General features: G+C 37.9%; 2 protein-coding genes and 1 long non-coding RNA gene across 3 annotated transcripts; 1 reads left to right on the top strand and 2 right to left on the bottom strand.

The window, feature by feature from the left end:
- Window positions 1-15,612: 15,612 nt before the first annotated feature.
- brox (BRO1 domain and CAAX motif containing) lies at window positions 15,613-52,090 on the bottom strand. The gene is made up of 13 exons (XM_030127810.1): window positions 51,995-52,090; window positions 51,371-51,490; window positions 51,104-51,210; window positions 50,729-50,825; window positions 50,276-50,371; window positions 50,096-50,168; window positions 45,094-45,199; window positions 43,075-43,164; window positions 42,562-42,647; window positions 35,008-35,089; window positions 33,834-33,984; window positions 28,378-28,537; window positions 15,613-18,670 (listed from the first exon to the last, which is right to left on the bottom strand). Exons 2-13 carry the CDS (start codon window positions 51,469-51,471, stop codon window positions 18,587-18,589), a joined length of 1,233 nt encoding a protein of 410 aa, XP_029983670.1. The 5' UTR covers window positions 51,472-51,490; window positions 51,995-52,090; the 3' UTR covers window positions 15,613-18,586.
- A 916-nt stretch (window positions 52,091-53,006) lies between these two features.
- LOC115414590 (alpha-1,6-mannosyl-glycoprotein 2-beta-N-acetylglucosaminyltransferase) lies at window positions 53,007-55,319 on the bottom strand. Its single transcript, XM_030127809.1, has one exon. The coding sequence runs from the start codon at window positions 55,294-55,296 to the stop codon at window positions 54,049-54,051; it is 1,248 nt and encodes a 415-aa protein (XP_029983669.1). The 5' UTR covers window positions 55,297-55,319; the 3' UTR covers window positions 53,007-54,048.
- Window positions 55,320-55,498: 179 nt separating this feature from the next.
- Window positions 55,499-67,990, top strand: LOC115414597 (uncharacterized). The gene is made up of 3 exons (XR_003934676.1): window positions 55,499-55,611; window positions 58,942-59,391; window positions 67,367-67,990. It is a non-coding gene; the product is annotated as an uncharacterized LOC115414597 (long non-coding RNA).
- Window positions 67,991-72,089: the final 4,099 nt, after the last annotated feature.

Here is a 72,089-nt window from a genome sequence, read left to right as displayed (position 1 = left end):
ATTATTCACAGAAAAAAATGTCATTTTTTGCTGATCAACATAATTATCGTACAAGACAAACCACTGAAACACGGTGTGCTCTGCCTTTAGGCAGAACAAATCAGTTACAGAGAACTGTTTTTTAACGGGCCATGGTTGCATGGAATGGTTGCCAGGGTTTTTGTTGTCGGAAAATAATAGAAAATGTTTTCAAAAGAAATTAAAAACTTTTTTTGTTTACACAACAGGCATGAAATGGAATGAGTATTGCTAATATTGAAAGATGTTTCATGATTTGTATCAGAAAGCTATTGTTTGGTGTGTGGGGATCTTAATAAATGAAATGAAACATGTGACTCAGTATATGTTTTCTACTTCAATTCTACTTGAATATGTTGTTCACTATATGGTTTCTGTTGTACTTGAATATGTGGTTCAGTATATAGCTTCGACTTAAGATCTACTCTAATATGTTGTTCAGTATGTGGTTTCTACTTCGGTTGTACTTTAATATGTGGTTTAGCATGTGGTTTCTACGTCAGTTCTACTTGAATTTGTGGTTCAGTATATGGTTTTTACTTTAGTTTTACTCTAGTATGTTTTTCAATAAATGGTTTCTACTCAAGTTCTACTTGAATATCGCCAAGCCTGTCCCCAGATGATAGTCTGGTTTTGTCTGTCTTTTATGTTGTCTGTCATTTCCTGTTTTATTTTGTTAAGTTTCCCTCGTGTGTCTTGTCTGGTGTCTTTACTTCCTTTCCCTGATTGTGTCCACCTGCTCTGATTACCTGACTCCGCCCTAATTTGTTCCACCTGTGTCTCGTTGTCTTCCCTCCCTTTTGTGTATTTAAGCCCTGTCCTTTCCCCTGGTCAGTTGCCAGTTTGTATTTTCCTAGTGAAGTACTTACCACCGTTTCTGAGCCTGCCTGCCTGCCTGCCGGCAGACTGCCGGTTTTGTCTGCCTCATTCTGACCTCCTGGTTTTTGATCTCCTCGCCTGACTTTTTCGGTACGTGAGCTAGCCTGATCCCTAGCCTGGTCCTGTTGCCTGTCTGACTGCTTTCCCGTGTATGACCTGTTTCCGCCACTGACCTCCCAGTCGGGAAACCGACGTTTACTACCAAACCGGACGGTGGGTTTTCGTCTCCGGTCATCACCCTGAGAAGATTCCCATCACCATTATCTTCAAGATTTTGTACTATATCGTTTTTACTGGACTGTCAGTGAGCTTGGTGTTTAGTTCTGGGTTCAGTTTTCGTACTCTGAGCATTACAGATATGTCATTCAGTAAATGTTTTCTACTCCAGTGCTACATGAATGTGATTCAGTATATGCTTTCTACTTCAATATTGTTTCTACTTCAGCTCTACTCTAATATATGGTTTTTACTTTAGTTTTACTCATATGTTTTTCAGTAAATGGTTTCTACTTAAGTTCTGGTGTTAAGTTCTCATTCTGACTTAAGTTTCTACTTAAGTTCTACTTGAAAATGTTGTTCGGTATATGGTTTCTACTTCAGTTCTACTTGAATATGTTGTTCACTATTCGGTTTCTGTTGCACTTGAATATGTGGTTCAGTATATGGTTTCTACTTAAGAACTACTTGAATTTGTGATTCAGTATATGTTTTCTACTTCAGTTCGATTTGAATATGGTTTCTACTTCAGTTGTACTTGAATATGTTGTTTCTAGTTCAGTTCTACTTGAATGTTATTCAGTATATGGTTTCTACTCCAGTTCTACATGAATATGTGACTTGATATGTTTTCTACTTCTGTTTGAATATGTTGTTCAGTATATTGTTTCTACTTAAGTTCTACTTCAATATGTGGTTCAGTATTTGGTTTCTACTTAAGATCTACTTGAATATGTTGTTCAGTATATGGCTTCTACTTCAGTTCTACTTCAATATGTCATTCAGCAGGCCCGGACTGGCTAATCGGGAGGACCGGGACAATTCCCGGTGGGCCGGTATAATATTTGGGCCGCGAGGGCCGGAGTTCACTTTAAATATGTATTTAATATTTTATTTATTTATTTTTTGGGGGCCGGTGTTCAGTCATAGCACTGAGTTGATCACGTAATCTGCAGCCGCTGTTCCTGGGCCACACCCCCTCTGCTAGCAAACTTTTTTTTCTTCCTGTTTTTTTTTTTTTTTTTTGCGGACACACTGTGACCTGGCGTAACATGTCCTTGCATACGGTTAGTAGCTCTAGACTGTAGCTGTGGAGCATATACCATCTGTGCTCTGCAGGCTGTGGATGGTCAGCTGTGTTTGCTGTTTGAAACATGGATAATAGAAACAGCAAAGGTGGTGTAGAGAAGACAAGAATTAAAAAGAGGAAAGCTCTGGAAGCAAACGCAGCCAAATGTGACAAAATCTGCAACTTTGTCACAAAAACGACCTCCCGTTTGGAAACTAATAAGGACGATGAACCGGGTAAACCACCTTTCAAGCTAGTTAATTATCGAGTCAATGAATTGTGTGGCATTGTGGCGTGTAACATAACGTTATGTCATTTAAATAATAGTATGATACGACGCCCCATAACTGGGAAACTTTGTCTTGTAGCTCCTCAGAGTCAGAAAAAACATCCAGCAGCAGACACCAGCCATGAGCACCACAAGTCCAGAGTGGGCAGGTAGGACCGCTCAGAGAGGGAAGATTATTAATAAATAGGCTCCATTGAAGAGTATGGTGTAAGCCTGTTCAGTATGAAAGGTGCTCTGAGATGCTCCAGGATTCAGCACTACATGAATGAAACTGACACCAAGGCTTTGCAAAATAGAAGATTTGTGCTGAGAATTATGACCATTTTTAAACTGTGCTTTAGTGTCAGAAGCAGAGCCAGGAGCAAGTAGTGATGAGGGGATTGTTCTTGTCAGGATGGAAGGAAAAGGTGAGCTGTTGGAACAGACTGTGTGAACAAGCATTAGTTCTCCTGAAACCACTTTCTAGACCCAAATGATAGTCCTGACCTATTTTATTTTTTATTATTAAAAGTGAGACCGTAAATACACAAAGCCCACAACTGAAAGGCAATAGCATAAAGTAATATCAAATAAGCCTGCATATTTTGCCAATGTAAATATCTTAATTAGTTCAGTAAGTCAAAATGTCTGTAGATATTATTTTTTATTGTGATACAGGTGCAGGCGAGTCTAGGGAAACTGGAGGAAGTGTGAAAGGGAGAGCAGAGTCTACTGATGACAGAGGAGCAGCTCAGCAGCACAACCCTGAACCACTAGTCAGAAATGAGACAGATGAAGATGAGTCTGTTGTTAGCTTTGATTGCTTTGCTCGCCCTCAGTCACAGGATACACTTTTTTTTTTTCTTATCCTCCTCATCAAACCCCTAATATCACTATACCAAAAATTTTCAATAGCATCGATGGAACAAACCGCAAGTAAGTTGTGATGGAAATCTTTTGTTACAGAGGATACAAAAATGATAGTTATTAGAAAGTGCAGCAAGCTTTATTTTTTTTTTTCAATTTTTAATATTTTTATACTTTCATTTCAAACATTTTAAAGGTTTGAAAAATGTTAACACTTATAAGAACAAAAATATAGATTCTGTTATTGTTGTGTTGTGAGGAATAATAATGTTGGAGATGTCAATGTACACTCACTTTTGAAATAAATCCACATTGTGAAGCAACCTTTACTTGCGCTGAATTGGAAATATTTTAGAAAATACACTGAATTAGAAGGCTTTGCAGAACAGTGTGTAGACCTAACATGTAAGGTTATAATTCCATGATTTGAATAATAATCGGTCGTGATCTAAAGTGGGCTGGTCTGAGGTATGAAACTCCAGGGCTGAAAATGAGTCTCAGTCCGGCCCTGTCATTCAGTATATGATTTCTACTCCAGTTCTACATGAATATGTGACTTGGTATATGTTTTCTACTTCAGTTCTATTTGAATATGTTGTTCACTATATTGGTTTCTACTTAAGTTGTACTTTAATATGTGGTTCAGTATGTGGTTTCTACTTCAGATCTACCCTAATATGTGGTTCAGTATATGGTTTCTACTTCAGTTCTACTTGAATATGTTGTTCAGTTTAAGGGATTAGTCCAAACATTGCGCGTGTTGGGAATGAAGAAAATACAGCTGTTAACTGTAACACCTCATGAGCAACATATACAAAATAGTCGCCTGAGCAAATCTTTTTACACCATGTTTGGTCCGTGCATTTTTAATGCCGCTAAGCATACTTTTTTTTTCTCTCCAAAACATATGACCATGATTTAATGCCATTTGAGGTCTCTGTACATATATTAATTTTAGCCTTATTGTAATGTGTTATGTTTATGGGTCAGTGAAGTGAAGCCTATTTATTTATATTTTTTTATGTGTATAAATTTAGGACTTAAAAGTTTAAAATAACAAATAAAGACATCTTTTAAATGTAGTCTTGAATGGAAAATAGAAAGATTTAATCTGTTTTGGGTGTGCATTTAACCGTTTTGCAAGAAAATGTCTAATTGGTGTAACCATAAAAACCTTGCATCAAATAATTTACCTTGATTAAGAAGTGCAAAATTTGGATTAAAATGCCTCAAAATGTAGTTTGGCATAATCTCCCATTATATTCGTGTCATAGGAATGGAAGAAATTTTTTAAATAATTATTTAAATTTCAGTATTTATTTGGGGAATCTTGACAGTTAAGCAAACTTAATGAATAGTCAAGATGGTTTAAGGACTTTTAGAGAAGCCATTTTGTTAATATTGCAAAAGAAGATCATGTGACAGGAAATTACATCATCAAGAAGGACACTTACTGATCCTACTCAACCTGTGTCAAGGTCATTATCTCTCTTAAAAATCTGACTTATTTCGACATTTTTAGGACATGATGTCGTGCGCTGACGTTTACATGTCATATGTCATTACATGTCACATGTCATTTACCCAAGGAAAACTATGGAAATGCCTAAAGAAAAACAAAAAAGCTTATTAATTTGAAAAAATCTGTTAGATATTTACAATAAGGTCAAGGTTGATGATAGGTGTCCATACTTATGCCTGAAAAAATGATTTGAAATTGAAATGTCAATTGGCATAACCATCCATCCATCCATTATCCGCTGCTTATCCGGGGCTGGGTCGTGAGGGTAACAGTCTGGGATGCCCAGACTTCCGTCTCCCAAGACACGTCCCCCAGCTCTTCCGGGGGGACCCCGAGGCGTTCCTAGGCCAGCCGAGAGACATAGTCTCTCCAACGTGTCCTAGGTCTTCCCCGAGGTCTCCTCCCGGTGGGACATGCCCGGAACACCTCCCCAGGGAGGCGTCCAGGAGGCATCTGAAACAGATGTCCGAGCCACCTCAGCTGGCCCTTCTCAATGTGGAGGAGCAGCGGCTCTACTCCAAGCTCCTCCCTGGTGGCTGAGCTCCTCACCCTATCCCTAAGGGTGCACCTAGCCACCCTTAGGCATAACCAGTGTTATGGAAAAAATAATACTCTACTAATTCGTCTAAAATAAAGAAGGGTCAGTTCAAGCGATCAGTGTCTTCAAGGAAGAAATTTTATTGGAGCTCCAGTAAAGGGGTACAGATCAGAAAGAGGCTGAGGCTGTCTGTCTGAGAGTCCCAAGAATCATCTGAGTTTCTGTGTCTTATACCAGAGCCAGGGAGACCCAGAACTCAGAGATAAGACCTCTCTGTGAGTCTGTGAGATCTCAATTTTACCCCCCCCCCCCCCCCCCCCCCCCAAGTATCACACTGGTCTGTGGCCTAAACACAACAGATAAGAAAGGTCATAAAGGTTAAGAATTTACAGGTGTCATAAACTACAAAGAAAGTCATCCACTCTTATGTGGTCTATGCGAAGACACAGGGAATAGATGTAAAAGCCTATGTGACAAATAGAATGCATGCAAATATATATAGAATACATGTAACTTCCTCTACACCGGTTACACCAATTGATCCCTTAAGTGAATGTTTTCATTTTAGGCCAGTATGGGTACATTTAATAATTACATATCTATGATTTAAAAAAAAAAAAAAAAAAAGTTTTATTTCAATCAATAAATGCTTGAATATTTGTTATTGTCTTTCAAATTTTGTGTCCCAGCTAATATCCAAAAAGTGAATGGAACACTCAAGATTCATCAAGTGATATCTGAGAAAAGAATAGAAAAAATAAAAAAAAATAAATAAATGAGCTGTTAATCTTGAGGACTATTAACTGACATTTGCCTTGTTTTATGTTCACTGTTTGTCAGTCAGATGTTGTTGCAGTATGGACAATGTTTGATTTGAATACATCAAAAATAATTATAAAAACAGTTTCAGTTACTCTTGTGGACTTTTATGCTTTGGCTATTCACTGTTAATGTCTTCAGTAACTGCTTTTGGCTCAATGAGATGGCAGTGTGTTATGGATTAACTGGTTTATGTCTTTTGGTGTAACCAGTATTTTACCCAAAATATTATAATGCAAAGTAATTATTTGTTGGATTTATTGTGAATTATTTTGAAAGGTAAATAAAGATTTGCCTTTTAAATTAATTTGGTCAAAGGTTATGTGGAAAAACAGATGTGCTGTTTGGGATGTGTATCTGCTCAATGACACAAAAAGACACAAATTTCTGATTTAAATATTCTCTATCTTAGAATCTTTTAAAGGGCTCTTGTAAAACAAAATTATTTAAATCTGCTCCCTCAGCTACTCATTTTTTAGACAAAATTTCAATACATTTTTCATTCTATTTGGGTTACATACACCTCTTGACTTTTTCATGGACAGTAAGTTTTAAACCTAGGGAGAAAACAAAGTATAAATCCCCTCTCAAAATGTATAACACAAGCAAAACTGAAAAATTAACACACTAATAAACTTGGCTCAAGCATTGAAATTAAATTTTAAAAATATTTTTAAATTACTAACCTTGTCATCCACGTTTTGTCACTGACCCTTATACTGAACTTACAGTAATCAGCATCATAACCAGTTTCTCTTTCATAGCCTACACACCTATATTATTGAAACACATGGACGTTTATGTTTTTACACTATTAATCTAAAACAGAAGCACATACCAATATGTTTAAGTCCATTTGTGTGTAAAGGTGAACATGTCAAATTCCAGTCCACATTTCTCCCATTTTCTCCATCCAGTCTTATCCTGCCTTCACATGCTTTGGGAATTAAGGTTAATACACGTTACGAACTTGAAAATTGGACATGAACATCCTCTCACGTCATATTGTCCACTGGAGAAGTGGGGAAAAAATTTTGATACATGAGCTGCTGAGATGAAAATGACATTTGAACTTGCCAACAAAGTGAAGAACGAGTGATTATTTGCAAATGATAAAAAATGCTTTTATTAGCGTTGTGCTGCTGTTAGCTGATGATTTTGCACATTTATAGCATGCACAATGTACAAAAAAATGCTGTAGCAGAATTAACACGTTTTTGTGTGTCAGCTGTTTTTCATTTTGCTATGTACACTTGTAATTTTGAATTCACAAGTAGAAGTGTTTCATCTTTCCGGTACCAAGTGAAGGCAGCATTATCTGAAGTAGTCCTCCTCTGCCTGGTAACCTGTGTTGTGCTGTCCTCTGTCCATTCCACCACAGCACATGTCTGGGTCAGGTGGGTGTGTCTGCCCTGTAGCCCCATAGTTACTTGTATGCGATCCAGGAGAGAGGAACCCGCCTTGCCCACTCCTGAGGCCCTCTGTGTCCAGGGTACCTGCTTTCTGCCAGGGACACAAACAACCATGATATGAACGAGGTTGGTCAGGATAGTTTTTACACATATCAATTAATTTGAAACTCACTGTCACACACCATTCAACTAGCTGGTGGCCAGGTTGCTTAGAAGTGTCAGTTTACATTTTACTTAGTCTTGTTTGCCAAGTGTGTGTTTTTTTTTCACCTTGTGATCACGATGATATTGATCTATGGCGTACTGGTATTTGGCTGTGTTCAGTCCGAGTACACCCGCCAATCTCTCTCCAAAGAAGTCACAAGCTAAATATGTTGGCCAAAAAGCCATAGTTATTCAGCAGTACCTGGTGATGGTTAAAACTGAGATACTGTTTTTATGAACTATTTTAATGTCAGTACTTACTCAGTAACGATACTCTTCCAACTAGTATGGCAAGATTCTTAAAAGAGAGCTTAGCAGTCTAAGACAAATGAAATACAAGACTGAGACACAAGCAGATTTGAAATTGCTGCTTTTACTTTTGTGTGAGAAGAATTATGTATATTTTCTCACCTTCTTTGCAGGTTCTCTGAACACAGGCTGTACCTCCTCACTGTCTTCATTCAGAGTCTCGCCGCTGGAGAAGTGGATGACCCTCTTCTGTCTGGTCTCATCCGGACCTCCAGATTGGGTTTCCTGAATATCTGCTCTCTATGCAGTGACAGAGTCCATTCATAGTTTCTCTTTCATTTGGTCTGGACACTTGTTATCTTTTTAGTGGTTTTATGTGAGCACAGATAATATATCTGACTCTAGAGTTAGAGACTGGCAGAGTTTTAAAAAGGCTAGTCACTTACAGTCAAACCAAACACACCCTAATCTGTTGTTTGTCTTACAACAGTAATTCGCAACACTTACTTCCTGCTGGTTGCTGTTCATTCTTTAGATTAACCTGTCTTCAGTGCTCCAATCTCCACTGTGGACTGTGAACTTATTATAGCCTGTGCTGTTAGGTATCTATCCACACCAACTCCGAAACAACTGACTGCAGAATGCAGGATCTGAAGACAAATACAGGAGTTCAAACCTCGTCAGAGGTGAGCCGTCACCCTGAGCAGTCAGGTGCTTTCCTGGGCTTGATGGGCTGGACTTGTTGCAATGTGAAGAATGTCAAGACTTCCTGTTGATTAACTCCCTCTAAGGTGACCTGAAAGTCATGAAAGATAAGTTCCACAGTTTGTTCCAAAGAAATTATTGAAAGCAGGGAAAATATGGCTCTGAATATGTGAATAATAATACATTATACTTATGTGGATGACTTAAATTTAGTTCATCAGACTCATAAGAGTAAATTAATATTTATTTGAGAAAAAATTTGAAAAATGAGGAAAAGCTTCATAATAATAATGGCTTAATATTACAAGAAGTGTCTACATTCCCAGTAGTTGCTGTTGGCACTTGCTGAGCCAACAGTTATTTAATGATTTATTTTCTTTTAAGAAATTTCATCCAGGTAAAATTACATTAGTATAGCTTAGTCTTGACTTTACTCTCAAAACATTATAATATTCATGCCATTTTGTGGCCCTACTACTATGTCATATGGAAAAAACACTGATAATGGCTACCTGTCGCATTGTCTCGTCATTTAAAACTTTTTTCATAAATGTGACATCTTTGTAATCATACTGTCTCGTATAAATACAGGATTGATACTGTCTTGAAATAAGTAAAAATACAATGAAGTGAATTACTGTGAGGAGCATAAAATGTGCATTTTTGTCATTAGCTCAAAAAAGTAATCTCATGACTGAGACAAAAGTTTATTTATATAATGTAGATGCCAGAGTGGATTCATCAGCTCATTTCTTTCTCTGCTCCAGTAAAAACATTCAATTCAATTCAATTTTATTTTGTAGAGCCCAATATCACAACAAGGTTGCCTCACAGGGCTTTACAGAATATGGTGAATATGAAAATAAACCACAGTCAACCTGTCAATGAAGGAAATGGATTAATGTCCCAGGCATCCAACATCCTCCTCAGCAAGGAAAAACTCCAAAAACCCAATAAGAAAAGAGAAATCTCAGGGAGATCCACTCCCATGGACAGACAGGCTGTAGATGTAACCAGGACTGATGGACATCCATTTGCAGATGTAGTTCCAGTCTATAAAGATGCAATAGGGTGTGGACACATGAGGGGGTCCGTCTAGTCAGATGAAGGTGAGGAGGTCCATCCAGGAAGATGAGGTTGAGGGAGGAGGTCTGTGGTCATGGACACTGATGAGCCACCTCAGGTCCCATCGTCACTGAGCCCCACATGGCTGCATCTGAAACATTAGCCACTCCCCCAGAGGGAGTGGGGAAAAGGGACACTGGGTGAATAGTGATGAAATTGGAAATTCTAAATGCAGACAAATGTGGTACATAATACCAGAAAAAGGTGATAGGACTCAGAGTGCTGTACTTCCCCCAGTACATTTACATGAAAGTAGCTGAGGAGTTTTAATTAAAGCCCCATTTGAAAGATGTTGGGATGTTGTATAAAATGCAAATGAAAAGAAAATGTGATGATTTGCAAATCTCATAAACCTGAACCTTATTCACAATAGACCATTGTCCATTTTGTCTTTATAGACACAGTTTTTCTGAGTGGTGAACCTCTGCCATCTCTTGAGATACTCTTCCCTCTAAGACAGGGTTTCTTAAAAGGGGTGGTGCCACCCCCCAGTGGCTGTTTGGACAATGTAGAGGATGTTTTGAGCAAGAAAGCTGGGGGGGCTCAAGCACAAATGGGGGGTGTTAGACACTGTTATTCATCACAATCAGTGGCGTGCACAGACATTTAGAGGGGCAGGTCCTCAGCCAACGAAAAAGGGCACCCCTCTCCCGAGTCCGACAATCCTGATCTGCAGCGTTTTCATAAATACTGGTCCACAATAACTTCCCATCTCTGTTTATTCAGTATTACACATATGTTAGCATTCTACAAAACAATGTACTGCTACTGCAATGGCCTTACACTTTTCACACCAAATAACTAGAAAAAAACAAAAAACATTCTACTTGTAAAGTTCAGTGAGCATAGGCCTTAAGAGTCCAGGAGCAAAAAAATGACTAGAGGAGGATTATGAACCACCCAACCATGTAAAAATCTACAAAGCCAAAACTGAGTCACATAACCATGACAGTCACTAATTTACTGAACAACCTCTATCAACCTGAACAAACCATTATCATTTAACCAATCTTGGACTGCGCACTTGACACAACTGTGCATAAGGACTGACATGTGGCTTGATCCAGGACAGAAGAGAGCTGGTACCCTGGGCTGCCTGCTGCAAGTCTCTTTCCCTCTGTTTCTTTACTCTTTCCTTTCTTGGCATTTGCTGCAATTGATGAATAAGAAACATCAAATTGCGCACTACAATGAATATTGTAGACCAGGGGTGTCAAACTCATTTTAGTTCAGGGGCCACATATGCTTAATATGATATAAAGTGGGCCGGACCAGTAAAATAATATAAATAATAGGATAAGAACTTTTGAGTGAAAAAAGTTAATTCTCTAATGAAAATGTTTACATCTACGAATTGTACTTGAACATAACATGAACAAATATGAACAACCTGAAAATTTGTTAGTAAAATAAGTGCAACGTTAACAATATTACACCTCAGTTTATCATTTATACAAGTGAATCCCAACTTAGAGATCACAGTGGACCTACAAATACACAAAACATTAATTAACAGGGAGGATATTATTACAATTCCACATACTTCTCTTAAGACATTTCAGATATTCACATTTTTTGTAAAAAGCTTGTCTGTAAATATAAACATTTTTATGTAATTTTACTTTTTTTACGCTAAAACAAAGAGACAAATTTACAGTTTTCATTATTATTATTATTATGATAGCATTTTACTGGTCTGATCCACTTTAGACTGAAATGACCTGAAATTATTTGAACATCCTTGATTATTAATATCTTCAGTGTAATTTTTGCATTTCACAAATTCATCCCAGGGGCAGGATTGAACCCTCTGGCAGGCCAGATTTGGTCCCCGGGCCACATGTTGGACACCTGTGTTGTAGACATACAGATTTTTTTTCAAGCTTGTGTAACTTATTATAATGACAAACAACGACTTTGACAATAATTTAATAATCTGAAACTTCACATCCCAATATTTTCCAAAAAAGGGGATTTGATTTAACTTTAATATTGTGTGTAATACTCCAATCAATGCGAATGTAACATGAGGCCTAGTGTCTGGGTGCTCACCTCTGATCTGTTCCTCTGGTCGGCTCCCCAGAAACTACAAACTACATTGCCTCTGTTCAGCCTGACAGCACAACAACACGCACTTTTAGACACAGTTTAGATTAAGAGGCTATTATAGATTTGTGACTCTGGAAATATACCGGGTACTCACAACTTTTCACGCATATAAGTAGCAGAGGATTTTCGTCAGTTTGCTGGGTCGCCCCTCCATCTCTCCTCACATTATCAAATGCACTGAATTAGCATCACCGGGCCGTGGTCCGTGACCTCTGTGACCTCTCCGCTTGCGACAGCTAATCAGCTGACACACGCTCATGTTGGGCTACTGGCTACACTAACCAGACTTGTGGGGAACGGGACAAAGACTTGCTTAAACAGTTGTAAGTCAAAGGTACCGCTATTCTTGCCAGTTTGTCTCTTACAAAAAGTCGAGGCCATGCGATGTGTGATCAGCAACAGCGGAGCTCCGACCGCATTAGTAGAACACGGAGCCGGAGAGAGAGGCAGTGAGAGGAGGAGGGCTCAGGGAAGGACAGGAGGCACTGGGAATGATCTGGATTTAACTTAATATTAAAATATGATTATAATGTCATGTCGATGCGGACTCTATTGTCTTCTTTGAATGAGGAAAAAAAATAAAATAAAAAAAATAACGATCGCCGGAGGGGCACCGAGGCCAGAGGGGCTGGTCTTGAGGGACACCTCGGGTCTACCTGTGCACGTCCCGGATCACGATGTATAAGTATCTATATCAGAACAAACTTTGCTCATTTGAATATGAAATAAGATAAAACTATGTACTGTGGGCGTGATTAGAAATACCAGTGCTGCTGGTGTTCTTGTTTTCCTACTACTGGCATGTTATCTCCATAACAATGCCCCTAAACAAATTCCTATACAGCGCAGACTGAGCTTGTGAATCTTCGGGCATAGAGGGGTTGACGGCTCCTGACGGCTGACAGCAGCCGAACCCGGCTTCACAGGTTAAAATTCCACATCCAATCAAAATGTACACAAGCACAGTTACGTATAAAAAGTTTAATATGGAAACTTAATCAAACAACATAGCAGAAAGCAAGACAAAGTGTAGGCAGTATAGTGTTGATTATATTAACACTGGCTTTTTTCCTTCATCTTCTGATGAAACCCTTGCATTTAAAGAATGAATACAAAACATTCCCATATGGGCGGCCATGGCTCAGATGGATAGAGCAGGTCATCCAATAACCGAAGGGTTGGCGGTTCGAATCCCGCACTGTCCCAGTCATGCGCTGTTGCTCCTCGGGCAAGACACTTCACACTCCTTGCCTCCAGAGCAACACTGGCGTATGAATGTTCGGAGGGGCCATAGGCGCAGATTGGCAGCCAGGCTTCCATCAGCCTGCCCCAGGGCATCTGTGGCTACAAATGTGTGAGAGTGAATGAATAATGGATCCACTTGTGCGCTTTGAGTATGCGTTCATAGAAAAGCGCTATATAAATCTAATGTATCATCATTATTATTATTGTCCCGACAAGGTGTCTAAAAGAATTAATAAATTATTCAATCTGCATTTTCATTTTGTAATTCAAGACCGCTCGTTCTTTTACTTCATTAAAAAGAAAAAGAAAATCACATTTGAGATTTAATTTTCATAACATGCCCCAGCAAATAGTTACCAAAATTCAATTTGAAATCTAAAATTCGAAAATTCAAATGCATGAGCAAAAATGCTTTTTCATTTTAGGAATGTGGCTGCATTATTTAACTCATAAATAAAATGAGTAATCAATTATCCAGTCTGTATTTTCATTTTCTTATTCATGTTGCACCTTTTATGACACAATCAAAAGGAAAACAGAGGACAATGCTTTTTCATTTTTGTGGTCTGCCCTGCAAAAAAGCTACCATAATTCAAAAATGAATTCACAAAGTAAATGGCACAGGAGAGTGACATCAGCAGCTGCTGTTCACCTCCGTGCTGACTGTGGTGGGTATGGTGGTATGGAGGGGCACTGTGTAAATTTGACGTAGGATCTCAGAACCAGTTCTGTTTAAGGATCATGGAACTAGTTTTGTTTATAGAACTCAGACCCAAGTCGTGCTCCGACCTCCAAGCCCCGCTTAGCGCCCTCAAAAGCCCCGGCTCCTGTGGGGCTTGGAGGTGCTCTAAACTACAGCGAACTGGGAGACCAAGCCGCACCTCCACGGACCTCGGATCTAGTTCCGAATCATTATTATGAGTCAAATTATGCATCCATATTCTTAAAATGAAAAAGCATTTTTACTAATGCATTTGAATTTTCTAATTTTAGATTTCAAATTGAATTTTGGTAACTATTTGCTGGGGCATGTTTTGAAAATTAAATCTCAAATGTGTTTTTCTTTTGAATTAAGCACAAGAATGAGCGGGCTTGAATAATAAAATGAAAATGCAAATTTAATAATTTATTAATAATTTTATTTATGAGTCAAATAATGCAGCCACATTCTTAAAATGAAAAAGCAGACATCCAACCCCGCCCCGTGGTCTGCAGCGAGGGAATTCTCTGATTTAGGCATGTTTTTCATGTGATTGGTTGATGTTAAAAATATGTGTCTTAATTTGTTTCAATGTACAAATACATACAACAGTTTCAAACCATCTCCACATATTGTAACAATATATTTTTCCTTCATTGCTTTTAATTGTAGCTTAAAAGAAATGGGTAGGCTACATATGGAAAAATGAATTTACAACGAATTTGATCATGGACAATGTTCCATAGACCCGGCAGCATTTCAGCACAATATGCTACGCTACGCACTTAAGGTCCTTCCTCAAACATAGGCTACATTAGGCTACTCATAGATATGTTAACACTTACACAACCATTATTATTATTATTATTAATAATAATATTATTAATAATATTATTATTATTATTATTATTAATAATAATAATAACCATCTTCATCATTAGGCATGTTAATAGCCCCCTTTAGCACAGGACAGGAGGCTCATGATGAGGTGAGGAGGTGTTTGTTCAGAAAAGGTGGAGAACCACTGTTCTAAGATATAGATTTATACCCAGCCATGTTAGTGACCAGTTGGCAATTCACTTATTTGGAAAATGTTCCTCCAGCTGTTTCTTTTTAGTATACTCTACATTTCCAGCCTTTTAAAGTTTAAAAGTTAACTTGCTTTATTCCCTATGTGGATAATAATCCATATAGGGAAATTCCTTCTCTGCATTTTACCCATCTTAGTACCCACACAGTACCTAAAATTAGCATTGGCACACATTAGAAGCAATGAGCTGTCAGTGCAAGCACTTGGGGACCAATATCCAACTTTACGCTGTACATTATTCCTAAAAAATCATGTGAGATGGTCTGAACATGAGTTGAAACCTTTCTCAAACTCATCCTAAAATCCTGGAGTTTATGAATTAATTTAATGAAACTGTCACTGATGTGAGTTGGTTCCATGTGCACATATGAAGAGGACAGGTTGATCATATTAAGTGATAAAGGGTGGTCTAAAGGAAAATTAGTACTTAAAAGCAGGCAGTTATTCAATTATATTTTGAATTGTCATCTGGTGCCTGAATGTGTCATTTTTACCACAAACTGATGCAGAAAACTGGTGCTTAAAACCCTCCAACATGCAGGAAAATGAAGCATTTAACAAATAAAGCCTACACCCATGAGTTTAATACATGATTTAATTATCTGAAGTCCATTTTCCATGTAGGACACTATTTGAGGAGGAACAATAAGAGACATGAGTATACACTGCAATGATGAAGCTGATTAGCAGTTATCTTGTAAGAGAGAAAAAGGAACAAGCGCTAAATTGTTTTTCTGGAATACTTCTCAAATGGCTTCACCAATCAAAACCAAACCAGACCACACAGAAACAGAGTAAGTGCCCTAAACATGAGCAAATCTCCACTGGAATCCCGGCATATCATTGAGATAAAGTGCAATGGTCAACTAAAAGAGTAAACTAAAATTAGCTTCTGTCATTTTCTAGCTCAGCTAAGCAACATACAAGGATGTAAATGATGTTTATGTTACAGTTTATACAAGTTTCTAGCCATTTGTATGTAGAAATTTACTGGGAGATTTTTGTGGTTACAGCAGCACAGAGGAACTCTTTTTAGATTTTGAAATCCGCATTCCCTTCAAATCTGATACTGGTCAAGGCTCTGTCTTTATCTTTAAGGACAGGAATAACACTCCAGAAGATGTACAGTACATACTTTCTTAACAATGCTCCTTTAGTGACTTTACCAGAGTTAAGATTGCACCTGTGGGCAAAAATTGACATCGCAGGTTGCGTGTAATGTAGAGTGGATATAAGAAGTCTACACACCCATGTTGAAATGCCAGGTTTTTGTGATGTAAAAAAATTAGACCAAGATAAATAATTTCAAAACTTTTTCCATCGTTAATGTAACTTATAACCTCTACAACTCAAAAGAAAAACAAACTGAAATCTTTGAGGGAGGGGAAGAAAAAATAGATGACAGATACTGGCCAAGTGTGCACATCCTCTTATAACTGGGAATGTGGCTGTATTCAGAATTAACCAATCACATTTAAACTCATGTTAAAAGGTAGTCAGCACACACCTGCCACCATTTTAAGTGCCTCTGATTAACCCCAAATAAAGTTGGACTATTCTAGTAGGCTTTTCCTGACATTTTTGTAGTCACATCTACATCTTACAGTACAAGCCAAGGTCCTCAGAGAGCTTCCAAAGCATCAGCGGGATCTCAATATTCAAAGATATCAGTCAGAAGAAGGGTACAAAAGAATTTCCAAGGCATTAAATAAACAATGGAACACAGTGAAGACAGTCATCATCAAGTGGAGAAAACATGGCACAACAGTGACATTACCGAGAACTAGATATCCCTCCAAAACTGATGAAAAAATGAGAAGAAACCTGATCAGGGAGGCTGTCAAGAGGCCGGCAGCAACATTGAAGGAAAAATTTCTAGCAAATACTTGCAATGTAGTACATATGACAACAATCTCACATGTCTAGGCTATGGGGTAGGATAGAAAGACGAAAGCATTTTCTTGTGAAGAAAAGTACCTAAGCCTGGCTAAATTTTTTTGAAAACACATTTCAATCTCCCAAATGCACGAGGGAAAATATGTCACAGTTGGATAAAACCAAGGTTGATTTCTTTGGCCATAATTCCAAAAGGTGTATTTGGCGCAAACACAACACTGCTCATCACCAAAAGAACACCATATTTACATGCATGGTGGTGGCAGCATCATGCTTTGGGGCTGTTTTTCTTCAAGTGGAACTGGGGACAAGGCAGAGGGAATTCTGAACAGTGCCAAACACCAGTCAGTGTTGGCACAAAACTTTCACGCTTCTGCTAGAACGCTGAAAACAAAGAGGAACTTCATCCCTTAGCATGACAGTGATCCAAAGCCCACATCCAAATCAACAAAAGAATGCCTTCACCAGAAGAAGATAAAGGTTTTGGAATGGCCTAGCCAGCGTCCAGGCCTGAATCCGGTAGAACATCTGTGGGGTGATCTAAAGAGGGCTGTGCTCAGGAGAAAGACTGAGTGCAGTAATAAAAGCCAAAAGAGTATTAGGTTATGGATATTTATATTTATGCAACCAGGTTATTGTAAGTTTTTTATTTTTCCCCTTAAAAGATTTTGATTTGTTATTCAATTGATTTGGAGAGGTTATAGGTCTCATTAATGGTGGAAAAATTTTTCAAAGTATTTACCTTGGTCTCACTATTTTACATCACAAAAATCTGGCATTTGAAACAGGGGTGTGCAGACTTTTTATTTTCAATGTATACTGCTGGAAGTATTTTTGGTAGTTAACTAAAATATTGCTACACAAATAAATTAACAACTGTGAAAGACTAACAAAATGTTTGTAAATGAAGAGTAAAAGAAGATAACAGCTACATTACATATCATGTACAAAACAAAAATCGAGTAAATACATCATATCATGTGAAATATTGATTGTAAACTGCAACAGCTAAAACAAAGCGGTAGGTAATAATCAATGTAGTCTTTGTTACAGTGGAAATTTTTAAGTGTAATTGTAAATATGCAGGCTGATTGTGGGAATGAAACCTTTAAATTATCCAAGGTAGTTGCATTGTATTTTATGTAGTGGTAAATATTCAATATACAATCCTGTCAAGACTATCTTGTATCCTGGGGCTATTTCTATTACGTCTGATGAGCAGGTTTTTGATATTTGAGCAATCTAAAGCAAGGCCAGAGGACTCCAGTCCAGTACCATCCCATCATCTCCTTCAAGATGCCACAGTGAACAGGTTTACATGGCAGCCAAAGGCACCATTACCAGGACTCCTTTACATATAAGGCTTCATTTGTCATATTCTACTCTAAACCCACCTCATGTAAAGATCAAATTCAGCCTCTCAATCTGACTGGAGATTTGTAACCATGACAGGAAAGAGCTGTTCACCTTTAAGACAGTTTTAAGATCCAGAGATTAGCATCATATACACTACACAGCAGTAATGTAAAACAATACAGATTCAGACATTACTAAAATGAAAAAATATACATGTATATACATTTTCCTATGGTGGTTTAGAAGAGAAGGAAAATGGTGGATGAGATGGTATGTGATGTGGAGTGCAATGGGGTGCTTTAGGAGATGGAGCAGCCTGTGTCCTTTTGAGGCTTCAAGTCCGGCTCCTTCACTGGTTTCACTTCCTCGTCCTTCGGTTTGGCCTAGAGATGAAGAAAAAAACAAACATTAAATTAAAGCTGCAAGCAGCATTGGGCCAGACCTCGCACTGCGCATTCCACCTCCCATGCATTCCACTTCCCGTGACCGTCAACACCTCAGCTCCACTCACACCTCTCTGTCCCGACACCAGCCCCCACTCTTTCATGTCCGTCCTCCTTTCACCCCTACAGGCCACCAGTGGCCCTCTGCTGAAAACATCACCTTTTAATGAAGCTTTTATTTTGAAAAACCCTATTGTGTGTGCATGTGTGTGTCTATGAGAGAGAATAATTTTTAATGAAGTAAAATTGTAGAAAGAGTAGAGCGTGTGGTCATAAAAATGAAGATAAGTTATTTAATACTCATTATATATTATTTTTAATAAGGCTTTTATTTTGAAAAAAAAACACACTGTGTGTACTCTTTCCTCTTTGTGCAAATTGTCACATACCCACAATGCAATGCAGCAAACTTCTGTTTAAAAATGTCTAGGAAAAAAAGTCAACCCACCTGGGAATTGATCCCCAGTCTTTTAAGTGAAAGTCTAATTCACTAACCACTGCACTATTCACACATTCAACAAAGAGTTGACCAGTAAGAGTTTTATCAGATTTTTTTATGTTAAAATCTAAAGTAAAAGTACTCTTCCAATAAACTGCGATATTCCCATAACCGTAGGTCCTATCTCAAAAATTATTTCGCGTGTGGTGATATTGATGTATAATATGCGTGAAAAGAAATTAATAAACAGTAATTGCAGGAATGTGGAGTCACTTTGAAAGGCAAATTGCCAACTTCCTGGATGTCATGGATGTCAGTGTATGATTTATTGGGACTGATAAGACCAACATTTAGGCATTTGTTTCATGCCTCTACAACATTCCTACTGGCTGCTAGGGCTGTTTTTGTGTGTTTCTGTGTACGTAGGTGGAGCTACAGAGCCCATTTTGGCATCTAAGGGGTTAATTTTGATATTATGTCAAACTGTTTGCCAGCCGTGACATGTACACCACATTTGGTGAGTTTATGAGCATGTTGAGGGGGTCAAATTACAGTTTAAAGTGTAAAAGTATCTAAAATAAACAAATTGCGATTAATCCATAACTGTACCTATCTCAAAAATTTTAGCACATGAGAGTATTGGTGAGTCCTGTGAACGTAAAGATATTTATAACATGTGGGGGAAAAGTCTGAAGTAAAAAATCTGTTCCAGACTTTGCAACTTTCTGGGCTTATAAAAAATAAACTAAGACAGTTATCACAAAGTTACATACAACGTTTTCGAAGAAGAGTTTACTCTATCTTTTGGTGCTATTTAGAAGCCAATACGACAAATGGTCTGGGAGGAGATTGTTTTAGAAATTTTATTTTGAAAGGCAAATTGCAAACTTCCTGTTGGTGTTAGGTCATGGGTATGAGTGTATCATCTGTAGTGCTTTAAAAAACCAAACTTCTGAGTTGGTTCTATGTCTCTGTGATAAACTAGGGTCGTTACCGTTTTTTTTTTTTTTTTTTTTTTTTTACATGGGTGGCGCTAGAGAGCACATTTCGACACTTATGGGGTTAATTTTTACATTTTATAAAAAAATTTTGCCAGACGTGTGCAAAAAATTTGGTGAGTTTTTGAGCATGTTTAGGGGGTCAAAATCCAGTTTAAAGTGGCGTCTGAAAAAGAATAATATAAAAACGAACGAAATACAATAGGGCCTTGCCTTCAAGGCAAGGCCTCTCACTCTGTGAGTGAGAGGGCCTCACCTTTCGGCTTGGTCCCTAATAATGCTACCTGCAGGTTTCAAGTTACATTTAAGACAATTAGGAATGCTCTCAATGTGATGCAGAACCAAAAACAATCATTTTATCCCCTTTCCAATATCAACAAAGTCAGAAAACTGTAAAGCTCTAGACCTTACACTTGTAATTCCCTCCTATTCTGTTGACCTAAAAAAGTGTTTTCAACTAGTTACCTCCGCCAAGGAGGTTATGTTTTTGCCAGGGTTTGTTTGTTTGTCTGTTTGTTTGTTTGTCTGTCCGTTAGTGTGCAACATAACTCAAAAAGTTATGGACAGATTTGGATGAAATTTTGTTGGAAATGGGATAAGGAAGAAATGATTAAATTTTGGTGGTGATCGGGGGTGGGGGGGCCCACGGGGGGGGCGCAGACCAGAAAATTTCATCAAAATCTGTCCATAACTTTTTGAGTTATGTTGCACACTAACGGACAGACAAACAAACAAACAGACAGACAAACAAACCCTGGCAAAAACATAACCTCCTTGGCGTGGGGGGGCCCACGGGGGGGGCCACTGATCAGCCTTGGCGGAGGTCTGTGCTCTCCGAGTGCTTCTAGTTCAGAATGCACCAGTCAGAGTACTGACGGGCACAGAGAGCAAAAGTTACACACCTATTTTAATTATTTGGTATTAGAAAAGCAGATTCTGTTATTAGTTTTCCGTCATTGCATGGTCTAACACCATGTCTTATCGACATGCCTCCCAGATATGTGCCCAACAGATCGTTCAGATCCTGTACCTCTGGCTCCCCAGTTGTCCCTTGAACTGTAACAAAAGGGCCTGGTCAATCGGTAACGGATCAAAAAATTTGCTGTTTAAATGGGTATGCTGTTTCAACTAAATAACCTAAAGTAACTTATAAAACATATTTTGGTAGGTATTTATAAGCACTTTGATATGGCAAGAATAATGATTTACTTAATGATATATTTGTGGTAATAAATGGCAAAATAAGCCTGGTAACAGATCAAAAATAAAAGAACATCAGTTTTTTTTAGTTCCGCAAATGGCTAAAATACCCCGATCCAGACAAAACTTCACATAAAATACAATTAAATATGTTAACTAATATGTGTTTCTATAGCACGAGTTAGTGTTGTAGCAAAAATATGTCATAATTAAAATTTCACAAGGGGCAAAAGAAAGTAATGGATCAAATTGCCCACAGAGTAACAGATCAAAACAGACTATAGTCTCTAAAGTACAGACAATTTTGTTTGAAAAAAAAAAACAGACAAGTTTCCAATTACAACTTTATTATACACAACATAGCTAATATAAGGAACAAGTAACTGTACATAAATAAATTGATTACCTTGATGTTATTATTTTATCATGAATTGTAAACAAAAGATTACAGTTTGTGCATTCTGCTGCAACTTAAAACTCACTTATAATAATAATAATGGATTAGATTTTATATAGCGCTTTTCTAGACACCCAAAGCGCTTTACATTATTGATCCATTACTCATTCGCTCTCAAATTCTCCCTCTGGTGGTGGTAAACTACATATGTAGCCACAGTTGCCCTGGGGCAGACTGACAGAGGCGTGGCTGCCAATTTGCGCCTACGGCCCCTCCGACCACCACCAAACATTCATATGCATTCACACACCAGTGTGAGTGGCACTGGAGGCAAGGAAGGTGAAGTGTCTTGCCCAAGGACACAACGGACTGACTAGGATAGAGTGGGATTTGAACCGCCAACCCTTCGGTTATTGGACGACCCGCTCTACCACCTGAGCCATTACTGCCCCCCTTATATCCTCAGGAGGGAACCCAAACACTCAGAATATCAGATAAAGGGATACATAGAAGCCTCAACCCAATTGTCTACCTAATTTGATAGGAGTGTGGGGAAGCCGCCACTCTGCATGGCAGGCTAATGTAACCACTACTTTCTGTTAGTACATAAAAAACCACGAAATCTTATCACAGAATAAATCATATAGGTATTCTTGTGAGAACATTTTTAAGAAAACTGGATAAAGAAAATCCTACTTGATCCACTTGAACTAAAATTTCTGTTGAACACGTGCCCAAATGTTTTTGATACATATACCTAATGCCCAATGTTTTTGATACATATACCTAATAAATTCTAAAATGAATACATTTTTACTTATTCTGACACACCCTGTTCTTCATCAATATGTAAGTTGATGTTAATTTATATTTGTGTACATTTGGTGATCTTAAATGTCATATAACTGTGCTCAGGATGGCTTGTTAAATATTTAGTGCAAGTAAGATAGTCGTCAGTACTGGATCAAAGAAAAAGACATGCAAAGTTCACATACTTATCTATAATTTATAAAAATTTTGTACAAGGTACCTTAAAGTATGTATAAATATCTTAACTTTCTGTCATTTTCATACCCAGTTCCAAGTAAAACCACACAAAAAATAAAAAAAAAACCCTCTTTTCATGGTAACGGATCAAATGTCTAAAATCTCCAGGCCCCAACTTTACATGCAATAAAAATTACTTTTTGGAAAAGGTAGTATAAAAATCTGAACACAGTATGTTGGATACACATAATAAAAAGTAAAATATGGAAAAAAGAACTTCATACATTACATTTTTCAATTTTTTTTTTACAATATTTACAAAAAAAAAAAAAAAAGAGAAAATTGCCATTTCGAGATGTGCCACCACTGAGTAGATATTCCTGGCTATGACTTTTTTGTCAACAGGAATTTTTCAAAACTAAAAACTGATCCAAAAGCTAGAAAAAATTTGCTAAAAAAATCACCATAATAGTGTACTGGGGGACAATTTTAAGTTTTTACTAGATATGCACACCTCCCCTTGACCAGGCTCAAAAACATGTACAGTGAGTCAGCTCTTAGCCACTGTGGCTCCAATCTCTGAACAAGTCTGAGGATCTGAGGGACCCCATCTCACTGTAGATTGTTAATGAACATCAAGGTGTGTCTTCTTATCGTGGCTTTGAACTAAGGAGCCTTTTCATTTTTCACATTGTTCTACTTGCCATTTTTATATTTGATGTACTTGTTTTAGCATTGCTCAATTTTTCATTTTCAGTCCATTGTTGTATCTTATATTATGTATTTGTATTTAATAATAATAATGATAATGATAATAATAATAATAATAATAATAATAATAATAATAATAATAATAATAATAATAAATTTTATTTATAGGCGCCTTTCAGGACACTCAAGGTCACCGTACAAAGTTGTTAAAAATAAATACAACAATTAAAATTACACATATACATATATAAAACACATAGGTACATAGAATGGCAGTAGATAAAAGTGAAATTAGGGAACTGAGTAGGCCTGTCTGAATAAATAAGTCTTAAGATGGGATTTGAAGTTGGTAATAGAGTCAGAGTTTCTTATGTGTTCCAGCAGGGCATTCCAGAGGCAGGGGGCTGAGCGGCTGAAAGCTCTGGACCCCATGGTAGTCAAGCAGGCAGGTGGGAGGGTGAATTGGACAGATGAAGATGACCTGAGACTGCAGGTGGGAATGTTTAAGTGGAGGAGGTTACTGAGGTACTGAGGGGTGAGGTGGTTTATGGCCTTGAAGGTGAGAAGTAGAATTTTATATATGATGCAAAATTTAACAGGAAGCCAGAGGAGTTGTTGCAGAACAGGTGTTATGTGACTCATGGAAGGGGTTCTGATGATGATACGTGCGGCAGAGTTTTGAACCAGTTGCAGTTTATGAAGAGATTTGTAAACCAAATAAAAGGGAGTTGCAGTAATCTAGGCGGGATGTGACTAGGCTATGGACCAGTATTGTTGGGTGAGAGGGATGGACGGAGACAGGAGATATTGCGCAGATGGAAATAGGCTAAACGGGTGATATTATTAATATGAGATTGGAATGAGAGGGTCTTATCAAGGATGACATCCAGACTCTTAACCGGGGGAGAGGGAGAAACTGGGGAATTTTCAATCTGGATGGAAAAGTTGTTTATTTTAGATAGGGTGGATTTAGTGCCAATGAGAAGAATTTCTGTTTTGTTACTGTTAAGTTTGAGGAAGTTGATGGAAAACCAAGCCCTGATTTCCTGTAGACAGTCAGAGAGGTAAGTGGGTGGAAGGGTGGAATTGGGTTTGGTGGACAGGTAGAGCTGGGTGTCATCTGCATAACAATGGAAATGAATATTGTACTTCTGAAATATTTGACCAAGGGGGATGAGATAGATGATAAATAAAAGGGGCCCAAGAACAGAGCTTTGGGGAACACCAGAGGAGAGGGGGGGATGGGTAGGATGTAAATATCTTGAATTGAATGAACTGAGTGCGGCCAGAGAGGTATGAGATGAACCAGTTGAGAGATGTGTCTGAGATGCCAATGGAGGCTAGTCTGTGGATGAGAATGGAGTGGGAGATAGTGTCAAATGCTGCTGTTAAATCAACAAGAATGAATATTGTAAGGAGTCCAGAGTCAGCAGCCATAAGGAGGTCATTTGTGATCTTTAACAGGGCTATTTCTGTGCTGTGTAGTGGGCGAAAACCAGATTGAAATTGTTCAGAAAGGTGGTCGGAGAGGTGGGCATTGACCTGAAATGCAACTGTTTTTTCAAGAACTTTCAACAGAAAAGGTAGATTGGAGATAGGACAAAGGTTATTGAAGTTGTTTGGGTCTGCACCAGGTTTTTTGAGTATGGAGGTGACTGAAGCTGATTTGAGAGATGAAGGGACAAGACCAGAGGTGAGAAAGGAATGAACAAAGGCAGTTATAAGAGGGATGAGGGAGTTTAAGGAGGCTTTGACCAGACCAGTTGGCAGGGGGTCGAGTTGGCAGGTGGATGACTTGGCTTTCCTGATTAGGTCTGATATGTCGGAAACATAGGGAAGTTTGAAGCTAGACAGCATAGAGAGAGGAGTTTGGACAGGTGGGAAGGGGAAAGGAGGGGAAGCGAGGGGGGAGGTGTGTGTGTTATGTGGGCTAGCTGTTGGTGAATATTGTCAATTTTTGTATTAAAGAAGTCCATGATCTCATTGCAGTAGTCTAAACAGTAGAAGTGAGGAGGAAGAGAGTCAGGGGGGTGTAGTGTTCTGTTAACCAAAGTGAAGAGAACCTGTGTGTTCCCACTGCTTGAAGTGATTTGACTGGCAAAGTAAAGTGATTTGGCAGTAGAGATCATGCCCTTGTAGTGGAGGATATGGTTATAAAACATGTCTTGATTTAACTGAGTTAACATTGTAAAATTGAGAGGTGCTACAAGCAAAAAAAAAAAAACTCCTCACCCGAATTTAACTCAGAAAATAGTTCAGATCATTCCACTGGATGACTGTGGTGATGAATATGTTTAATTTGCAACAAGTTCTTTAACCCTAACAAATGCAGTGAGTAACTTCTCATTTCTTAATCAACCATCAGTTTGATAGATAGCAGAATGTACATACATAGCCCAGTATCTGGAAAAACTGTTTTCTCATGTGTTTTTGCCTTTTATCCACATTAAAACTCTGGTTTAGGTCACTGCGAATGATCATTTCTGAAAACTCTGGCCAAAGTGGGGAATTTGTGTTAATGTGTACAGGGGGAAAACATCATTTTTAGGGTCCAGAATGGCACAGTACGCAACAAAATATGGATCAATGTCATGTGTGCAGCCTTTGTCTATCCTAACTATAATTCCATGATAGCGGTCTACAGTGTATTTATGTGGGTTTGTGTCAATGAAAACTTTTGTGAAATCAATTTAGTAAGATGCTATTGAGAGAAATATTTGTTTCTATAAATACCCAGCAACATATACCCATGCCCTAAATATTGGACAACACCAGGATTCATCAGGCTAAAATTGTGAAAGAATGGTTCAGGAGCATGAGGCATCCTTCATGGGACAAAAAACAATACAACTATGAATGAAATGATGAAAAAACTCTTGTGACATTTATTGTGACACTGCATAATCATTATGACTGATTAATGTGTCCTAGGCTGAAGTTGAAGAACTATGTTATGTGATGGCAGACTTTTTAGGCTTTTCAATGGCATCATACCTCACACTTTTTCCCACTGTGAGTCACATGGCCCTAACGAGTTCATAATACCATTTTTATTATCATTCACAATCAATCATTCATTCATTTTCTGAACCCGCTTTATCCTCACTAGGGTCACAGGGGTCGCTGGAGCATATCCCAGCTATTTATGGGTGAAGGCAGGTACACCCTGTACATGTTGCCAGTTTGTGTGATGACAGGGCTGACATATAGAGACAAACAATCACTCTCACAGTCATACCTATGGGCAATTTAGATTAACCAGTTTACATATCAGTGAATGTCTTTGGATGATGGGAGGAAGCTGGAGTATCCGGAGAGAACCCACGCAGACACGGGGAGAACATGCAAACTCCACACAGAAAGGCCCCCCCTCTGTTAGAATCGAACCCAGGACCTTCTTGCTATGAGGCACGAGTGCTATTCACTGCACCACCCTCTACCATGTCACCCTCACAATCAATCGACCAAATTTTACTTATATAGCGCCAAATCATAACAAAAGTTATCTCATGACACTTTACATATAGAGCAGGTCAAAACCAGACTCACAACCAAACTATTGTATGAAAGCTAAATAGCAACCATTCCAGTCCTCTATTCCTGGGTTATCTCACATTCAATTAAAATACCCTGAAAAAGTGTGTTTTCTAGGCATTGTAATGATAAAGATGCCAAAAATGCAGTGTTATGGAAAAATAATACTCTACTAATTCGTCTTCAATAAAGAAGGATAAGTTCAAACGTTCAGTGTCAAAGAAAATCACTTTATTTGGAGCTCCATAGAAAGAGACATCACTCAGACAAAAGACTGAGACGGTCTGAACCCAAAAATACAAATCACAATGTAGTCTTCTGTCTCCCATGAGAAAATTATGATGTGTAGAAAGTGTTTTGGCTAGTGTCAGGAACTTAGAGATAAGACCCCTGTGAGAAATCTTCTCTATGCTACTCAGGTGTTGGCCTGGCCTTCTACTCTGGACACAACACAGAAGAAGTCACACTATCTGAAATAAAGTTAGAAACCTATATGATATATGAAATACATGAATATATATATGAATATATATGGATATAAGTAACTTTGCCATTACAGCAGTATTTGTATTAAAATCATGACATGGTCATGGCTGGTTGGAGAAACCACATGATGACAGAACAGGTCACCAGTTTGCTGGACTGGAAAGAGAAACTTTTGGGTAATGTGCCCTTGACCAGGGCACTTAACCCCCCGTTTGCTCCCCAGGCTCCTGACATGGCAGCCCACTGCTCCTAGCCTGCAGTGTGTGGTATTCCTGCATATTTAAGCTAGTAATGAACTAAATACAGACGGGGAATTTCAGTGTGTGTTGAATGTCTGGATGTAAAATATACTGATGGTTCTTAATTCAAGAAATTCTATAATTCTAGAGATAGCCATCCCAGATCAACTCCTTCACGATTCACATTTTTAAGTGTCTTAATTTCAAGAGTTCTGCAGGGACTGGAAAATGATATTTAATAAAAAAAAATCCATGACTTTTCCAAGTTTTTATGGCCATGGAAACACTGGAAATATGTTAAAACACTAAAGTCACACAGTAACGTAAGTGCTAACCTAAACTAATTCTTTCAATGTTTCTGGATAGAGATTCAGACACTGATCACCTCGATCCCAGATTTCAGAATCAAACAGTAGGAAAAGATTGACTCAGGACACATTAAACTTCATGCATCTACATTACTTATAGTTGTCAATTCTTTTGCAGTGACTGAATGTCATATCAGTCCACACATTACATGATGACAGAACAGTTAGGTGTGTTCCAAGGACTCTCATAAATGGTTTTCCAATGCTGAAAATCTTACACAAAGCACTTTTCAAATACTTACAGAAAACTTGTTGGTCTTGACATTTCGTGCACATGAGCATCAGTACCTTGTCATGTTTTGCTCCCTTGGTCAGATCAAAGGTGGCATAGACCTCAGGGGTGCACTGCTCGCTGAGCAGTGGCAGCTCAAAGGGGATGGGCTCAGCCAGGCCATAGCTGGCCTTCAACTCCAGTTGAGGGGCCTCATCCGGGACTTTGTGGAAGTATCTAAGAAATGTAGAGGAAACAAAGAGAGTCTGTGTCTGCCACTTGTTTAATAAAAAAATGTTACACCATAAAAGAAATAATTATTTATATCTAGCTTTAATTAAAGTATTCAACTAGAGCGGTCTATATCATCATCATCATCATCATCATCATCACCACTATGTTAATATCATTATTGCTATATTAATAATATTGTGCAGGATTAACTGGAACTGGACCAGTAAGAGCTGTTTGCAGTATTTAATGTGTAACAGACATACATCAGACATCAGATTTGGTAATATTGATGATCATAACAAAAATGGTAAGTAAAACCATTAAAGTTTGGAATGAGGAGACTGACTCTGTGCTGCAGGACTGGTTTAATGTTACAAACTGGGAGTTGTTTAAGACTGCTGCTTTGAGAGAGGAATGTTCTGTGGATTTAGAGGAATATGCATCAGTGGTCACTAGCTACATCAGCATGTGTATTGACAGTACTGTCCCCACCAAGTGCAGCATAACATATCCCAACCAGAATCCATGGATGAACTGTGATGTACCTTCCATGCTGCATGCATGCTCCACTGCATTTGCCTCTGGTAGCGCAGAGGGCTACAAAAAGGCCAGATATGACCTAGGTAGATCCATCAGGGACACCAAGAGGCAGTAAAGACTGAAGCTGGAGGGATACTACAACAGCTTCTCAGAGATTTTCAGCCTGTCCCTTTCCCAGTCATTTGTGCCTACAAGCTTCAAGTCCACCACCATTGTGCCCCTCCACAAGAAAAACAAAATAACATGTATGAATGACTATCACCCCATCGCACTCACTTCCATTGTAATGAAGAGTTTTGAGAGGATAGTCATGTCCTGCATCAAAGAGGCCATCCCGGACACTTTAGACCCCCTGCAATTTGTGTACCACCATAACCGTTCCGCTGACAATGCCGTTAATGCAGCCATCCATACAGCCCTGTCACACTTCGACAACACAGACGCTTATGTTCAAACGTTGTTTGTAGACTACAGTTCAGCATTTAATACTGTCATTCCTAGCAAACTGACTGGGAAGCTCCTCACCCTTGGACTGACACCCCCACCCCACCCCACTGGGTAGTCCCCCCAAGGCTGTGTGCTCAGTCCACTCCTGTTTACTCCCTTCACCCATGACTGCGTCCCCTTCCAGAGCAACACCTCCATTATCAAGTTTGCTGACGGCACAACTGTCATCGGGCTGACTACTGGCAGAGAGGAAGCAGCCTATAGGGAGAAGGTGGCTCAGCTGGTGTCCTGGTAACAGGAAAATAATCTCTCCTTAAACGCTGAAAAGACAAAGGAGATGATTATTGACCTAAGGAGGAGGAGAGACCAGCACATCCCATTGCACATCAACGGGACTCAGGTGAAGAGGGTGAAGACCTTCAAAGTTCTCGGTACTCACATCAGCGAGAATCTCACCTGGGCTCACAACACACAGCACATCATCAAGAAGGTTCAACAGAGACTCTTCTTAAGAAAGCAGAGGAAATTTGGATTATTCATGAAACTCCTCAGCAACTTTTACTGATGTACAGTGAAGAGCATCCTGACACATTGTGTGGTATGGAAGCTGCACCATTCAGGACAAAAAGACTCTCCAACATGTCATTAAAATGGCACAGTTCATCTGTGGAGCAGCCTTCCCACCACTACAGGACATCTCATCTGGGTCACAAAGAGGGCACACAATATTGTCAAGGACCACAACCTCCCACAGCACATACTGTTAACACTCCTGCTGCCATCTGGCAGGTGCTACAGGAGCGTGAAAGCAAAGACAACCATATTAAGGAACAGTTTTTATCCACAGGCCATCAGGCTACTGGACCACTGACTGACCGCAACTCATATCTCATATCTGTATCTTGCATATTTGCACAACAGTAATAATATTTGCACTCACTGTCTTACCACTGTGACAGTATTTTGTTTCTTGCACAATCAATCAATGTACAGTTTATTTCCTTTATATATATATGTATGTATATATATATACACATATACACACACACACACACACATATATATATATATATATATATATATATATATAAACTCCACACTTTCTGTGTGGAGTTTGCATGTTCTCCCCATGTCTGCGTGGGTTCTCTCTGGGTACTCCGGCTTCCTCCCACTATCCAAAGACATGCACTAATAGGTTAATTGGTTAATCTAAATTGCCCATAGGTGTGAATGTGAGAGTGATTGTTTGTCTCTATATGTCAGCCCTGCGATGAACTGGCGAAATGTCCAGGGTGTACCCCGCCGTCGCCCCTATGTAGCTGGGATAGGCTCCAAGCGACCCCCGTGACCCTAGTGAGGATAAAGCGGGTTCAGAAAATGAATGAATATATATATATATATATATATATATATATATATATATATATATGTATATGTATACACACACACACACACACACACACACTATATTGCCAAAAGTATTCGCTCACCCATCCAAATAATCAGAATCAGGTGTTCCCATCACTTCCATGGCCACAGGTGTATAAAATCAAGCACCTAGGCATGCAGACTGCTTTTACAAACATTTGCAAAAGAATGGGTCGCTCTCAGGAGCTCAGTGAATTCCAGCGTGGAACTGTGATAGGATGCCACCTGTGCAACAAATCCAGTCGTGAAATTTCCTTGCTCCTAAATATTCCACGGTCAACTGTCAGCTGTATTATAAGAAAGTGGAAGTGTTTGGGAATGACAGCAACTCAGCCACGAATTGGTAGGCCACGTAAACTGACGGAGCGGGGTCAGCGGATGCTGAGGCGCACAGTGCGAAGAGGTCGCCAACTTTCTGCAGAGTCAATGGCTACAGACCTCCAAACTTCATGTGGCCTTCAGATTAGCTCAAGAACAGTGTGCAGAGAGCTTCATAGAATGGGTTTCCATGCCCGAGCAGCTGCATCCAAGCCATACATCACCAAGTGCAATGCAAAGCGCTGGATGCAGTGGTGTAAAGCACGCCGCCACTGGACGGTAGAGCAGTGGAGGCATGTTCTCTGGAGTGACCAATCGCGCTTCTCCATCTGGCAATCTGATGGACGGGTCTGGGTTTGGCGGTCTCCAGGAGAACGATACTTGTCAGACCGCATTGTGCCAAGTGTAAAGTTTGGTAGAGGGGGGATTATGGTGTGGGGTTGTTTTTCAGGAGCTGGGCTTGGCTCCTTAGTTCCAGTGAAAGGAACTGTGAATGCTTCAGCATACCAAGACATTTTGGACAATTAAATGCTCCCAACTTTGTGGGAACAGTTTGGAGCTAGCCCCTTCCTCTTCCAACATGACTGTGCACCAGTGCACAAAGCAAGGTCCATAAAGACATGGATGACAGAGTCTGGTGTGGATGAACTTGACTGGCCTGCACAGAGTCCTGACCTCAACCCCATAGAACACCTTTGGGATGAATTAGAGCAGAGACTGAGAGCCAGGCCTTCTCATCCAACATCAGTGTGTGACCTAACAAATGTGTTTCTGGAAGAATGGTCAAAAATTCCCATGAACACACTTCTATAAACCTTGTGGACAGCCTTCCCAGAAGAGTTGAAGCTGTTATAGCTGCAAAGAGTGGACCGACGTCATATTTAACCCCATAGACTAGGAATGGGATGTCACTTAAATTCATATGCGAGTCAAGGCAGGTGAGCAAATACTTTTGGCAATATAGTGTGTGTGTGTGTGTGTATATATATATATATATATATATATATATATATATATATATGTGTGTGTGTGTGTGTGTGTGTTAGTTTTTTTTAGTTCAGTATAAATAGTTTAATTGAACAGTTTATTTCCTTTATTTAAAGGTGCTGTACAGACTTTCTATGTGATCTTAAAAAAGTCTAATTTTTTATATATATGCCTGATTGTAGTCCACAATTTAAAATGAGATTATCAGCACCAAAATAGGTTTTTTCCAAATGCTATTTCCAGCTTCCCTGGTCGGGTCGGACAAGACTGGACTGATTTATGGCAGACTTACATCACTATGACAACACCACACCAACCAGCACAGTTCAGTAGTGAGACATAAGCTTAACGAGTGAGGAGTAAGATCTGTCCTTTTTCCTAAAGAAAGGGATTTCTTGGATTTATTTTTTTGTAATGGTGGACACTGGAACTGGAGCTGGACTGGCAGAAAGAAAAAGAAAACTAAATGGGAGAGTGATAGAGCACAGACTAAAACACCAGTAAACCTCTGCATTGAACCGATGGAGAGAACTAAGGGAGTTAAAAGGAATGAAAACAGACCCGGAGTTGGCCCTCTTCCTTCTACACAGGTATAGAATGCTTCTGTTCTTTATACATATACATTGGAACATGGTATTTGACTATAGTGGCTGTTGGTAGCTCAGTCAAACACCTAGTAAACGCTTCTGTGTTAGCCGCACAGCTAGCTCTTTGGCGTCGGTAATATGTTTTATTTGCAGCATTGTTTCAGACCCAAACTAAGGGCTTTGTAAGGTGAGACTGAAATGTTTCTGAATGGAGTTTCATGTTCATGCAGGGGCCTGGATACTAAACTGTCCTTCAGGAACAAGAAAATTATAAAAGTAGAATACTGTGAATGCAGAAGGCTGAAGCAGCTAGCACTGAACTGCTAATGCAGGATGATGAAGATGCTGAATGACTGAAGTAATGTATGAAAATGTGTGAATACTTTGTGGAAAAGCTAGAGCAAATGTATGTTATTGGGACATGTCTTAGAACACCGACTGGTCTGTGAGGAACACTCTGGAGCTCCGGAGTAAAAGAGACATAGAAGCAGGAGTCGGACTTTCAAAGTTTGGTTTCACTTTCATTTTCACGCCAATTACTAAACTACGCTACAAACGGACTTTATGAAGTTTACTTGTTATCTCATTTCAAACGTCACTTTGCAACCTGCAAGTTACTGTCTGGAAAAAAGAAATGCAGAGTTATAAAGAGTATCCGCTCTTCAGTCATTAGCTTCAAAACACCTTGGCCAGAGTTATGCTTTTACGACAGTAGGTGCTAGTGCTCATGGGAAGCGGAGTCTTTGTCCCCTAAAAACACCACCGATTCTGGCCGAAGGTGTCGCTGCAATCCACTTTAAACGAATTCTCTGTACAGGACCTTTAATTTTAGTTAAGTTAAGTTATGTTATATGCTATGTTAGTTATGTTAGTCGTGTGAAGAGAACTTGCAAAGAAAGAATTTCATTACTCAGTACTGCTGTGTATATGACAATAAACTTCTTGAATCTTGAAAAAGGAAAATGTGTCTGTATTCTCTGCGAGCGCCTCACATGAAGCCATTTTCTCTCTGGCATTTCTCCAGCGTGTTCTTAATGAAGCCACCCAGTTTGAGGAAGAACAGCTGCTCCGACGGCTTGGCAGTGGTGCCTGGGCCTTTGGTCTGACGATATTCTTTACACAGCGACTCAGCACGGGAATAACCTTAAAACAAACATCTTCATGTTAATACAACAGACAATCCAGAGAGGCAAACAGATTGGACTCTTCAATTTATACATGGATGTGTTCAAAAACAACTGCGGAAACAAGCACACAGGAAACACCTGTGTAGTGACCTTTTTAGGATGGTTTAAATGGGCTTTAGCTCCAAGTTACTAAAGCTAAACAATCTACTCTCAGGGGTTCATTAAACAATACTCTCTGCTCTCATCCATAACCTTTGTGTGCTGCAGTGATGTTTTCCCACAGTCTACCGATGAGGTTTAGGAAAGTTTATCACAAGAAACCATAAGGATCATAAAAATAAATCTCCACATTTTTATTCTGTGTAGTACTAATCTAGTTGTAGCTTATCCGTAAGTTATTTTACCCTGCATAAAAAACTGACATTAAAGAAACAAAACCTGATCCATGCTTTGAAAAAAAAGCTCTTTAAAAATAGTTGAATGGGCTCTATGCACAGCCCCACTACTTCCTGAACTTCAGGTGGGTTCTTTATTTCCTGTCTTTCTGATTAATCCAGGTGTGCCTAATTAATCAGTAGTCACAACAAGAAGTAGCAGGGACACCTGGATTAATCAGTGTGTCCAATAATGAAAGACAGGAAATAAAGAACCCACCTGAAGTTTAGCAAGTAGTGGGGCTGTGCATAGAGGCCATTGCTCAACTTGCTAATTCCTACAATATCTGTCACTGATTTAGCTATAGATCATGGGAAAAGTGGCTCTGGGGCATAAAAGGCAATGTTTGCATATTTTCCCCAAGAAGCGTTATCTGATTTTCCCTTAAAAATTTTTAAACTGGAAAATATTGATTACATATACTGTAAGGTCCCTATGCGGTATTGTACAAAAGTTTTAGGCCACCAAAAGGTTTGTTGTTGCAGCAAAGTTGTCATTTCCATCTCTACACATTTCTCAGTCTATATGAATATGCAGTAGAATATATTGCAATATACTCCAATATACTGCTCGAGCAGAACACATAGGAAGTATGTCAACGTACACTTTTCTGCCTCCTGGAGGGATCTTATGGCTTCACCACACTTGTCACTGGCCAGTAGTGTCTGTCCATGGTAGCAGTAAGCCTGTAAACAGTATGAATGAGTGCAACCATAAGACTGGGTGTATATACAGACAAAACAAAAAATGAGTATGGAAGGTTTATCCTCCCTTTCTTCATTTATTTATCCCTTTCTGCCTTTTAATGGGGAAGAAGCCTGCAACTATTGATAACTGTCAACATAGGCAGTACGTACAATTCTGATTTAAACACTCACAGGATTTGCACTACATTATCTTTGCATAATAATAATGAATAATGAAAGTTAAATGGGCTTGAAAAGGTAGCACATCTATAAGCTATGTGGTGAGGAGACTTTGCGTTATCGGTTTTGGGATCTTTTTATTTGAGTGGGTCCCTTCCTCAAACCTTATAACTACATTCATGTTCTTCTTTTAACTAAAAGGCTCAAATCTGGATGCAGTGGAAAAGAGGCGCTTGTTTTTTCTGAAACTATGTACTTGTCATGCATGATCATTTTTCCTAAAACACAATAATAAGGTTCAACTGGTTAATAAAGCTCATGTGCTAAGACAAAGTTCATGATGGAGTCTGTTTTGTGCTTAGAGCCCTTTGCTGACTCCATGTCTAAATCACTCTTCACATGGGACTAGTACAACTTATGGACTTGCCATGATTTGGAAATTCACCCCTCACATCTGAGATGCACGTAACGCATTCACGTGGGATAAGCAAAGTGTATTTTTACTCAAATTAGTAATGTCGCTCCCCAGTTCTGATTTTGAGGGCAGGCTCATCACTTCCAGATAACTGTTGAAAGACAGAAAAATGTTCCTCACTCTAGTTGTGCACGTTCATCCATCTCACAATCGTTTGAGATGATGCTGAAGAATTTAAGCTTGGTCTTTCAGTGAACGTTCATGTTATATCATGACATGAGCCCACTGAGTCTCCACCCATAACATTTTAAAAACTTCCACTTATCAACAGTAGCTAGCCTCCATTGTCTTTGGCCAAAATTGGCTTAATAAATGCACAGAGGAAACAAAAGTGTTGCAAAATCCAACAAACTATAGATATGTCAGTTCACACAGGACTAGGATTACCACAGGACCTCAGTGTTTGTTGAAATAGAGGAGGACATTTGAAGTGAAATTTTTTATTTTACACATTACAGACCTGGCAGATGTGCATAGGATTAAGGTCATTAAGATCTGTGATTATTTCAATTTACCAGAGGTCAAGTGGCTCATGGTAACACTATCTGGTTTGACTATATCCACGAACAGCCTGTACCCTGATTTCAATGTAGAGAACTTGAATAGTTTTTCTCACAAAAACCCTTAAGCACACTCCTAAGTTCTACAGTGTTTCTCTTGTACTTCTCTATAGCAGCAACAGTGTACAACACTAGTAACCATTAGCGTACAAATGTAGTCAATAAACCTCTGGTAATACTTGAATATTTCCCACCTGGCAGTACTGGTATATACTAAAAAGCATTGGTCCACACTCAAAATCTATACTAACATTCAAACTACCTTTTGTGTAAATAAACAGCAGAATGTATCTTCTACAGACACAGTGCTCAGGATGTGAATACACATTTCTTAACCAATCAGGAGCAAGTAATCTTGGTAACCAGCCCAGTGGCGTGCACAGACATTTAGAGGGGCAGGTCCTCAGCCAACGAAAAAGGGCACCCCTCTCCCGAGCCCGACAATCCTGATCTGCAGCGTTTTCATAAATACTGGTCCATAATAACTTGCCATCACTGTTTATTCAGTATTACACATATGTTAGCACTCTACAAAACAATGTACTGCTACTGCAATGGCCTTACACTTTTCACACCAAATAACTAGAAAAAAACAAACAAAAAACATTCTACTTGTAAAGTTCAATGAGCATAGGCCTTAAAGCTATACCTACCGATGTGGCATTTCTCATAGCACTTAGTAAAAGTTTGAACATGAATAACCCGCCTCCCTCCAAAGCCCCGCCCCCTTCCCTCTGCCTGAGCTCTGAGGCTCCTCCTCCCTCCTCCTCTCATCTGATGCGCGATGGAAATGGAGGAGGAAGCAGAGGCGGAGGTCCGGTCCGTTTTGGCGTGTCCGCGGACCCCTCCCTCAGTAATCAGATGCATCATCCACCTGCCGGGGGCCCGCGGCTCCTGTTCCATCAGTAGACCTGGTCTGTGCAGCACCGGGTCAGTGTCTTCACTGCAGTGCCCAGGGGATGGGCGCGCGCACTGTGAACGCGCGGCCTCCGCGTATTTTCCGTGGGCATTTGAAGTTTCATAGTCCATACAATTATCATCCTACATCATCTTACATTGTGTGACACCATGTACATCTACCTATATGAGTCCCACCGTCATAAAAGCTGAGCTTTATGCAGACCTGTTCAGTCCAGTACAGCTGACTTCCGGACTTTTATCTCCATCCTTCATTCATCAGACTCCGGTTTGTGCCCCTCGGTTGTCATTTCTGTTCATAAATTCGTTTAATCCCTTCCACATGTGCATGTCGGTTCTATCCAAACACATCCTAGACAGTAGACTGTGGTCAGTGACAGGAGAAGCAGTGCCAGTGAAGCGTCAGATTCAGAGGGACACATATCGGATGTGAGGCGGCGATAATGGATCAGATGCTGGACGGCAGTAATGGATGATTGACAGGAGGCTCAGTCAGGTTCGGCCAATTATTTTATTCGGACCGAATAAAATGATTGGTCAGACTTTTATCAGAAATATATGAGAATTAAACATTTTTGAGTTTCAATACCTGGCGGATTTCTTTTACATTTTAGTTTGACACACACTTATTAGTGGCATTTTAAGATGACAAAAGAAAAGTGTAAAAATGCCACATCATACGGTATAGCTTTAAGACATTTCAGATATTCACATTTTTTGTAAAAAGCTTGTCTGTAAATATAAACATTTTTATGTAATTTTACTTTTTTTACGCTAAAACAAAGAGACAAATTTACAGTTTTCATTATTTATTGGTTATTATGATAGCATTTTACTGGTCTGATCCACTTTAGACTGAAATGACCTGAAATTATTTGAACATCCTTGATTATTAATATCTTCAGTGTAATTTTTGCATTTCACAAATTCATCCCAGGGGCAGGATTGAACCCTCTGGCAGGCCGGATTTGGTCCCCGGGCCACATGTTGGACACCTGTGTTGTAGACATACAGATTTTTTTTCAAGCTTGTGTAACTTATTATAATGACAAACAACAACTTTGACAATAATTTAATAATCTGAAACTTCACATCCCAATATTTTCCAAAAAAGGGGATTTGATTTAACTTTAATATTGTGTGTAATACTCCAATCAATGCGAATGTAACATGAAGCCTAGCGTCTGGGTGCCCACCTCTGATCTGCTCCTCTGGTCGACTCCCCAGAAACTACACTAACTAACTAAACTAAAGGGGTTGGACAAAATAATGGAAACACCTTCACCTCAAGATGATAGTGCCCCAATCCATACAGCTAGAATTGTTAAAGAATGGCATGAGGAACATTCTAATGAAGTTGAGCATCTCGTATGGCCGGCACAGTCCCCAGACCTCAACATTACTGAGCATTTATGGTCAGTTTTAGAGATTCAAGTAAGACGTCGATTTCCACCGCCATCGTCTCTAAAAGAGTTGGAGGGTATTCTAACTGAAGAATGGCTTAAAATTCTTTTGGAAACAATTCACAAGTTGTATGAATCAATACCTCGGAGAATTGAGGCTGTAATTGCCGCAAAAGGCGGACCTACACCATATTAAATTATATTTTGTTGATTTTTTAAAGGTGTTTCCATTATTTTGTCCAACCCCTGTACATTGCCTCTGTTCAGCCTGACACCACAACAACACGCACTTTTAGACACAGTTTAGAATAAGAGGCTATTATAGATTTGTGACTCTGGAAATATACCGGGTACTCACAACTTTTCACACAAATAAGTAGCAGAGGATTTTGATCAGTTTGCTGGTTCGCCCCTCCATCTCTCCTCACATTATCAAATGCACTGAATTAGTATCACCGGGCCGTGGTCCGTGACCTCTCTGCTTGCGATAGCTAATCAGCTGACACACGTTCGTGTTGGGTTACTGGCTACACTAACCAGCCAAACTTGTGGGGAACGGGACAAAGACTTGCTTAAACAGTTGTAAGTCAAAGGTACCGCTATTCTTGCCAGTTTGTCTCTTACAAAAAGTCGAGGCCATGCGATGTGTGATCAGCAACAGCGGAGCTCCGACCGCATTAGTCGAACACGGAGCCGGAGAGAGAGGCAGTGAGAGGAGGAGGACTCAGGGAAGGACAGGAGGCACTGGGAATGATCTGGATTTAACTTAATATTAAAATATGATTATAATGTCATGTCGATGCGGACTCTATTGTCTTCTTTGAATGAGGAAAAAAAAGAAATAATTACATTAAAAAAAAAAAAAAAAAAAAAAAAAAAACGATCGCCAGAAGGGCACCGAGGCCAGAGGGGCTGGTCTTGAGGGACACCTCGGGTCTACCTGTGCACATCCCTGAATCAGCCCATCTCACCTCTACCTGCATCTGTGACGACAGACTGACTACAGCCAGGATCGGCATGTATTTCGTACTGAATACTATACCTTTGTGTAATACAATGGATTGTACAGGCATCTGTTTAATACTATTGAGTACAAGCTATTAGACTTACCACTGTCTGTCATAGTCTATTGTTGCCAGGACTGCAGTGCTTTGTGGGACATTCAAGCGAGTAAAGTGTCCAGACATTGTACACTGTAATATTCACTCAGATACAGGATGCAAATCACAAACTACTGGTTTCAAAATATAGAAATAGAATAGAATAGAATAGAATAGAATAGAATAGAATAGAATAGAAAGCCTTTTATTGTCGTTATACAAGTACAACGAGATGTCAAGCTACACCATCATGTGCACACAAAAGTAAGCAAGTAGCAATATATACAATAAGACTAATATACAAACAATAAAATAAACACTAAAGACTACAAGAATTTACATAAACTGTACAGTAAAACTAATATAAACTACTGGCTATTAAACTCACATAAATAAATTGTTCCTCAGGCATGTGCAAACCCTGAAGGTGGATAGGCACAGCAGCAGGTATGGGCATAAAGTGGCTAGAGTGACTGGTATGAATATAGGTAGCAAGGCATTATAACACTTATTTGCAGTATTTAGGTAGCTAGACAGTAAAACTGCAAAGGTTTTCAGTGAAAATATGAAAATAAATAGGATAAGTGGTAGTAATAGATACATTGCTGACAGGCTGGCTGTCTTTGGAGGTAGTGCAGTAAACAGTTTTGCGACATTACTAGTACAGTGGAAGTTCTAGATGAGTGAAATGAATGAATGAAATATGGTTCAGACATACTGTTTTAGCCTACTAATAAGCATGGCATTTTGGACACTCCCAATGTGTAGGAACAGGGCGGGACTGAGACTCATTTTCAGCCCTGGAGTTTCATACCTCACACCGGCCCACTTTAGATCATGACCGATTATTATTAAAATCATGGAATTATAACCTTACATGTTAGGTCTACACACTGTTCTGCAAAGCCTTCTAATTCAGTGTATTTTCTAAAATATTTCCAATTCAGTGCAAGTAAAGGTTGCTTCACAATGTGGATTTATTTCAACAGTGAGTGTACATCGACATCTCCAACATTATTATTCCTCACAACACAACAATAACAGAATCTATATTTTTGTTCTTATAAGTGTTAACATTTTTCAAACCTTTAAAATGTTTGAAATGAAATGAAAGAATAGGAAAAAATATTAAATAAAAAAAAAATAAATAAAAAATAAAGCTTGCTGCACTTTCTAATAACTATCATTTTTGTATCCTCTGCAACAAAAGATTTCCATCACAACTTACTTGTGGTTTGTTCCATCGTTGCTATTGAAAACTTTTGGTATAGTGATATTAGGGGTTTGATGAGGATGATAAGAAAAAAACTGTCTGTATGTCCTGTGACTGAGGGTGAGCAGAGGAACCAAAGCTAACAGCAGACTCATCTTCATCTGTCTCATTTGTGACTAGTGGTTCAGGGTTGTGCTGCTGAGCTGCTCCTCTGTCATCAGCAGACTCTGCTCTCCCTTTCACACTTCCTCCAGTTTGTCTAGACTCACCTGCACCTGGATCCCAATAAAAAATAATATCTACAGACATTTGGACTTACTTTACTAATTAAGATATTTACATTGGCAAAATATGCAGCTTTATTTAATATTACTTTGTGCTATTGCCTTTCAGTTGTGGGCTTTGTGTATTTACTGTCTCACTTTTAATAATAAAAATTAAAATAGGTCAGGACTATGGTTTGGGTCTAGAAAGTGGTTTTATTGGAACTAATGCTTGTTCACACAGTCTGTTCCAACAGCTCACCTTTTCCTTCCATCCTGACAGGAACAATCCCCTCATCACTACTGGCTCCTGGCTCTGCTTCTGACACTAAAGCACATTTTAAAAATGCTCATAATTCTCAGCACAAATCTTCTGTTTTGCAAGGCCTTGGTGTCAGTTTCATTCATGTAGTGCTGAATCCTGGAGCATCTCAGAGCACCTTTCATACTGAACAGGCTTACACCATACTCTTCAATGGAGCCTATTTATTAATAATCTTCCCTCTCTGAGCGGTCCTACCTGCCCACTCTGGACTTGTGGGCTCATGGCCGGTGTCTGCTGCTGAATGTTCTTTCTGACTCTGAGGAGCTACAAGACAAAGTTTCCCAGTTATGTGGCCTCGCATCATACTATTATTTAAACTGCATAACGTTATGTTACACGCCACAATGCCACACAATTCACTGACTCGATAATTAACTAACTTGAAAGGTGGTTTACCCGGTTCATCGTCCTCATTAGTTGTTTCCAACTGGGAGGTCGTTTTTGTGACAAAGTTGCAGATTTTGTCACATTTGGCTGCGTTTGCTTCCAGAGCTTTCCTCTTTTTAATTCTTGCTTCTCCACACCACCCTTGTTCTTTCTACTATCCATGTTTCAAACAGCAAACACAGCTGACCATCCACAGCCTACAGAGCACAGATCGTATATGCTCCACAGCTACAGTCTAGAGCTACTAACCGTATGCAAGGACATGTTACTTCAGGTCACGATGTGTCCGCAAAAAAAGAGGAAGAAAACAAACAGTTTGCTAGTAGAGGGGGTGGGGCCCAGGAACAGCGGCTGCAGATTACGTGATCAACTCAGTGCTATGACTGAAAACCGGCCCCAAAAAATAAATAAATAAAATATTAAATATATATTTAACGTGAACTCCAGCCCTCGCGGCCCAAATATTATACCGGCCCACTGGGAATTGTCCCGGTCCTCCCGATTAGCCAGTCCGGGCCTGTGTAGGAATCTAATTAGAATCACATACTTACAGACTTTCTAAAATCACTTTGTGCCAAAAAAACAGATTTGGAAACAAGGCTCATCAAAGTCAACAAAGCTGACTGAGGACAATGTGTCTGGACTTACATAAGCCATGTAGAAGTGCTGCTTCAGCTGCAGATACTTCCTCCACTTGCTGCTGCACTCTGGCTCCAAAGTGTTGAGTGTGTGGTCTGGAGAGACACATAAGCTAATGTTACTTACCTTAACTATGGTTACGTCTATTATTATCACAAATCACAACTAGAAAAGCACTCGGAGAGCCCAGACCTCCACCAAGGAAGATAAGCGCCCCCCCCCCCCCCCCCCAATCACCACCAAAATTGAGTAATTTGTTCCTTGTGCCAGTATCAACATTTTTTGAACATTTCATCAAAATCCATCCATAATGTTTTGACTTCTCTTGCTAACAGACAGACAGACAGACAAACAAACAAACAAACAGACAAACAGACAAACCCCAATGAAAACATAACCTCTGCTGTCCTTGGTGAAAAAGCAACATCAAGTACAGCAGGAAAAAAACAAAACAAAAAAACTGCCATATTTATCCACGATTATGTGGCTGGGACAGACATGATTAAAACCAAAATCACTCACCAGCTTTTTGGTAGAAGTTAGCCGTCTCAAACGCCAAAGCGGCAATGAGAGTAGCATTGTGCTTGAGCTCAATTGCTCGGGCAATTGTCACTGTGAAAAAAAAAAGAAATCCATCATGATAAAAACACAGAAAATATGGAATTGTTAAAATAGATTAATTTCAGAAGTTCAGATATTGGTCACATTTTCTTTTTCATAGTTGAAAGTCAAAATGAATGCGCATATGTGTATATATATATATATATATATATATATATATATATATATATATACACACACACACATATATGTATATATATACACACACCATGACCAAGACATATCATTTCAAAACTTTTTCCACCATTAATGACACCTATAACCTGTACAAGTCAACTGAAAAACAAACTGAAGTATTTTAAGGGGAAAAATAAAAAACTTACAATAACCTGATTGCATAAATATACACACCCTTACATTAATACTTTTTTGCAGCACCTTTGGCTTTTATTACTGCACTCGGTCTGTTTGGATAGGATCAGCGTGGCACATCTTGATGTGGCCATATTTGCCCACTCCTCTGTATAAAAATGCACCAAATCTGTCAGACTGCGAGGGCATCCCCTGAGCACAGCCCTCTTCAGATCACCCCACAGATGTTCTATCGGACTCAACTCTCGACTCTGGCTGGGCCATTACCAAACCTTCATCTTCTTCTGGTGAAGCTATTCTTTTGTTGATTTGGATGTGGGCTTTGGCTCACTGTCGTGCTAAAAAATGAAGTTCCTCTTCATCTTCAGCTTTCTAGCAGAAGTGTGAAGGTTTTGTGCCAACACTGACTGATATTTCGAACTGTTCAAAATTCCCTCTACCCTGACTAAGTCCCCAGTTCCAGCGTAAGAAAAACAGCCTCAAAGTATGATGCTGCCATCACCATGCTTCACTGTAGGTATGGTGTTCTTTTGGTGATGAGCAGTGTTGCGTTTGTGCCAAATATACCTTTTGGAATTATGGCCATAAATTCAACCTTGGTGTCATCCGACCATAACACATTTTCCTACATATATTTGGGAGATTGAAAATGTGTTTTTAAAAAATTTTGCCGGACTTTTCTTTCTTTCCTTTCCTTCTTTCTTTTCTTTTTTCTTTTTTTTGTACTTTTCTTCACAAGATAAGGCTTTGGTTTTGCCACCATACCCCATAGCTCAGACATGTGATATTGTTGTCATATGCACTACATCGTGAGTATTTGCTAGAAATTGTTGCATCTCTTTCAGTGTTGCTGTCAGCTTCTTGAATGCCTCCCTGACCAGTTTTCTTCTCGTCTTTTCATCAGTTTTGGAGGGATGCCCAGTTCTCGGTAATGTCGCTGTTATGCCATATTTTCTCCACTGGATGATGACTGTCTTCATTATGTTCCATGGTACATTTAATGCCTTGAAATTATTTTGTATCCTTCTCCTGACTTCTCTTTTACCTTTGAAAAATGAGATCTGACTGATGCTTTGGAAGCTCTCTGAGGACCTTGGCTTGTACTGTAAGACGCGTCTACAAAAATGTCAGGAAAAGCCTACTACAACAGTTAAATTTTATTTGTGGTTAATCAGAGGCACTTAAAATGGTGGCAGGTGAGAGCTGACCACCATTTAATATGTGTTTAAATGTGATTGGTTAACTCTGAACACAGCCATATCACCAGTTGCACACTTGTGCAACCACATTATCTCAGTTGTTTATTTTTACTTCCCCTCCCTAAAAGATTTCAGTTTGTTTTTCTCTTGAATTGTAGAAGTTATAGGTTACATTAATGGCTGTACGTACATACGTACCTACAGACCTACACACACACACACACACACACACACATCAAAATTATCCTTGTTTCATTGCACACAACATGCAGAGGAAAATTTAGACACAAAAAGAGGGTAGAAGCAGAATCAAACTGAAACATTTCACATACAATATGCACCTTGGGAATTACATACTACAAATACAATGTAGTTTTATTACATCAGTGCAGTGTTTGACCTATAATACCTTCCTGTGCTTCTGCTTGGCACTGGATAATATAAGCATCAATCACTCTGGGCTCCAGGTCTCTGCCCTTTTCAGCTGGAGTGATGAGACGAGGGATGTGCACTTCCTGCATAAAGAATTATAACAAAAAACAAAGAAGCTCAAAAGGGTTTTATTCATTTGTATCTGAAAAAATACAGGATGGGACTATTGAGCCAATCAATACCAACTCACCACTGTCTTTCCAATTTGTGGCATAGATTACCTGGAGAAAATTCGTGTAAAAATTCCATGACGTCTTATAATGTACAGTTCTATTCCAAATATTTTTTGTTAAGTAAATTTCATCATTAGTATGTGTATTTTAAGCCTCATCAATTGCTTTTTTTTCCACTGGAGTGCATGGAAAGTTGTATTGAACATACAACAAACCTGAAGCATTTCACTGCTTACCCAATCTTTCATTTAAATCCATATCTCCATTAGGGTTCAGATTATATTTTGATTCCATAAAATATAGTTCTTTCATATGGAGAAGTTACAGAACTACAACAAATCTTATTAAATATAGACTATAATATAGCATCAGAATTTTCTTGATTTTTTGTGTGCAAAGACACATGAAATGAAGGTCATCAAACTTATTACAGAAACAAGGAGTTTTTAAATTCATGGCAACAAAAACAAGTTTCTCAACAAGAACAGAATATCAAAATGTTCTTGATGATGGACTGTTCAATTTATATATAATATAACCAGTGATAAAATAAATACCTCCAAAGTTATAGTATAAAAATTTTACAGATGTTCATTTATAACTCCTTAAACAAACACATTGACAAGGATCCTTAAGGTTTCCTGAGTGTTCAATACAAAGGGTTTGTCTCCTTTCTGTACCTACCTAGCCTACTTTCATAGACTTACACAAAAAGTTTTATTTTTGATTCCAAGGATACATCTCATTATGCCATATATTGATATTCTACAACTATGTAAACCTCCAGATGCTGCTAAAGCAGCAGCTGAAGTCACCCCCATTTGCCATTACCTTGCAACAGCAATATTTCCTAAAAATCACATCAAAGCTCTTATGCAATTTTATCAACTTGTATATCATTCATGCATATACGTAATACTTAATAGTGCCTTTAATACATATTCAGCTCCATATAATGACCAAACATGACCTTTGACCCGAACTCATTTTGATATCATGTTGGAAAATACAGCAAAATCATTAGGTTAGACTTTTAAAATCTAAAATAACATTCTTGCCCTACCTTGTAGATTCTATTGCTTTAAATATGTTAAACACACTATATTTATACATAAAATATATCAAGCTTTAGAATCTACGAGGAGGGCAAGATGTTCAATTTTAAGTTAAACTAAGAATGTTTAAAAATTACACATTAGCTACATGCAGAAGTGAATGTAACATCCCAATTGATCACCTAAATATGTCTTATTTGGGTCAGTGACAAAACATGGGTGACAAGGTTAGTAATTTAAAAATATTTACAAAATTTAATTTCAATGCTTGAGTCAAGTTTATTAGTGTGTTAATTTTTTCAGTTTTGCTTGTGTGATACATTTTGAGAGGGGATTTATACTTTTTACCTAGGTTTAAAACTTGCTGTCCATGAAAATGTCAAGTGGAGTAACCCAAATAGAATGAGAAATGTATTTAAATTTTGTCTACAAAATGAGTAGCTGAGGGAGCAGATTTAAATCATCATTTTGTTTTACAAGTGCCCTTTAAAAGATTCTAAGGTAGAGAATATTTAAATCAGAAATTTGTGTTTTTTTGTGTCATTGAGCAGACATAAGCAGCACATCTGTTTTTCCACATAACCTTTGACCAAATTAATTGAAAAGAAATAAAATCTTTATTTACCTTTCAATAGACATTTAAAATAAATCCTACAAATATTTACTTTGCATTATCATAATATTTTGGGTAAAATACTGGTTACACCAAAAGACATGAACCAGTTACACCATAACACACTGCCATCTCACTGAGCCAAAAGCAGTTATTGAAGACATTAATACTGAATATAATAAAAGTGTATATAATAGCATAAAAGTCCACAAGAGTAACTGAAATTGTTTTTTCTAATTATTTTTTGATGTATTCAAATCAAACATTGTCCATACTGCAACAACATCAAACAGTGAACAATCATCTCTGCGCATAAAACAAGGAAAATGTCAGTTAATAGTCCTCAAGATGAACAACTCATTTATTTATTCTATTCTTTTATTAAACCCGCCACCATCATCCCTCTTCGGAGGACCATTTATTTATTTTTTCTTTATTTTAAGAGCTTGGAAATCTTTCCAGTTGTCAGAATTTAATTTTGAGTGGTGTGAGTTTAGCGGTTCTGGCTCAGACAAGGTCAGCAGTACGTCAGATTCAGCATAGAACTAGATGTCAGGTGGATGAGGCCAGGTGAACTTGTTCCTCTCACCTAACTGCTGCATGCAATTCACCTTTAAGGGCCTGATTTGATAAAGGTTTGCGCCTGTTATTTGCGATCTTAGTAAATTAGGCCCTCTGTCTTTGCCCAATGCCTGAGTGACTTGTCCAACAAAAGGCTTACTATCATACCTTACAAGAACTAATTTGACATTTAGCTTTTGCAGACATTCAGGAGAGGTGAAGGGAAGGCTTCTTTCTTTTTTGTTTGGTTGCAGAAGTCAACTGTTAATGGGCTGTAACAGTGGCATACATCAGGCTTTGCACAAAAACATGAAACCTCTCTCAATCAGCTACTTGTTCAGATATCACTTGGTGAATCTTGAGTGTTCCTTTCACTGGTGGGATATTAGCTGGGAGACAGTCATTATATTGCGAAATGGTCTCCTATGAATTAAAAATTTGAAAGACAGAAAATAACAAATATTCAAGCATTTATTGATTGAAATAAATAAATAACACATATGAAATTGATATTTCAATAAATATACAAATATTTTTGGTTATAAAATAAATTAAATTGATTATTTATGTGAATTTAATCAGTCTAAAAGTATTGGTAAAAAAGCGAAGTTTCATTTCTTTTAAAGCTGCCTGTTTACTTTTATCAGATATCACTACTTATAAAACTTCTTTTTTTTTTTTTTTTAAATCATAGGTCTGTAATTATTAAATGTACCCATACTGGCCTAAAATGGAAACATTCACTAAAGGGATCAATTGGTGTAACTGGTTACGCCAATTGACATTTCAATTTCAAATCATTTTTCAGGCATAAGTATGGATGCCTATCATCAACCTTGACCTTATTATAAATATCTTAAACAGATTTTTTCAAATTAATACGTTTTTTTTTGTTTTTCCATAGCCATTTCCATAGTTTACCTTGGGTCATACTTCTTGATATGTAAACGTCAGTGCATGACATCATGTCCTAAAAATGTCAAATTAGTCAGATTTTTAAGAGCGATAATGACCTTGACACAGGTTGAGTAGGATTAGTAAGTGTCCTTCTTGATGATGTAATTTCCTGTCACATGATCTTCTTTTGCAATATTAACAAAATAGCCTCTCTAATGGTCGTTACACCATCTTGGCTATTCATTAAGTTTATCTGACTGTCAAGATTCCCCAAGTAAATACTGAAATTTAAATAATTATTTTTAAAAAATGCCTTCCATTCCTATGACATGAATATAATGAGAGATTATGCCAAACTATATTTTGAGGCATTTTAATCCAAATTTTGCACTTTTAATCAAGGTAAATTGTTTGGTGCAAGGCTTTTATGGTTCCAATTAGACATTTTCATGAAAAACTGTTAAATTCACAGCCAAAATAAATTAAATCTTTATATTTTCCATTCAAGACTACTTTTAAAAAATGTCTTTGAGCATTCTGTAAAGTTATATTAAACTTTTAAGTCCTTTAAATATATATAAATAGCTGGGATAACAAAAAAAAAAGTCATGTCACTGACCCATTTATAAATGTTTCTTGTTATTACGGTCATAAGTATTCATTGCTTTAATGGAACTCCTTTCCAGTTGAGTAAATCATGTCGCTACTAATACAAAAGAGCAACATACTTAGTATCACAGACATGATCATGCTAAAAGGGATCAGTTTTGGAGATGCTCAATATTACTGTTTTTTGCTTCAGCAAAACAACAAGTGGGCAAAACAAATAGGATACCAGAAGTTGTCCTTTAAAGCTGGGTATGACTTTCATCACAAATTTTTCTTCAAATTCGTTAATACCCGAGTGACAGCCTCCTTATCACTAATCCACAAGTCTTTCTGTGCTAACACACCTAAATCACTTCCTTCACGTTGAACAAGTGTACTCCATCACAAGCCGTAGTCCATACCAAACCAAAATCAAACTGTCACTCAGGCCTTTTTGGAATTCCACGCAGCTGGAGCAACAAGAGGCAATGAAGCAGTTTGTTGCTGCTACGGCCACACTGCAGCTGTGTGGAATTCCCATTCCCACAATGCACTTCACAACAAAATTTCCAAAAAGGCCCGAGTGGCATATTGGTTTGGTACGTAAACAAACAGACGGTTTGTGATGGAGTACACTTCAAAGTTGTTTACCTTGAAGAAAGTGATTTAGGTGCAATAGCACAGAAAGACTAAAGGAGGCGATCACTCGGGTTTTACAAATTTGAAGAAAAATTACTGATGAAAGTCATACACAGCTTTGAGGCTAATCCAAGCAACTGATGAGGGTTAGAACACACATGGTGATGAAGTGATGACATGTAGCTCTGATGGTCAAGCTTGAAATATTCAGAACTAAAAATAGTTTTGCAAGGTCTTGTAAACTTATACGAAATTTTCACATGGACTTTTCAGAATTCATTACACAAACTCTGAAAAGATCAGAATTCTGGTGTTTTGGCATGGAACAACCCTGGCTTGAATTTATTTATCAAGCAGCAGAAAAAGTAAGTGACTGCTCAATCAATCTCATTAGATAGAGTCCACATGTTACATTTATTATTTTAATAAAGTGTTTTCCACCACGTTTTTCACCTTCAGATTTTTGAACAGTCCAGCAGCAACCTTCAGGCTCCGGTGAACATCTTTTGCTTCAGTCTCTGTGATGCTATTAAACAGGCAAACATTAGTGTCCAAATCAATAATACCAAAAGGTCATTCTACATATTGCCTGATTACTATCTCTCAAATAAATATAAATAAGAGAGTGCATACTTCTCCTTCCCTGCTAATCTTGAGGCAAACTTAGTGTACCAGATAGCCACATTGAAGGCCATGGAGACCAGTTCGAACACCACATCTTGCTGGGCACTGATGGGATGACAAGGAAATAATGGAACATTAAGATGGCAAAAAACATTGGCCCAGTGTGGCTGAAGCTGCTCTTGGTGTGGTCAAACAACATGCTTTAATAAGCCATCTGAAAAATCTTACTCTTACTGTTGAGAATCAGTTCAATAAAAGAGCTTGTGCATATAATTAATTGATGTTTTTGGTTGTTTTGTTTCTATACAAAATAAAAATTGTCTGATGTTGATGACTGATCATTCTTAGCATCTTGATGAGCATTTCACTCTTTTATTTTAGCTTTTGTTTAAGAGCAGCCCACTTGCTCAGTAGTACCACACAAACATGAAAAGCAGATTAAATGTGCAATAATGGTCCTGCCTTGGTGTGTTTCCTTGTAAGGTGTCAGTCCACTTAAAGTTCTGGATGAATCTCATCTTGTTCTCTTGTGTACTTCCATCCAAGGACACGATAAAGCCTAGTGTATCATAAGCCAGCATTATAAACAATACAAACAGCTAGTTAGTTGCAAATTAAAGTGATTAAAAAAGGAATGCAATATTATAAGATAAAAAAGAAAGACACAGTTTATCATTAGTAAACAGTGATGGACTACACGCACACATAAGCTATGAAGGTAAGCAGAGTAAAAGTAAGAAAGTGCATTTTCAAAAGCTATCTTTGTGGGATTTTAAACTGTGGTAAGACAAAAAAAAAAATCTAAAAATCCATAAAGGTGCATAAGAATAAACACACCTTGTAGGACAGAGAAGTATGCATTTGTAGCATTTTTCATAATCTCAGGGGTGCAGGTGACATCAGTGAACATCTCCAGTAGTCTCGCCCTGGTTGTCCTAAGGTCACTGAATGTGAATCAAATAAGAATTAATACTCTGTATTATACTGAGAGCTATATTACTCAATATAAAAGCAATCCCAGCAATGTCTATTTGTGTTAGTGTTAGTGGTAATGGTCACAGGAACCGTTCAGCCTGATAACACTGCTCTCGACGTGTTACATACTTGCATATCTTATTGGCAGCGGGGCTCCCTGCCACTCCATAAAAATTAAAGGAAACGGGCGCCGTTGCCTTCAGTGGATTTCTGTGAAACCAATGTGCCATCCTGTGGAAGTGGACAGTCCTAAAGAGGTGGACAGATGCGATTAGAAACAGCAGTTAACTAAAGTGTAATTGTGCCAACGATATGAACACATCCTGGATATAAATTTTAGCGTTAATTTAGAGTGGTAGAGCAGCATTGGCTAGCTAATGCTAACTATGTCGTCTCAGCTAACGTTATTTTACTAAGAGCATCGCTACATCCGGCTAGCGGTGATGTTAGCACTGAAACAAACCAGAGCTCGGCCCATGTTTCTGTTGTAACTTGATGACAAATATGATTACAAAAAAAAAAAAAATCCTGTTGTTACTTTTAGCTGGCACGATTGGTAATTTTACAAATCGTGGCACTTGCTGTTGTGGTCAAAAGTCAATTACGTAAGCTACTGAGACCAACAGCTAACGGCTAGCTAATACTGACCATATTTACTACGTAAAAAATTCTCATTAAAGAGATGCGACACCTGTTTTACAACACAAATACTAACACAGAATTTAATAGCCTAAGTACAAGTAAAATCATTACCTTTCGCTGCCGCGTTGTAGATCTCAGATTTGATACTCTTATGGGAAAGTCTGACACTGACAATAACTCACTTCCGGAAATAAACACAGAATGGAATCTGACCAATGAGAGCACCGTTAAGTCATATGACGTACATAGTGCAAATACCTCAGATCTCCGATCATCTTTTGTTCAGGCTTTAGCAGCTCAAGTGGCCTGACGTCTGTGCATTAGATGCACACATGCCATGATGTATTTTTAACAAACTGACTCACGTATACACGGTGCGGAATCAGTATAATTACATCTATTAATGATCAGACGAGCAATAAAATAGTCTCTTTTATTCTCCCAAACATTAAGTGAACAAACAGCAGTTTCAAGTGAAGATCAAAGAAATAAGACACCAAAAGAAAATTAAGAAAATTTGGTCATCAGTTTCATCGTCAATAGTTCTCCACAAAGAGTTGTGAAACTCCATACATGCAAACACGTCGTTGAATGTCACTTTTACAAAGTACATGTCTTTGTACTAGGACATACAGTATGCTCCTAATGATCACATTTAACTGATTGTGCTTTTAATAACATTGTATTATTTCATTATATCTTATTTAAATAATATTGGTTTTATTCACTTATGCATGGTCACCAGTACCTGCTACAGTGTACATGAATCTGATGTTACTGTCTACAAAGATTATGTTGGACCCAAAATGAACCATTTTCATATCTTAATGAATACAGACACTTGCCAAAATTTGTATCTGAAATTTGAGTTTTCCAGTATTACAGAAGCAAATAATTAAGTAGGTACTTGGTCAAAAACAATGTTATCAATGAATATGTAAAATCTCTTAAGACAGCTTTACTCATCAGGTTACCAAAAAAGCACTTCTGGTCATCTTTAAGGAAATTATAGCATCATTGAATCAATTTTAACAAAACAAGGAATTTCATAAATCATGATATGTTCTTAAAAGATTTTTGTTATATATTTAAAAAAAAAATCAGCACCAGACAAGAAAATGTCTTTTTTTTTTTTTTTTTTTAAATGTCAATCCCATTCATTTGCATGTTTTATCCCAAAAAAAGTTAACAAAGAATGTGGAAATACAGAATCACAGATGATTTTTGATGTCTGCAGAACACAAAAACTTCAACCAGACTCCAAAGGTCACTTTTACCATTCAGAAAGCAAAATACATGCATCAGAAGTCCCCACAAAAGAAAACAAAATCAATAACAAGTCAGTTCATTTTGTTTCAACCAGAGATCACTTCAGCAGGCAGGACAGTGATTGACTAAGTGGTGTCAGTCAGCCTCACGTGACGAAAATTACGATTGCTTGTAAGAATCATTCAGTAACAAACATACTTATGTGCATAAACCCTTTTTGTCAAAAAGGACAACATAGGTGCCCAAAAAACTTCAGCTTTTCCATCATTATGAAGATTGTCATACACATTCACTTAACCTTTATACATTACATCTGCCTATAGGTTTCAGCAATTTGTACCATAAAAAGCACATAATGCAAACACTGCAGCCGTACACTTCTAAACTGCAGTGGCACTGAATGCACCACTCACAAGTTTCATTTCTTTAAAATAAGAAAAGGTCTTGTGCAGTTCTCAAAAAAATAATGAATCTGTAATAAAATCGCAAATTATTGCATGTATATACACACTCCAATTTAGTTTACTCTTAGCTTCCATTGCTGTACAAGAAATCCATTAGTTTTGGCTTGTTTGACACCCAGAGATACACAACCTCTGGACATGAAATTGTCCAGCACTGAAAAACACACAGGCTTTATACAAAACACAAAAATAAAGAAAGACTTTGGCAACTGCAGCTTTGGTGATTTAAAAAAAAAAAAAACAAAACAAAACAAAACAAAAAAACTACTGTGCGGACATGCAACATGCTCACGCCTCTTTTAGTCATAATTCACGGAAGACCTCACTGGAAAAGAATAAAAGGAAACTATTTGCAGCCCCTGAAACCCTGAAAAGCTGTAATAATGGCACATCTTTTGCAGTAAAATACCATAGAACTTAAAAAGGCACAGTTCAAAGACGTTTGGCATAATTATGACAAAGACTATGGTCCCGAACATCTCCCCATCCTCCATTTTTCACATGTGCTTTGTGCTCTGCTGGTTCTGTTCTGGTAAGTATAAGAGATGGGGGGAAGAGGCTACCCTTAGTCATTTGTAGGCTTTCTTCAACTTTCTGTAAAGCCCACTCTGGCCTGCAGTTCTCCTTCTGGTGAAGGCCACAGTCTCCTGTGTGGAGAACTCTGGAGCCTTCTGCAATAATCACTTTGAGGGGCTTTGATATGCAAGTTCCAGAGAGGTGCTGCAGGGTCCAGTCCCAGTTGTAGTCATCATAGGTGCAGAACTCATTGTTGCAGCCCATAAGCTTGTAGTAAACCTCCCTGGAGATGGCCATACCTATGTTGTGCTTCGTGGACATCCACCCAGTGGTCATCACCTGATTGGACTGTCTGGTGAAATCATTCAGGCCATTGTGATTACCCAAAGCTAGCATGTCACAGTCTGGGCAGCTGTTCATCTTGAACTCCACCATTGATTTATAGAAATGGAAAAAGTCTGGTAAGATGTAATTATCCTCCTCCAAAAAGATTACAAAGCCACTGTAGCCTTGCATCACTTGCACTCGCTCCCATACAAAGTGTAATTTCCACCACCAGTGGTGTTTGGTTTGAGTAATGAAAGCTTCCCTGTAGTGGCCATATGAGTCAGGGTGTTCTGCATTGAGGCATCCTGTTTTGAGAGCGTTGTCCTTGGATATGTCTCGAGGGCAGTCTCGTGGATCCTGCCCCGGAAACTCATTGGGATAAAGCTGAGCGCTGAAAGGGAAATAAATTTGCAGTACCTTGCAGAAAGTTATCCCTTGCACAATGGCATTTATTTCCTCTGAAAAATAGTCATGGCTGAAGATAAGGAGGAAGCTGTGGACTTCAACAGCTTTCTCCAGGGACTTTATGAGCAGCTTGAGGTATTCAGGCCTGTTATGGACCTGCACAACCAGCACCAATAGAGGTTCCCCTGGAAAGCGATCTGCATTGAGAATGCACTGCTTATAATTTGCGTTGTAAACGGACTTTCTCAGTTCTGGCAGCGACCCGAAGTTAAACTTCAGGGCTTCAGCTTGATTTCCCTGAATGACGAAGTTAGTCTCCGTTGTGACATTATCGTTAACTGTTAACACACGTGTTGACAACAAGAGGGTGCCAATTACAAAGGAAACACCCAGCAGCGCAAGGAGGTTCTTTTTCACCAAACGAAACCTCATTTTGTCAAAGTCAAAATCACACTTCGGAGATTCAAGAACAACGGCTTTCTGTCACCTTACTGCGCGAGCCTCCGCTGACTGTTCGTGTGCACCATTGTGTCCTCGTGCAGGGGGGAAACTAAAGTAACAAACCGCGGTCGCGTGACGCTCGTCCTGGTGTCAAGCGGTTTGTGTTGGTCGCTCCTAAGCCCCCCTCCGATAGATCCACTTGAAAAGCTTGCCAAAGAAAGTCACTCCAGCTGCTCGCTTCTGGCACCTGTGGGGAGGAGGGGGGAGGGAAAACAAGCCGAGTTGAAACTGCGGACTTCGAAATAGGTAAGTGATATTTCGGCGTTAAAGAGGCTAACTAGCAGCTGCTAGCTTGTTCTTACTCACCCAGACTAAGTGTAAAGTGTCAACACGCTCACACCAGGAACAGGATGATGGTGCTGCGATACATCTTCGTACAACTTATTAACTGCTGACGTGTACAAACCAGCCAACGGAGAGAGACTGAGCTCCTACTGACGAATCACTGTCCTACCTATAGTTGTGTAATACGAGGAGGAAATGTAAATCAGTCACTCGTTTGAATTGCGAGCAGTAAGAAAAACCTCTGTAATCACCTCTGGTATTCGCCTTATACAGCCGCAACATTAGAATACAAGTTTACCATATAAAAACAGTTACTGCTTGTCGTTGAAAACTAAACTAAAACCTTTTAGAATTACCTCCACTAGTCCAACTGGAAAGCCCCCACCTTTCAGCTGATCCGTTGAGTTATATGTTCAGGTCTGACTGGTTAAAGTGATAGCTTACTTTCTGTTTAAAGTCTCAGTCAAACCAACAATAGCAGGGTATTAGGGATCTAATACGGTGGCCCAGAGGTGCAACAGCCCCAAAAATTATCCACTCTAAGAAAAAAAAATTTAAAAAAAAAAGAGAGAGATTGTGATTTATTTAAAAAGAAGTATCTGAAAAAGTAAATGTATCCCTTAAATAAAAATACACTTGCATGAAAAATAACTATCTCCTAAAAAATACTTTTAAAACAAAACAAATTTGTATAAAGACATAAAATAAACTTGTATTAATTTCTTACATAAAAAATCTCCTCAAATAATATAGACTTCTACAAAAAAGTGTTTCAAAGTAAAATTGAGCAACATCAAAAATTGTACATTTATTTAAAAAGTGTTTGAAAATATAAAACTTCATATGCCTGGGTAGGCATATGAAGTTTTATATTCACTTTTTAAATAAGGTTCATCAAAAAAAGAAAGGAAAGAAAAATTTTTTAACTTTGCGGTTAAGGGGGGTGCTGTTTACCCGAAGGGTCTCATGCTTTGTAATTAAGGCCACCACAAAAAATAAAAGCATAGGCTGAAAATTTTGAAGGCCTTCAGCTAATGTGGCTAATGCTAAGGATGTAACCTACCAGAAGTGGAGGTTGGTGCACTAAAAATAAAGTTATTTAAAAAATATTTACATTAGTGTAGTTTGCAAAGTGGTTAAATTATTAAATAAGGTTCCCGTGTCTGCTTAAGGTTAGGTCTGTGTGTTAAATGGTTAGGTTTAGGGTACGGTTAGGGTTAGTTTTCATTGGTAAATGGCCCTTGTGTGCACTGTGTGAAGGTTTGTTGCTAAGCTAATGCTAATGTGAAAAGTTGACTGCAACTTTGTGAATACCAGTGCGAGTAAGCAACTGTGTGATTATGGTGTTAAATTGTTCAACTGCCTGGCATTTAATATTATTTTGATGAATATTACCTACAAAAAGTTTTGAAATTATTTTATTTTTAGGGGAGGAGAAGTGGAGCTTCCTGTAGAGCTCCACTATCATGGTATTGCCCAGTTATTGCAGTTAGACCCTTTCACAACTCAAATGGAGTCGCTTAACTAACCCGAGCTCAAGAAGGACAACTGTCTATTTTGTGGAGATAAAGAAGATGTTTTGGGGTTTTTTGTGGTGAACAGTTGTGTGAAGATGGATCATTTTGTGTGCACTGTGGTGGACCTTAACCTTAAGCAGACACGGGAACCTTATTTAATCGTTTAAATGGGCAATGCCATGATAGTGGAGCTCCACAGTAAGCTCCACTTCTCCTCTTCTCAAAATAGAAAAAAAAATTTATGCAGGCGTGTTTTTATTTAAGGGGTAAATTTATTTTTCAGATACTTCTTTTTAAATAAATGCAGTTCCTTTTTTTTCTCATAGTGGATCATTTTTTGGACTATTGCCCCTCTGGGCCATCGTAGTCTAAAGACCCTAAACAGCAAGGTTGGGAAACCTGATATCCCTGGTATGATGACAGGGGAATTTACAATAGGTGATGGAAGTAGAGATGCAGCAGCTGGTATTTGATACAGCAACAGTATTAAGCTTAAATAGGACATTGTAGTGTTGGTGAATAGCTCTACATGATCCTTGTGTCATATTCAGAAGTATGCATTGTCTGTGACCCAGTATCTGGCAACTGGTTTGCTGTGCCATTTAATAAATATGTGGGGGGAAAAAAATCTTGTATACAGTAACGTATTAAAGTTTGTTTTATCAAGGTATACATATACATCACCATACATTTTGTAATTCCTTCAGAAGTCACTGGATGTCAGAAAATGTTCCAAACTGATCTCTCTAATTTTCTTCATACTTTCAGACAATTCTGTTGGTTCTTGGCTGTTAGAAAATTGTGTTCATCCTAATTAACAGCATCAAAAAATGAGTCTTATAACTTTGATTATAACTAAGATTTGTACAGAAAAGGGTTAGGGCCACTGGGGTAAAGAAAAAAAAAGGTCCAATATATGTTGTTATTATTATTATTATTGTTATTATTATTATTATGAGAAAAAAGTCAGAATTCTGAAAAAAGTGGGTTTTTTTTGTTTGTTTGTTTTTTTTATTCAGGGAGAGTGTCACTTTCGCTTTATGACATACATGCAGGAGGAGTACAACAGGCTGACATAATGACAGATTTCGGTGACATTTTATGCATTTGGGGGGTTCTGACAGAAGCCATTTTCACTATTAGATGAGCAGATGGGAGTTTTGCTTGTTGTAGAGGCAGGAGAAAATGCTAAGTGGCTAACGGTTTTTACTAGGATCGTTATTGTGGATTGAAGGTCCTGTGTTCTTTATTGCGGGAAGGTAAATTTGTTTTCCAGTGGAATGATAGTGTGGAATAAAATAGTGTGAAAGTGCTCAGTAAACAGGAAAAGCTATTGTAGATTTTCGTGTGTGTATCCATTTTCTTTACTCAGTAGTATGCCTACTGACATTGATACAGTTAGGCTAGTTGAAGCACAGCTCTGTATTCATTATCATTAGCTAGCTAGCACCCAGTAGAGGTCGATTCAGCAATTCACAAGTTCATAGTAAAGAGTTCACTGTTAGTTCTTCCACCGCTTATGTTGAACAAATATTTGTTTTATAGCTTAACATGCTGTTGGGGATAGTTTGGCAAAGCTGCTGCTCTTGGATCAGCTCCCCATTGCAGTGGTATTAACTGAAGTAGACTGATACTTCTTCTTGAAATTAGTAATTGTGACATACATTAATCATAACATGCCTGTAATTTGTCAAATGACAGATCAGTTTCATGCTTACTTTAATGTGGGCCTCTAAAATTTGCACAGTTTTGAGAATCTCTCTTTTAATTTCAGAGGATGGAGAAATACTGGCTGATGGGTGTTTCTATGACTGAGGAAGATACACAATGCCAGGAGTGAACAAGAGATCGTCATTGTCAAAGGAAAGGAAAAGGACTTCATGAACAGCTACTGAGCCATTAATTAACTGATTAATTTCTGTACAGCATTCATAAGCCTGTTATTTAAGGTATTTTTACCAGCCTGCCTGCTTTTGTCCATTTTGTCATCGAAAAACCTACATGTTTGGGGTAATGTTCATAAAAAATATGACAGACAATACAGCCAACAATGCATTGTTATAAAACAAGGAATATGGCATAGACCTAATTTTAATATATGTATATATGTTCTCTTTTTTTGTAGTAGTGTGATGTTTTGGAGGAGACTTTGCAGAAATGGGATTTTTACACTCAGCCCTGCGATGAACTGGCGAAATGTCCAGGGTGTTCTCCACCTTCGCCCGTAAGTAGCTGGGATAGGCTCCAAGCGACCCCCGTGACCCTAACTAGACTCTAAGCCAATTTACAGAAACCCAACAGAATCCTCCAGGAGCAAACACTTGTAACTGGTGACAGTGGCGAGGGAAAACTTCCTTTTAACAGGCAGAAACTTCAAGCAGACCCTGACTCCTGGAGGATGGCCGTCTGCCTTGACCAGTTGGGATGAAAGAGAGAGGGTAAAGGAGGAAAAAGAAGTGCCTTTAGTTTGGTTCTCCTATTTATTTTGATATATGGATGTGTTGACTAAAATGTTTGTGAGCAATTACACCAAAAACAATGGTTGAACATATCTGCAGAGAAACAGAATGTGAATATCATTAAATTTGAAGTAAATTCAAAGCTATTTAACTGAGTTTTGTTTTTTTTGTTTTTTTAAAAACAGATCTACTGAGGGCGAGTCAGGTGTCCAGTCCAGATCACACGATTTGCTTATAACATGAAAACAAACTAACAATCAAAATAAAAAAAATACATTGTTTATTTTTTAGAAAACTATTTCTGGCCTTTGATCAGTTCAATTTTCTTAGCAATGCAAGTGTCGATAAAGTCAAAGGTCCCTTCAGATCTGCAGATTAAAACCATCAGTGTCCAGGTCAGAGGTTGTCAGACTGGCCTCCACAGCAGCCAAGAGTTGTCCCAGGGTCTCCCTGTAAATGTATATTAAAATTCATTCAATATATTAAAATAGCATGATGAGTGCAATGAAATATATCATGGGTAAAATCTAAACCTTTCTAGTCTTCGTGATTTTTAATGAAGAATTAACATATTAGCAATATGCATAAATCCAGACAAGAACCAGCAATTTTCAGCCTTCACAATGACATTTTTTTTCCCGAAAAGGCTACTATATATAGGCTACATTACTACTTCAATTACATTAAACAAAGACACATAAAAGTAGTGATTCTGTTGGTAAAATGTGGGCTATCAAATTTTTTTGACTGTATCAGATGCCCTGAGACAAATTTATGAATTGCTGAATTGACCTCTACTTGGTGCTAGCTAGCTAATGATAATGCATACAGAGCTGTGCTTCAACTAGCCTAACTGTATCAGTGTCAGTAGGCATACTACTGAGTAAAGAAAATGGATACACACACGAAAATCTACAATAGCTTTTCCTGTTTACTGAGCACTTTCACACTATTTTATTCCACACTATTATTCCACTGGAAAATAAATTTACCTTCCAGCGATAAAGAACACAGGGCCTTCAATCCACAATAACGATCCTAGTAAAAACCGTTAGCCACTTAGCATTTACTTCTCCTGCCTCTACAACAAGCAAAACTCCCATCTGCTCATCTAATAGTGAAAATGGCTTCTGTCAGAACCCCCCAGATGCATAAAAAGTCACCTAAATCTGTCATTATGTCAGCCTGTTGTACTCCTCCTGCATCTATTTCATAAAGCGAAAGTGACACTCTCCCTGAATAAAAAGGGGAAAAAAATCTGAGAAAAAGGTCAGAATTCTGAGAATAATACAAATAAATAAGTTATATATATATATATATATATATATATATATATATATATATATATATGTGTGTGTGTGTGTGTACATATTTATTTATTTATTTATTTATTTTCAAAGCCCCGATCAATATCTCAAATCTATGGAAGAGGATTAGGGCAACGGGAAAAAAACAGGTCCTTTTTTTTTTTTTTTTTTTTTTTTTTTTTTTAATTATTATTCTGAGAAAAAAGTCTGAATTTTGACAAAAAAGTCAGAATTCTGTGATTAAAGTTAGAATTCTGACTTGTAGATATATGTCACAGTAGAGATTGAAATCCAGTAGGATTCCTAGGACAGATAGTAATTTTAGTTTGTCCTAGGACAAACTACAATTACTATCTGTCCTAGTAGGATTAGGAATCCTACTAGGACAGATTGAAATTTTAGTTTGTCCTAGGACAAACTGAAATCCTACAAGACATTAGGATCTGAAGATTGGAATTCCAATCTGTCCTAGGAGAATTTGCAATCCTACTAGGACAGATTGTAATTCTATTTGGAAGTGGGATCTGAAGATTGGAATTTCAGTCTGTTCTACGGCAAAAAATTTAAGAATTCTGTCAGGACAATCTCGAATTCTATTAGGAGAATGTCAGATTATATCAAAATGTATGGAAAATAGACTGAATCATTTCACAGCCAAAATTCCAGTCAATTTCAGCATAGGTAAGCATACAATTTCGCCATCACTATTCCAGCTGAATTATTTTCATATCTTAGATACAGTATATGTCCCTTAGGTTAAAACACATTGTAACCAGGGTGCCAGCCGTTTGGTCCAACCTTATTCAATGGCCGTATGTACATGTCATTGGTATGTAAATGGACACATTTGCATAGGGCCATTATGAGTTAGTGACTCAATGGTGTCAACCAGTTTTGGATATTAAATGGTAAGCTGTTTAGAAGTTGCGCTCTTTCAATCTTGGCATGTTGACTAGAGATATTGCCTGTATACTGACATTACAGATAAAATCTCTGTACTTCTACTTTTGTCAAATGAGTGTAGAGCTACTATTTGTGTAGCCATGTAGGTGTAGATGTGTGTGTAGGGTAACTAGGGTTACATATGTCTGCAACTATTGTACACTAGTGAGTAGTGTACAACATTTTCTTACATTTCAGTGTAAGGAGAAACCTTTGTAGTATTACTTGTTTGAAATTTTGAAGTAAGCTGTAGACTAACGTAAGTGTCACTATTGAGTAGTATGTAGCACATTTAAGTATTAGAAAAATAACTGACAAAACCTCTGTAGTATTACTTGTTTGAAATTTTGAAGTTCGCTATAGACTAAGTTCATTGTCACTATTGAGTAGTATGTAGCACCTTTAAGTATTAGAAAAAAACAACTGACAAAACCTCTATAGTATTACTTGTTTGAAATTTTGAAGTTAGTACTATAGACTAAGGTTATTGTCACTTAACTAGTGAGTAGTATGCAGCACATTTAAGTCTTAGAAAAAGTCTTTGAAGCTTAGCTATAGAATATTAGATTCAAAGTCTGTGTAAATTCTGAATAAAATCATGGTTTGTAAGAATATTGTTGTTTCTATAGAATATTAGATTCAAAGTCTGTGTAAATTCTGAATAAAATCATGGTTTGTAAGAATATTGTTGTTTCTATAGAATATTAGATTCAAAGTCTGTGTAAATTCTGAATAAAATCATGGTTTGTAAGAATATTGTTGTTTCTTTTACTTTTAACCCTACCATCTAGACCAGGGGGCAGCAAAATGCCAATGCCAACTTTAACATCGTACATTTTCTGAATGGCTTGGCAACGATTAGATAATAATAAAATTGTATGTTGCCATGGCAACGGGTTGTTTACAGGTACGTTTTTCAAATTCTACCGATTTCTGAATACAAATGTGTCTCATTTACATACCAATGACAGTTACAAATGGCCATTGAATAAGGTTGGACCAGATAGGACAGCTGGCATCCTGGTTACAATGTGTATTGACCTAAGGGCCATACACTGTATCTAAGATATGAAAATAATTCAGCTGGAATGGTGATGGCGAAATCGTAGGACAGACGAAATTCCAAAATTCCAATCTTCAGATCCCACTTCCAAATAGAATTACAATCTGTCCTGGTAGGATTGTAAATTCTCCTAGGACAGATTGGAATTCCAATCTTCAGATCCTAATTTCTTGTAGGATTTGAAATTCCAATCTTCAGATCCCACTTCCAAATAGAATTACAATCTGTCCTAGTAGGATTGTAATTCTCCTAGGACAGATAGGAATTCCAATCTTCAGATCCTAATTTCTTGTAGGATTCCAGTTTGTCCTAGGACCAAACTAAAATTTCAATCTGTCCTAGTAGGATTCCTAATCCTACCTAGACGATAGTAATTGAGTTTGTCCTAGGACAAACTAAAATTACTATCTGTCCTAGTAGGATAGGAATCCTACTGGATCTCAATCGCTACCGTGACAATATTTATTTATTTGTATATATATATATATATATATATATATATATATATATATATATATATGTATATATATATATATCTATATATATATAATATATATATATATGTGTGTGTATATATATATATATATATATATATATATACATATATATATATATATATATATGTGTGTGTGTGTGTATTATGGCATGCCGTTTAGGAAATTATTATATATATATATATTATGAAAGTCTGAATATATGGATTGAAAGTCTGAAATTCATTCAATATATATACACTTTCAATCCATATATTCAAACTTCATTCAATATATATCAGCTTTCATTCAAAATATTCAAACTTCATTCAATATATATCAGCTTTCATTCAAAATATTCAAACTTCATTCAATATATATAAGCTTTCATTCAAAATATTCAAACTTCATTCAATATATATAAGCTTTCATTCAAAATATTCAAACTTCATTCAATATATATCAGCTTTCATTCAAAATATTCAAACTTCATTCAATATATATCAGCTTTCATTCAAAATATTCAAACTTCATTCAATATATATCAGCTGTCATTCCATATATATCAGCTTTCATTCAATATATTCAAACTTCATTCAATATATATCAGCTTTCATTCAATATATTCAAACTTCATTCAATATATATCAGCTTTCATTCAAAGTATTCAAACTTCATTCAATATATATCAGCTTTCATTCCATATATATCAGCTTTCATTCAAAATATTCAAACTTAATTCAATATATATCAGGTGATTTTTACGTGTGTCCGGTAGCAGGGAACTTTGAGCGCACTCCGTGCGCACTTGGCACGCTATTGAGCCCGAATCAGATCAAACGCGCATCGGATTTTCCTCATGGTGCTGACCAGGCCCGGACTGGCTAATCGGTAGGACCAGGAAAAATTCCCGGTGGGCCGGTATAATATTTAGGCCGCGAGGGCCAGAGTTCACTTTAAATATGTATTTAATATTTTATTTATTTATTTATTTTTTGGGGGCCGGTGTTCAGTCATAGCACTGAGTTGATCACGTAATCTGCAGCTGCTGTTCCTGGGCCACACCCCCTCTGCTAGCAAACTGTTTGTTTTCTTCCTGTTTTTTTTTGCGGACACACCGTGACCTGGCGTAACATGTCCTTGCATACGGTTAGTAGCTCTGTACTGTAGCTGTGGAGCATATACCATCTGTGCTCTGCAGGCTGTGGATGGTCAGCTGTGTTTGCTGTATGAAACATGGATAATAGAAAGAGCAAAGGTGGTGTAGAGAAGACAAGAATTAAAAAGAGGAAAGCTCTGGAAGCAAACGCAGCCAAATGTGACAAAATCGGCAACTTTTTCACAAAAACAACCTCCCGTTTGGAAACTAATAAGGACGACGAACCGGGTAAACCACCTTTCAAGCTAGTTAATCATCGAGTCAGTGAATTGTGTGGCATTGTGGCGTGTAACATAACGTTATGTCATTTAAATAATAGTATGATACGACGCCCCATAACTGGGAAACTTTGTCTTGTAGCTCCTCAGAGTCAGAAAGAACATCCAGCAGCAGACACCAGCCATGAGCCCACAAGTCCAGAGTGGGCAGGTAGGACCGCTCAGAGAGGGAAGATTATTAATAAATAAGCTCCATTGAAGAGTATGGTGTAGGCCTGTTCAGTATGAAAGGTGCTCTGAGATGCTCCAGGATTCAGCACTACATGAATGAAACTGACACCAAGGCTTTGCAAAATAGAAGATTTGTGCTGAGAATTATGACCATTTTTAAACTGTGCTGTAGTGTCAGAAGCAGAGCCAGGAGCAAGTAGTGATGAGGGGATTGTTCCTGTCAGGATGGAAGGAAAAGGTGAGCTGTTGGAACAGACTGTGTGAGCAAGCATTAGTTCTCCTAAAACCACTTTCTAGACCCAAGTGATAGTCCTGACCTATTTTATTTTTTATTATTAAAAGTGAGATAGTAAATACACAAAGCCCACAACTGAAAGGCAATAGCATAAAGTAATATCAAATAAGCCTGCATATTTTGCCAATGTAAATATCTTAATTAGTTCAGTAAGTCAAAATGTCTGTAGATATTATTTTTTATTGTGATACAGGTGCAGGTGAGTCTAGGGAAACTGGAGGAAGTGTGAAAGGGAGAGCAGAGTCTACTGATGACAGAGGAGCAGCTCAGCAGCACAACCCTGAACCACTAGTCAGAAATGACACAGATGAAGATGAGTCTGTTGTTAGCTTTGATTGCTTTGCTCGCCCTCAGTCACAGGATACACTTATTTTTTTCTTATCATCCTCATCAAACCCCTAATATCACTATACCAAAAGTTTTCAATAGCATCGATGGAACAAACCGCAAGTAAGTTGTGATGGAAATCTTTTGTTGCAGAGGATACAAAAATAATAGTTATTAGAAAGTGCAGCAAGCTTTATTTATTTATTTATTTTTTCAATTTTTAATATTTTTATACTTTCATTTCATTTCAAACATTTTAAAGGTTTGAAAAATGTTAACACTTATAAGAACAAAAATATAGATTCTGTTATTGTTGTGTTGTGAGGAATAATAATGTTGGAGATGTCGATGTGCACTCACTTTTGAAATAAATCCACATTGTGAAGCAACCTTTACTTGCGCTGAATTGGAAATATTTTAGAAAATACACTGAATTAGAAGGCTTTGTAGAACAGTGTGTAAGACCTAACATGTAAGGTTATAATTGCATGATTTTAATAATAATCGGTCGTGATCTAAAGTGGGCCGGTCTGAGGTATGAAATTCCAGGGCTGAAAATGAGTCTCAGTCCGGCCCTGGTGCTAACTGCAGAGTGGCCTACTACGTAAGCTTCCCGTTCTGTTCTTCTCGTGTGTTGTAAAAGCTCTATTTCCTCTGACCAGCAGAGGGTGCCTTGTGCATCAGTAGGTGCAGGTCGTACATACGCGGTCAGTTCGGTCAGTACGTGACAAAGCTGAGAACCTGTCAACAAGTCCGCACCGGTTAGTAACCACATCTTGTGTTTTGCAGGTAAACTGTTCTAATTGAACACACACATAGAACCGTAGTATTTCTTCTGAACTACCCTCTGAGGGGACTCGTTGTGAAGCTAAAGCCCAGTTGTGTTCGGCTATGAGCTAATGTGGTGGACGCTGCTCAGTGGAACTCAGGTCCAAAAGAACATGTTGTATGTGTCTGATAGAAACTACCATGAACTAAAGGAAGAGTCACACATGGACAAGAGGTACAGAAGACACACACTCTGACCAAGACATGTCAAACACATGAGTGTTTATGAGTCTGATTACAAGTGTGGACCTGGACCCATGCTAATGCAGTTGCTAAGCTAATACCATAGTTGATGACCTTTAACATGTGCGTATTGGTTCAAACTAGACCAAGGAACTGTGTTACTAAAGGATAGATATCAGATCACTGTAAATGGTACGGTATCAATACATTCAAATACAATGCTTTAAGCTCACAGTTCAAAGGGTGTTTTAGAGATTAAAAATGGTAATTAAACAGGGAAAAGACTGGTTAACAGCAATAGTGAGTGGTTTATTAAGTTCATTAATCATTTGTGTCAGAGTAAAGTGCAGAAAGTGATATTTGTGTATTTATAAGCTTAAAGTCATGTGTAGAAACTGTACTTGACCCTGTGATAAGTGTCTGTAGTTCATCTATGGTCTATGTGTATTAGCCAGAACTAGTAGTGGATAGTAAAGGATGACAAACTGACACAACACCAGACACTCACTATGATGCCATCTCAATTATAAGACTTTTGTGTTGGTATATCTGTGCCAAATTCACTATTTTAAAGTAATTATCACTCTGGGGAGGAGGTAAAGCATGTTGATTTTTTTAACAGTATGGTTTGTCATTTAAATTCATTTTAAATTGACGCACTACTGCCCACTGACAATTGCAATGCTTTATTTGAACGCCGATGCTTTCCCCAAGGTAAACCAGCATATGAGATGGACCAGGCTCATCCAGACTTGGGCTCCAGCCTGTCTTTTGGGTAACTCTGAAAGGGCAGCCACATCGTCACACCAACATGTCCACAGACAACGCAGATGTCATCTGACAGTGTCCAGGAGATGTGAAGATGAAGCCAGAGCTGCAGAGGAAGACCAGCGTGGGGGTTTTCACTAAAGGCAGATGACAGCTTGATGCAAAAGATGTGGAAGAGACACATGTTATATCACACCTTAGAATCCATGCAGAAAGGGTAATATGCAAGTTGTGTAGCAAGTACTGTTGGAGGACACCAGTCAGTTTGTTGCTTCCATGTGAGGGTGAGGTTACCCTTCTAAAATAGTTGATGTTTGTTGTATATTACTGAACATGTGCCCAAGTGTTGTTGTAAGGCCAGAGGACACATGCACTTGTTGAGTGATTGAATAAAAAAAAAAAAAAAAAAGTCCTGCAAACTGCAGTGTAAAGTTGCTTGTGCTTTTATCAAATTAGCAATTTTGAATCACTGAAATTCAAGCACCATATTTCAAGTACCAGGGTGATACGTTGAGTCAAGTAAAAACTTAAAAATAAAGTATACACACAAAGCTCTGTGTATTAACCCATAAAGGCCCAGTACTACGTTGGTGGCAGTTCCTAAATTAATTTTTATTTAACCTTTCTAAAATGATTGATCACCATTATAATATTATCCTCTGTATTTCGCTTCTTTTTTTTTTTTTTTTTAAATGTAAATCAGGTATTTTCCCATATTAAATTCACTGATCATGTAGGTGTTCATAAAATCTCAGATTAAAGTTGAGGATTATTATATCTCTGATATTTTATGCACCTTATATATCACGCTGATTATCATATATCATATGTTTATCATATATCATACTGTTTATCATAGAATCATATGTCATACTGCTATCTTGGACTGTTCAGACTGTATTTCTGATAATTCTGCACATTAACATCTGACTTGTCTCAGGCAGTTTTGCACATTCTCTGTGCCATGTGTCTGACAATTTACACAATTACCAGATGTTGCACATTCATTTAAATATAATTTTTTTTCTCTTGGTAATACTAGTTTATATTTTTATGCTTTTTTCTATTGCATGTCATTTTTAATTAACGCTTTGTTTTGGTTGTGTAACATCCTAGTTTAATTATTCTCTTCAATTTTTTTATACTTAAACTCTTGTGGCGTTCAGTGTGAATGGCAAAATAAGATTTTCCTTGTACAGGGAAACCTGTTTACACATGGCAATAAACACTTTGAATCTAGAATCTTTAGTCAAAAACAGAGAAAACTAAAGAAAAAGTGACTGTCAGTGAAATCTTTCAACTGAAAATAAACCCAGTGTCTCCATCCACTGTCATTGATTCCAAGTGAAAGCAGCCTCAGCCCCACAATGTAATAAAATTGGTGAGATTTGCTACATTCATATGGTATAAAAATTCAAGAAAATGTGAAATTATTCCAAGTTTTAGGATTACAATACTCAGATTGATTAATGTAACAAATTATAGTACAGATTACTTTTTGGGAGTGTATTCTGTAATCTGTAGAGGAATACATTTCAAAAGTAACCCTAACCATATGGATTGTGCTTTCAGGAAGAGGAAAATAATGATCGCTTTTTTTTTTACTCGTGTTCAATTACAAACTATTGTGGAAAGACATAGTAGACTGGCTGAAAATGAAAACTGATAAAGTAACTAATGTAGAACAAGTAACATAATTTTCCAAAGGAACTCTTCACAATTTGTTACATAATTATGGGTAAATACCACCTTCATAAACGTAAATACAAAATAAAATTCTTTCCTTTGTGTGTTGAACATTGAGCTAAGAGCCTTGTTTTTGTCTTTGCCACTCCTAAAGGACTCAAAGGAAAATGGAAGCCTTATATGTGAAGATGTTTCTACATATCTATAACTTTGATAAAATGCGCTTTTTGTGTATTGTCGTTTCTCTCTCTTTCAGTGACATACATATTTAATTTGTTAATAAGCAGCCTTGCTCGTCCTTTTTGTCTTTGTGCTGCATCCCATCGAGAGTTTTGTACGTTTAAAGATGTAAATAAATAAAAGTGGTGTATTTCTGGGTTTGAGTGGAGGTCACATGGTCTGAACGGAAGTGGAGCTCCATTTTCTACCGGCTTCCACAGCTAGACTCTTGTTCTGAAAATTAAAAAAAAAAAAAAGCTGTTAAGACCACTGATTTATTTACATTTTATAACTTTAAAGTAGATTTTTTTTTTTCCATACATGTATTTGTCCCCTGGCAATGTTCTGTAATTTTCTGTTCTGTTCAATCGTTGTTTACTTCGTTATATCTTCATTATGTTGTATATGTCATAATTACTATGTATTTTGTATGAAAGCAAATAAATACGTTTAGTTTCAAAAAAAAAAACCTAGACCCTCTTGCAAATCTTGAGTAATGGCCACTCTGCAATGCATGATGGGAGTTGGTACTTGCACCATGAGTAAACTCGTTGTGCGGTTTGATCTGGTTCAGGCTCAATAGAGTACCAAGTGCGTTTGGAGTGCACTCGATTTCACCCCCAACTGGACACTTGTAAAATTACTTGATATATATGGAATGAAGATTGAATATTTTGAATGAAAGCTGATATATATGGAATGAAAGCTGATATATATGGAATGAAGTTTGAATAAGTATACATACATTTGAAAATACTGAGTGAATTCAAGTCATTTACTTGTCATCAAAGTGATACTCTTCTGAATTCCCTGGCTTTGCAACATGGCTTCAGTTGGATATTCCAATACTTTGCTGAACTCGACAACTTTTTTGCGTCACCTGGCCGTACTCCAAATGACACAAACAGTTTGGAGGTTATATTGCGTCACCTTGAGGATCATATTACCATTGTTGCGATGTTCTTATTGCTTGTGGGTAATAATGCTCAACAAAACCTTGTTGAAAGAACATTATGCATGAATCTTGAAAGAATTTACGCGTTACTTCAGGAGATGTTGGCTGAAATAACACTTCAGGCAGAAGCTGATATACAAAGGCATTGTATGGACACACATTCTGCATCTCAGAGAGGAAGACCAAAGCAAGTGAATCTGAATAATTTTGGCTGCTGAGTGTAACTCTTTTAATGCAGAAGTGTTCTTTGTAAGCAAGTATTTACACACACATTAACGCATTTTATTTATTTTTTTCTCTTTTAAGGTACAACATAACAGCTGCTCAACTGACTAACATGCGGGACTTAGGATTTAGCTGGATGGCCATATCTCGAATACTGTCTGTCAACATTCGAACACTGTACAACCACAGGACACAGCTTGGTTTACTGGACTACGGGAATTTCAATAACATTTCAAATGATGATCTTGATTATCTTATCAATGAGGTTCTTAGGACAAACCCCTGGCTCTGGAGAGACTTACATCACTGGTAGTTTGAGAGGGAGAGGAATCCGAGTTCAACGATGGCGAGTGTGAGAGCGATTAAGAATTGTCGATCCAGTAGGAAGAATGTTAAGAGGACGGAGGGCAATTCAGCGGAGGGTCTACAATGTTTCTATCCCAAATCAAGTGTGGTATGTGCTGTTTTGTAAATTTCATTAAGGTATAAGTCACTATATACATATTTTTACAAGATTATACTTTTTTAAAAAAAGTTTTATTTACAGTATTCAAAAAGGTTTAAGAGAGGGGAAGCTACTGGTTTTGCAGTAGAATATAAGCGTGCAGTACTAATGTAGTAACCCAGTTTCCCCAGCAGATGGAGTTTGATGTTTGTGAGCACTCTGCAACCAGAAATATGTAGTAGTATTACACTAATGAAGTAACAGCAGAGTTACTCATGTTATGCTGTAAAATCTCTGCGTGTTTGAAATAAAATATCTTCTGCGTGTTTAAAATAAAATATCTTCAAGTATGCGACACTAGGAATGGCTTATGAGCAACCAAAGAACAACACATGACAGTCGTAAGAAGCTTTGAGACTGAGGGTTTACACAAGCTGCCCAGTTTATAAAGAGTTTGATCAGATGGGCAATTGGCAGCACCACTGGAGCAGCTGAGGCTAAGAGCCTTGCTCAAAGGCCAAAGGCACCTCAGTAGCGACTAGGAAGGGGCAAGTACTGATGTGTGGTGATTGAACTACTGCCCCTAAAATGCTGAAAAGGTAGTTTAGTATTTTGCAGGCAGATTTATGGCAGTTACACAGAAACAACCATAAATCTGTCAGGTAACAAGTTACAACAATAAACATAATTTATGCAATATCATGGTAAGTACTTATTCTAAATTTTCACAAATTGCTACATTATTACTGAGCTATAATGTAAGGTGCTACATAATTTTTTTTACTTTGTACACATGCATGATCTTTGGGGTTGGGAAGTTTTTATCACCAAGTAGCCTAGAAGAGTCAAAGACGGTACATTTTGATATGCAGTATATTCAATGTGGTTCATAATAATCAAAATAATAATGATGCATTTCCTCTTATTCTAGGCATATTGACACAAACCACAAGATAAATCCATGGGGATTTGTCTTTCATGGAGGAGTTGATGGATATAGTCGCTGCATTACCTACCTGAGATGCTGCACAGACAACAGAGCATCAACTGCATTACAACTTTTCCAGCGTGCTGTTGATGTTTTTGGGCTCCCGCAACATGTCAGGGGTGATGCTGGTAGTGAGAATATTGATATTGCA

The sequence above is a fragment of the Sphaeramia orbicularis genome, chromosome 24 (genome assembly GCF_902148855.1).
Source record: "Sphaeramia orbicularis chromosome 24, fSphaOr1.1, whole genome shotgun sequence".
In the NCBI taxonomy this organism is placed as follows: Eukaryota; Metazoa; Chordata; class Actinopteri; order Kurtiformes; family Apogonidae; genus Sphaeramia; species Sphaeramia orbicularis.
The sequence above is the reverse complement of the archived record's forward strand: the minus strand, read 5'-3'. Positions and strand labels throughout refer to the sequence as shown.

Coding starts and splice junctions, on each gene's coding strand:
- brox (XM_030127810.1), bottom strand. CDS start 51,471: ATGGCACATTGGTTTCACAGAAATCCACTGAAGGCAACGGCGCCCGTT. Junction 50,169..50,275: donor AGATTAGCAGGGAAGGAGAA/GTATGCACTCTC, acceptor CCTGTTTAATAG/CATCACAGAGACTGAAGCAA. Junction 18,671..28,377: donor AGGGAGCAAAACATGACAAG/GTACTGATGCTC, acceptor CTTCATCTCTAG/GCCAAACCGAAGGACGAGGA.
- LOC115414590 (XM_030127809.1), bottom strand. CDS start 55,296: ATGAGGTTTCGTTTGGTGAAAAAGAACCTCCTTGCGCTGCTGGGTGTT.